The sequence below is a fragment of the Leuresthes tenuis genome, unplaced genomic scaffold (genome assembly GCF_036924035.1).
Source record: "Leuresthes tenuis unplaced genomic scaffold, fLeuTen1.0.hap1 SCAF_56, whole genome shotgun sequence".
NCBI lineage: Eukaryota > Metazoa > Chordata > Actinopteri > Atheriniformes > Atherinopsidae > Leuresthes > Leuresthes tenuis.
In genome coordinates, this window is record NW_027325410.1 from 344,244 (window position 1) to 416,332 (window position 72,089).

The 72,089-nt window shown below is 41.9% G+C and overlaps 5 non-coding genes and 4 pseudogenes across 5 annotated transcripts; 4 read left to right on the top strand and 5 right to left on the bottom strand.

The window, feature by feature from the left end:
• Nucleotides 1-1,441: 1,441 nt before the first annotated feature.
• LOC140285738 (U2 spliceosomal RNA) lies at nucleotides 1,442-1,632 on the bottom strand. The gene has a single exon (XR_011910713.1). It is a non-coding gene; the product is annotated as a U2 spliceosomal RNA (small nuclear RNA).
• Nucleotides 1,633-6,074: 4,442 nt separating this feature from the next.
• On the top strand, nucleotides 6,075-6,251 carry LOC140285771 (U2 spliceosomal RNA; annotated as a pseudogene).
• A 12,239-nt stretch (nucleotides 6,252-18,490) lies between these two features.
• LOC140285730 (U2 spliceosomal RNA) lies at nucleotides 18,491-18,681 on the bottom strand. The gene has a single exon (XR_011910706.1). It is a non-coding gene; the product is annotated as a U2 spliceosomal RNA (small nuclear RNA).
• A 4,981-nt stretch (nucleotides 18,682-23,662) lies between these two features.
• On the top strand, nucleotides 23,663-23,839 carry LOC140285759 (U2 spliceosomal RNA; annotated as a pseudogene).
• Nucleotides 23,840-33,292: 9,453 nt separating this feature from the next.
• LOC140285731 (U2 spliceosomal RNA) lies at nucleotides 33,293-33,483 on the bottom strand. Its single transcript, XR_011910707.1, has one exon. It is a non-coding gene; the product is annotated as a U2 spliceosomal RNA (small nuclear RNA).
• A 4,961-nt stretch (nucleotides 33,484-38,444) lies between these two features.
• LOC140285766 (U2 spliceosomal RNA) lies at nucleotides 38,445-38,621 on the top strand (annotated as a pseudogene).
• Nucleotides 38,622-55,687: 17,066 nt separating this feature from the next.
• Nucleotides 55,688-55,878, bottom strand: LOC140285732 (U2 spliceosomal RNA). Its single transcript, XR_011910708.1, has one exon. It is a non-coding gene; the product is annotated as a U2 spliceosomal RNA (small nuclear RNA).
• A 4,985-nt stretch (nucleotides 55,879-60,863) lies between these two features.
• LOC140285768 (U2 spliceosomal RNA) lies at nucleotides 60,864-61,040 on the top strand (annotated as a pseudogene).
• Nucleotides 61,041-69,367: 8,327 nt separating this feature from the next.
• On the bottom strand, nucleotides 69,368-69,558 carry LOC140285733 (U2 spliceosomal RNA). The gene has a single exon (XR_011910709.1). It is a non-coding gene; the product is annotated as a U2 spliceosomal RNA (small nuclear RNA).
• Nucleotides 69,559-72,089: the final 2,531 nt, after the last annotated feature.

The following is a 72,089-nucleotide window of genomic DNA, read 5'->3' on the forward strand; positions in this document are numbered from 1 at the left end:
TGTTGATATTTAGTCGGTCATTCACACCTTACCCGTTTTCTTGCAGCCAAACACCTCTGATCTCGCTTTTGATGATGTAAGATTGGGCATTCAGACCATGCTTTTCCTGCTTTTCACCAACTATAGACGGACATTCACACCTTCTTGCAGCCGAACACTTCCGCTCCACCTTTTAGGTTTCTATCACACCTTTTTTTTCACCGCATTTTATAGATTATGGTTGGAAATTCTCAACCACTCATCCGAAGACCTCTCCTCCCGCTTTTGTTAATATATTTGAACTTTAGTCAGACATTCACACCTACTTGCAGCCGAACACCACCTCTCTAGCTTTTGATGATGTATGGTCCGGCATTCCTACCGTTTCTAACACATTTTTCAGCAATTATGGTAGGACATTCACACCTTCTTGCAGCTGAACACCTCCTCTCCCACTTATGATCATATGCAGATTGATTTTCGAAAATTTTCTTTCATGTTTTCTAGCAATTAATGATGGACATTTAGACCTTCTTGCAGCTGAATACCTCCGCTCCCGCTTTTGATCATACATTGTCAGGCATTCGAACCTTGTCTTACAAACTTTAGTCAAACATTCACACCTTTTTGCAGCCGAACACAGTTTTTTTCAGCCGATTTTGGGCATTCGAACCTTTTCATACCCACTTTTTACCAACTATGGTCGGACATTCAAACCTTCTTGTAGCCGAACACATCCACTCCTGCTTTTGATGATGTATGGTTGGGCATTCGAACCTACTTGTTGCCCGCTTTTCATTAATTATGGGTGGACATTCACACCTTGTCGCAGCCAAACACCTCCGCTCCCTGTTTTGATCATGTATGGTTGGACATTCGCACCTTTTCTCACCCGCTTTTTGCAAACTATGGTCGGCCATTCACAGCTTCCTCTCCACCATACTTCTATGGTGGGATATTCACACCCACTTGCATCCGAAGACTTCCGCCCCCACTTTTGTTGATATTTAGTCGGTCATTCGCACCTTACCCACTTTTGGCAAACTATGGCCTTCTTGCAGCCAAAAACCTCTGATCTCGCTTTTGATGATGTAAGGTTGGGCATTCAGACCTTGCTTTACCTGCTTTTCACCAAATATAGTCGGACATTCACACCTTCTTGCAGCCGAACACTTCCGCTCCACCTTTTAGTTTTCTATGGGGCATTCACACCTTTTTTTTCACCGCATTTTATAAAAACACCACAGGAACACCGTATTGAGGCTTTGTTCTGACCGCTCATTCGGTGTCGCGTTTCTTTCAAGCAATTCTCCTGGTTAGCCCGCACTCGGCTCGCTCCCAGAACCGTGTTAAAGTCTACTTCGCATTCACTCTCTTTTCTCAGCAGACTAAAAGAAAGTTTCATCTTGGGCTCCCTGAAACTTCCATCCTGCACCGCTGTTTGCTTTTTCACAAGAGCAGAGGAGAGCGCACCGTTCCCAGGGGCACTACAGTACCGGGTCGATGCTTGGAGTGAACGGAGCAAGCTCCTTTTTCAACTCCTATTGATACAAATCCATTTAATATGTAGTCCTCGCATAGAGGACACATCAGACATTAAACTAATAAGAACAGATACTACACTTGATCTTAGCCAAAAGGCCGAGAAGCGATAACTGTCCACTGGTTCACGTCCGAGGGCCCTTCCTGGCACAATGCGCACTTGTAGCGGTGTTCTTTTTATGGCCATAGTGTCACTTTGCACCTCGGCCCACCCGCTGCACTGAGCACTCTTCAGCCCTTTTAAATGGTATAACTTTACACTACCGCACGCTCCAGCGAGCACCATTCAAGCAACAACTTTGCACTCCAGCTTCGAACATTGGCACAGTCGCAACAAGTAAGGCGACTCTACTCAGAGAAGTCACTCTGCACAGTAACAAGATTTCTTTTGCACAGACAGAAAGGGCTTCATCCGCAAAGGTAAAGCCTGCCAAAAATAGAAACAACTCATTAGTGCTGCTCAACGTTGTACTTTGCAGTAAAACAAAGAGCAAATCTAAAGATTCAGGAATCCGAGAATAAGCTTACTTCCATGAGTTCTTCACGATTTCGGATTTTGCTATAAAATGAATTCCTTCACTCAAACTAAATTAAAACTGCTAAACCGCTAATCTGTTACATGCAAGGCAGATGTCAAATTCACCGAAATAGGATCTAAGGTTATTTGGCCAATCGAGCTGTAGCAGCTTCGGTAAAAGAGTATAAGTTGAAGAGTTTGTGAATAAAGGTGTGCGCACACATAGTGAGTTGTAGGAAAATAGGCAGGGAGCAATGCCGGCTGGGGTATAGGTTCTTGTATGTTGTCTGACTGTTTGATTTGAATGTGTTGTGTAAGTGTCCTGTTGAATGTTACATGTTTGGGCTTTGACACGCTTCACTGTGGTTGTTAACTGTGTGGTGTGTCCTGAAATGTTATATGTTTGGGCTGTGTGACATGCTTAATGCTTTTCAGTAGCAACCCACTTATTCATATATAGCAACTGACAACATAAGAAGTCCGGACATACTTTGATAGTAGTTGTAGAAGTATCCTTATTGATAATAGATAAACTAATTCATAGTGATAGAACAGTAGATGAACAGGTGCCTGCACATGTCTCATGAAAATAAAATGGGTGTATGATTGCTGACGGCAGAGCAATACTGCCAAACTTATGAGTTCTTGTGGCAAACTTGATTCAGTGTCTTGACGTGTATACGCTGTTTCGCTGACTTGTCACAAGAAACAAAGTGTGTTTGATAAGATCCGACCATTTTATTACGGGAGGATCAGTATGTATGGATTCTGATGTGACTGATAAACTCATTCGTATCTTAAGCATAATCTAATACGTGAGACAACGCCCTGGCACACAATCAAAAAAAAAAAAAGAGAGAGCGGTTTTGTGTCCCCACAGTCCATAATGTAGAAAAGAGAGAAAAAAGCCTTTCTGATTTGTTGTGTGTGCTCACAGTGCAGAGTGTAGAGAAAAGAGAGAAAAGAAAGCCGTTTTGGTGTCACGGGTGTTGTGACTTACACACACACATTTCTGAATTGAGAAAGGAAATTATTTTAGAGGAAGCACTAGAGTTTAGATCCCACATTTGTTGATAGGCATTCATTTAATTTTTCTTTTAATCAGTTTTAAAGTGAATACTAACTGAGAAATGAAAAAGGTGAAGAGTTTAGAAGCTTGGTTCAAGAGCAAAACTTGGTTTATGATCAGCTGAGTCTCTAAACAGAACAGCAAAGGGCTTCATCGAACATTTAAAAAAGATTCAGATTGTTAGAATATCCAGAATTTATAGGAATGGTGGTGATTACTCTTATTTTCTAGAATGGAAATAACTGCACCATGTCTGTTTTATGAATTTAAGGGGCTAAAAAGTTTTGTTCTCGTTTTTCTATGATTAACCGAATGTATGTGAGAGTCCAAACAGACAGAAGGGTTACGGCCGAGCGCTGGACCTTCCAAAAAAGATGAGACAGGCTGGACCCGTGCCATACTAGTTAAGGCCTGCCTGTGGATTACAGGTTCTTTAAACTCTCACACACACAAACTCACACACGTTCGCACACATACACCCATACACACACACATTCTTGAAAATGCAGAAATAACTATATTTATTCAACAGATCAAGGAAAAAAACCCTGATGGCACAAATGCTACAGGATTTGCAGTAGTAACAGAAACTGAAGTTTTCTTAAAACAACCACTACCAAAAAATTACTCTGTTCAAGCAGTCGAATTGGTAGCTTTAACTGAAGCTTGTAAATTAAATAACAAAAAGGTTGTTAACGTTTACACTGACAGTCAGTATGCCTTCTCAACTGTACATGTGTTAACACAGCATTGGAAAAACAGGTATGTTGACATCCACAGCTAAATGTATAAACTACAAATATTTTAGCATTATTAGATGTTATTCAATTGCCATCTACAATAGACTCGTATGAATGACCGGAAGGAAAACCATACTGCCAAAGAATTTGTTTAAATATGCTGCAGTATTGAGCCACGGACCATGTCATGTCTCAACAGGAGGGATGGAAGCAATAATGAACCAGGTTTTTACAGCATATGGTTTTACTAATTATTAAAAACATTTTTTTAGAATAAATAAATGAATAAAGTTTTGTCTAGCAGGTCAAATATGTGCAAAATACATTCCACAGGGCAATCTAAGACCAAAACGAAGATAATTCCCTAAGCCAGTGTATCTTTTTCAACATATTTGTTTGGATTTAATTATTTCATTATTTTGTAGATTTCATTGAACTAAATTAATGTTAAGGGAAACGATTCTGCTCAGTGACAACAGAGGTTTTTACCAAATGGTCTGAAATATTTCCATGTGCACAAGCAGATGCACTCTCAGTAGCAAAATCACGCGTAAAATAACTCATTTCTAGATTTGAAATTCCTGAAAAGATCTTCAGTGATAATTTGACACACTTTGTAAACAATGTCATCTCACTGATGGCAAAGAACTTAAAATAGACCTTAGAAACCACTGTGATATAGAAGGTTTCGCTAACACATTGGAATTGTTTTACTATTTACATATGCATGTGCAGTGAAGAATTGCTTGCTGCTGATAAATGCAAAGAAGAACAGCTTACACATAAATGCTCACATATAGGCTGCTGAATGCAATGAAGACCTGCTTATCCAGTAAAGTTCAATGTCAATGTGTAATATTCAATTAGGATTTGCAAAACAGTGAAGTTAAACAATGAATGGGTCCATAGTCGGTATGAGAAGACTACAGGAATATTTACCTGGGTGTACGTTCAAACAGAGATGAGAAAATTGCGATAAATTATTGTTTGTTTGTTTGTTAGTATGTATATGAATGTTATGTGTATAAACTGTGTTGAGTTGTAGTTACTCAGTAGTGTCTCAGTGAAACAACCGACGGGGGAAGCCTTGCGGTGACAACAAAAGCAGTGTTTTACTGATCAGTCAAGTTGCTCCAGTGTACTCCATACAAACTGGTTGGCTACTGAAGGGATAGAAAATGGGGAATACTTGTTTTAAAGCAAACAAGGAATTAGATGGGAAAAATACATGTTTTAACGGGACCCAGACAATATTAAATACTCAGACAGATGGGAGAAGAAGTGTAGTTTTGTAGGAAATCACAAAATTATTACATAAAATTAGTGAAATCAATTGAAGAATGCCTTTCTGAAGAGCTGTTTACCACAGATGAGCAGCTTTGCGACCAAGCACATTGTAGATCGCTTTACTGCCAAAATGATCTAGTTTAATGGATTGGTTTAGACATGCATAACAGCATTTTAAGAACAAAGAGAGAAACAAAAAGGGACAACGCTTCATGGTGGAAGGTGATGTATAAATAACTGTGTATATGATGAAGGAGAGACCATTTGAGCAGCACAGCCATTTCGCAGCACAGGGACAGCAGTCCAAGTTAAAGGATCTCCCACGTGGTATCACCTGTCACACTGTGTCAAGGCATCAAAAGAAGAAAAAATCACCAAACTCAAGGACAAAGAGACGAAGACTCCGGTGAACGAAGAGAGAGGACTTACAAACCAGAAATACAAAAGGATGCTCGATATCAAGATCCAGAAGAAGAGGCTAACAATGCCACGAACACTTACGATGCTGGGAATGATGCCAGCAATGAACAGAGAAGAAGATTCAGTGTCATCAATCTGCAACACGTGCCTCTAATGAGGGGGTGAATATAGAATCCTCAACGATTACAACGTCTCTGGGAACTGTGACAACAACAAGGTTTAAACCATTTTGATATATATTGTAACCTATTGGCTAAGGAATAGTGCTGAAAATGAGGTAAATCTAATCCACCACTGTCCTTGGTCTTCTGTAGGGTTTTTAAACTAATACGTGGTGGTTTGTTTTTCCACAGAAATTTGGAGATGCATGAATCTAGTGACTTAAACCAAGTAGCAGATGGTTTTATGGGGATCATTGAGAACAAATAGTTAACTTTTGGTAGTATCATCATTTTAATGGTTGTAACTCTCCCCATAAGTGATATAGGTAAGGACTTCCAACGAGAGAGATCGTCCTCTACTCTCTTTACTAATTGCACATAATCCATCTATACTTATCAGTTTAATATGTGATATGTCTATGCAAGGACTACATATTAAATGGATTTTTATCAATAGGAGTTGAAAAAGGAGCTTGCTCCGTTCACTCCAAGCATCGACCCGGTACTGCAGTGCCGCTGGGAACGGTGCGCTCTCCTCTGCTCTTGTGAAAAAGCTAACAGCGGTGCAGGATGGAAGTTTCTTTTAGTCTGCTGAGAAAAGAGAGTGAATGCGAAGTAGACTTTAACACGGCTCTGGGAGCGAGCCGAGTGCGGGCTAACCAGGAGAAATGCTTGAAAGAAACGCGACACCGAATGAGCGGTCAGAACAAAGCCTCAATACGGTGTTCCTGTGGTGTTTTTATAAAATGCGGTGAAAATAAAGGTGTGAATGCCCCATAGAAAACTAAAAGGTGGAGCGGAAGTGTTCGGCTGCAAGAAGGTGTGAATGTCCGACTATATTTGGTGAAAAGCAGGTGAAGCAAGGTCTGAATGCCCAACCTTACATCATCAAAAGCGAGATCAGAGGTTTTTGGCTGCAAGAAGGCCATAGTTTGCCAAAAGCGGGTAAGGTGCGAATGACCGACTAAATATCAACAAAAGTGGGGGCGGAGGCCTTCGGATGCAAGTGGGTGTGAATATCCCACCATACAAGTATGGTGGAGAGGAAGCTGTGAATGGCCGACCATAGTTTGCAAAAAGCGGGTGAGAAAAGGTGCGAATGTCCAACCATACATGATCGAAACAGGGTGTTTGGCTGCGACAAGGTGTGAATGTCCACCCATAATTAATGAAAAGCGGGCAACAAGTAGGTTCGAATGCCATACCATACATCATCAAAAGCAGGAGTGGATGTGTTCGGCTACAAGAAGGTTTGAATGTCCGAGCATAGTTTGTAAAAAGCGGGTAAGAAAAGGTTCGAATGCCCGAACATACACCATCAAAAGAGGGAGCGGAGGTGTACCGCTGTAAGACGGTGTGAATGTCCGACCATAGTTGGTAAAAAGTGGGTATGAAAAGGTGCGAATGCCCAAATTCGGCTGCAAAAAACTGTGTTCGGCTGCAAAAAGGTGTGAATGTTCGACTAAAGTTTGTAAAAAGCGGGTAAGACAAGGTGCGAATGCCTGACAATGTATGATCAAAAGCGGGAGCGGAGGTGTTCAGCTGCAAGAAGGTCTAAATGTCCATAATTAATTGCTAGAAAACATGAAAGAAAATTTTCGAAAATCAATCCGCACATGATCATAAGTGGGAGAGGAGGTGTTAAGCTGCAAGAAGGTGTGAATATCCTACCATAATTGCTGAAAAATGTGTTAGAAACGGTAAGAATCCCGGACCATACCTCATCAAAAGCTAGAGAGGTGGTGTTCGGCTACAAGTAGGTGTGAATGTCTGACTAAAGTTCAAATATATTAACAAAAGCGGGAGGAGAGGTCTTCGGATGAGTGGTTGAGAATTTCCAACCATAATCTATAAAATGCGGTGAAAAAAAAGGTGTGATAGAAACCTAAAAGGTGGAGCGGAAGTGTTCGGCTGCAAGAAGGTGTGAATGTCCATCTATAGTTGGTGAAAAGCAGGAAAAGCAAGGTATGAATGCCCAATCTTACATCATCAAAAGCGAGATCAGAGGTGTTTGGCGGCAAGAAAACGGGTAAGGTGTGAATGACCGACTAAATATCAACAAAAGTGGGGGTGGAGATCTTCGGATGCAAGTGGGTGTGAATATCCCACCATACAAGTATGGTGGAGAGGAAGCTGTGAATGGCCGACCATAGTTTGCAAAAAGCGGGTGAGAAAAGGTGCGAATGTCCAACCATACATGATCAAAACAGGGAGCGGAGGTGTTTGGCTGTGACAAGGTGTGAATGTCCACCCATAATTAATGAAAAGCGGGCAACAAGTAGGTTCGAATGCCCAACCATACATCAACAAAAGCAGGAGTGGATGTGTTTGGCTACAAGAAGGTTTGAATGTCCGAGCATAGTTTGTAAAAAGCGGGTAAGAAAAGGTGCGAATGCCCGACAAAGTATGATCAAAAGAGGGAGTGGAGGTTTTCGGCTACAAGGTTTGAATGTACGACCATAGTTTGTAAAAAGCGGGTAAGAAAAGGTGCGAATGCCCGAACATACACCATCAAAAGAGGGAGCGGAAGTGTTACACTTGAAAGACGGTGTGAATGTCCGACCATAGTTGGTAAAAAGTGGGTAAGAAAAGGTTCGAATGCCCGAATATATACCATCAAAAGCGGAAGCGGAGGTGTTCGGCTGCAAGAAGGTGTGAACGTCCGACCAAAGTTTGTAAAAAGCAGTTAAGAAAAGGTTCGAATATCCAACCAAACATAATCAAAAGTGGGAGCAGAGCTGTTCGACTGCAAGTAGGTGTGAATATCCACCCATAATTCCTGAAAAATGGGTAAGAAAAGGTGCGAATGCCCAACCATACATCATCAAAAGAAGAAGTGGATGTGTTCTGCTACAAGAAGGTTTGAATGTCCGACCATAGTTTGTAAAAAGCGGGTAAGAAAAAGTTCGAATGCCCGAACATACACCATCAAAAGAGGGAGCGGAGGTGTTCCGCTGTAAGATGCTGCGAATGTCCGACCATAGTTGGTAAAAAGCGGGTAAGAAAAGGTTAAAAAACTGGACTGTACACAATCAATAGCGGGAGCGGAGTTGTTCGGCTACAAGAAGGTGTGAAAGTCCGACCATGGTTTGTAAAAAGCGGGTAAGACAAGGTGCGAATGCCCGACAATGTATGATCAAAAGAGGGAGCGGAGTGTTTCGGCTGCAAGGTCTGAATTTCCAACCATAATTTGTAAACACCGTTGAAGAAAAGGCTCGAAAGCCCGACTATACACCATCAAAAGCGGGAGCGGAGGTGTTCAGCTGCAAGAAGGTCTGAATGTCCACCAATAATTACTGAAAAATGGGTAAGAAAAGGTGTGAATGCCCAACTATACATCATCACAAGCAGAAGTGGATGTGTTCGGCCACAAGAAGGTTTGAATGTCCGACCATAGTTTGTAAAAGGCGGGTAAGAAAAGGTTCGAATGCCCGAACATACACAATCAAAAGAGGGAGCGGAGGTGTTTCACTGCAAGAAGGTGTGAATGTCCGAGCATAGTTTGTAAAAAGTGGGTAAGAAAAGGTTCGAATGCCAGAACATACACCATCAAAAGAGGGAGCGGAGGTGTTCCGCTGTAAGAAGGTGTGAATGTCCGACCATAGTTGGTAAAAAGCGGGTAAGTAAAGGCTAAAATACCCAACTCTACACAATCAATAGCGGGAGCGGAGTTGTTCGGCTAAAAGAAGGTGTGAAAGTCCGACCATGGTTTGTAAAAAGCGGGTAAGAAAAGGTTCGAATGCCAAAATATACACCATCAAAAGCGGAAGCCGAGGTGTTCGGCTGCAAGTAGGTGTGAATGTCAGATCATAATTTGTAAAAAGCTGATGAGAAAGGTGTGAATGACCAACAATAATTGCTGAAAAATGTGTTAGAAAAGGTAAGAATGCCGGACCATTCATCATCAAAAGCGGGAGAAGAGGTGTTCGGCTGCAAGAAGCTGTGAATGTCCAGCCATAATAACTCAAAAACGGGTAAGAAAAGGTAGTATTGCCAGACCATAAATGATCAAAACAGGGAGCGGAGGTGTTCCGCTGTAAGAAGGTGTGAATGTCCCACCATAATTGGTAAAAAGCGGGTAAGAAAAGGTTAAAATACCCGACTGTACACAATCAATAGCGGGAGCGGAGTTGTTTGGCTAGTAAAAGGTGTGAAAGTCCGACCATGGTTTGTAAAAAGCGGGTAAGAAAAGTTGCGAATGCCGGACAATGTATGATCAAAAGAGGGAACGGAGGTTTTCGGCTGCAAGAAGGTCTAAATGTCCAACCATAATTTGTAAAAACCGGGGAAGAAAAGGCTCGGAAGCCCGACTATACACCATCAAAAGCGGGAGCGGAGGTGTTCAGCTGCAAGAAGGTCTGAATGTCCATCAATAATTGCTAGAAAACATGAAAAAAAATGTTCGAATATCCAACCGCACATGATCATAAGTGGGAGAGGAGGTGTTCAGCTGCAAGAAGGTGTGAATGTCCACCCATAATTCCTCAAAAATGGGTAAAAAAAAAGGTGCGAATGCCCAACCATACATCATCAAAAGCAGGACTGGATGTGTTCGGCTACAAGAAGGTTTGAATGTCCGAGCATAGTTTGTAAAAAGCGGGTAAGAAAAGGTTCGAATGCCCGAACCTACACCATCAAAAGAGGGAGCGGAGGTGTTCCGCCATAAGAAGGTGTGAATGTCCGACCGTAGTTGGTAAAAAGCGGGTAAGAAAAGGTTAAAATACCCGACTGTACACAATCAATAGCGGGAAGGGATGTGTTCGGCTACAAGAAAGTGTGAAAGTCCAACCATGTTTTGTAAAAAGTGGTTAAGAAAAGGTGCGAATGCCCGACAATGTATGATCAAAAGAGGGAGCGGAGGTTTTCGGCTGCAAGAAGGTCTGAATGTCCAACCATAATTTGTAAAAACCGGGGAAGAAAAGGCTCGAAAGCCTGACTATACACCATCAAAAGCGGGAGCAGAGGTGTTCAGCTGCAAGAAGGTCTCAATGTCCATCAATAATTGCTAGAAAACATGAAAGAAAATTTTCGAATATCAAACCGCACATGATCATATGCGGGAGAGGAGGTGTTCAGCTGCAAGATGGTGTGAATGTCCACCCATAATTCCTGAAAAATGGGTAAAAAAAGGTGCAAATGCCCAACCATACAACATCAAAAGCATGTGTGAATGTCAGATCATAATTTGCAAAAACCTGATGAGAAATGGTGAGAATGCCCGACTATACACCATCAAATGCGGGAGCGGAGGTGTTCGGCTGTGAGTAGGTGTGAATGTCCGACCATACTTGCTGAAAAATATGACAAAGCAGTTTTCACTTGGTTTGAGTGAAGGAATTCATTTTATATCAAAATCCGAAATTGTGTAGAACTCGTCAATCGACGCTTATTCTCGGATTCCTGAAAAGGTTTAGTGTTGTTCTTTCCTATCCTGCAAAGTACAACGTTCTTTTTTGTTTAAAGCTATTATGACATGGATAAATATGAAGGACAAAGCAGTTTTAACTTAATCGGTTTCAACAAAATAGAAAGTATTACTTTGCAGTATACCAAAGAACAACACTAAACCTTTAGGAATCCGAGAATAAACTTATTTCCACGAGTTCTACACAATTTCGGATTTTGATATAAAATGAATTCCTTCACTCAAACCAAGTTAAAACTGCTTTTTCCTTGATATTTATCCATGTCTGAATCGGTTTCAACAAAATAAAAAGTATTACTTTGCAGTATACCAAAGAACAACACTAAACCTTTAGGAATCCGAGAATAAACTTATTTCCACGAGTTCTACACAATTTCGGATTTCTATATAAAATGAAATCCTTCACTCAAACCAAGTGAAAACTGCTTTGTCATATTTTTCAGCAAGTATGGTCGGACATTCACACCTACTCACAGCCGAACACCTCCGCTCCCGCATTTGATGGTGTATAGTCGGGCATTCTCACCATTTCTCATCAAGTTTTTGCAAATTATGATCTGACATTCACACCTGCTTTTGATGATGTATGGTTGGGCATTCGCACCTTTTTTTACCCATTTTTCAGGAGATATGGGTGGACATTCACACCTTCTTGCAGCTGAACACCTCCTCTCCCGCATATGATCATGTGCGGTTTGATATTCGAAAATTTTCTTTCATGTTTTTTAGCAATTATTGATGGACATTGAGACCTTCTTGCAGCTGAACACCTCTGCTCCCGCTTTTGACGGTGTATAGTCGGGCTTCCGAGCCTTTTCTTCCCCGGTTTTTACAAATTATGGTTGGACATTCAGACCTTCTTGCAGCCGAAAACCTCCGCTCCCTCTTTTGATCATACATTGTCGGGCATTCACACCTTTTCTTAACCGCTTTTTACAAAACATGGTCGGACTTTCACACCTTCTTGTAGCCGAACACATCCCTTCCCGCTATTGATTGTGTACAGACGGCCATTTTAACCTTTTCTTACCCGCTTTTTACCAACTACGGTCGGACATTCACACCTTCTTATGGCGGAACACCTCCGCTCCCTCTTTTGATGGTGTATGTTCGGGCATTCGAACCTTTTCTTACCCGCTTTTAACAAACTATGCTCGGACATTCAAACCTTGTAGCCGAACACATCCAGTCCTGCTTTTGATGATGTATGGTTGGGCATTCGCACCTTTTTTTTTACCCATTTTTGAGGAATTATGGGTGGACATTCACACCTTCTTGCAGCTAAACACCTCCGCTCCCACTTATGATCATGTGCGGTTTGATATTCGAAAATTTTCTTTCATGTTTTCTAGCAATTATTGATGGACATTCAGACCTTCTTGCAGCTGAACCCCTCTGCTCCCGCTTTTGATGGTGTATAGTCGGGCTTTCGAGCCTTTTCTTCCCCGGTTTTTACAAATTATGGTTGGACATTCAGACCTTCTTTTAGCCGAAAACCTCCGCTCCCTCTTTTGATCATACATTGTCGGGCATTCGCACCTTTTCTTACCCGCTATTTACAAAACATGGTCGGACTTTCACACCTTCTTGTAGCCGAACACATTCGCTCCCGCTATTGATTGTGTACAGTCGGGTATTTTAACCTTTTCTTACCCACTTTTTAGCAACTACGGTCGGACATTCACACCTTCTTATGGCGGAACACCTCCGCTCCCTCTTTTGATGGTGTATGTTTGGGCATTCGAACCTTTTCTTACCCGCTTTTTACAAACTATGGTCGGACATTCAAACCTTCTTGTAGCCGAACACATCCAGTTCTGCTTTTGAGGATGTATGGTCGGACTTTCACACCTTTTAGTAGCCAAACAACTCCGCTCCCACTATTGATTGTGTACAGTCGGGTATTTTAACCTTTTCTTACCCGCTTTTTACCAATTATGGTTGGACATTCACACCTTCTTACAGCGGAACACCTCCGCTCCCTGTTTTGATCATTTATGGTCTGGCAATACTACCTTTTCTTAACCGTTTTTGAGTAATTATGGCTGGACATTCACAGCTTCTTGCATCCGAACACCTCTTCTCTGCTTTTGATGATGAATAGTCCGGCATTCTTACCTTTTCTAACACATTTTTCAGTAATTATTGTCGGTCATTCACACCTTTCTCATCACTTTTTTGCAAATTATGATCTGACATTCACACCTACTTGCAGCCGAACACCTCGGCTTCCGTTTTTGATGGTGTATATTTTGGCATTCGAACCTTTTCTTACCCACTTTTTACAAACTATGCTCGGACATTCACACCTTCTTGCAGCGAAACCCCTCCGCTCCCTCTTTTGATTGTGTATGTTCGGGCATTCGAACCTTTTCTTACCCGCTTTTTACAAACTATGGTCGGACATTCAAACCTTCTTGTGGCCGAACACATCCACTTCTGCTTTTTATGATGTATAGTTGGGCATTCACACCTTTTCTTACCCATTTTTCAGTAATTATTGGTTGGAAATTCAGACCTTGCAGCCGAACACCTCCGCTCCCTCTTTTGATTATACATTGTCGGGCATTCGCACCTTGTCTTACCCGCGTTTTACAAACCATGGTCGGACTTTCACACCTTCTTGTAGCCGAACAACTCCGCTCCCGCTATTGATTGTGTACAGTCGGGTATTTTAACCTTTTCTTACCCGCTTTTTACCAATTATGGTCGGACTTTCACACCGTCTTACAGCGGAACACCTCCGCTCCCTCTTTTGATGGTGTATGTTCGGGCATTCAAACTTTTTCTTACCCACTTTTTACAAACTATGGTCGGACATTCAAACCTTCTTGTAGCAGAACACATCCACTTCTTCTTTTGATGATGTATGGTTGGGCATTCGCACCTTTTCTTACCCATTTTTCAGGAATTATGGGTGGACATTCACACCTACTTGCAGTCGAACAGCTCTGCTCCCACTTTTGATTATGTTTGGTTGGATATTCGAACCTTTTCTTAACTGCTTTTTACAAACTTTGGTCGGACGTTCACACCTTCTTGCAGCCGAACACCTCCGTTTCTGCTTTTGATGGTATATATTCGGGCATTCGAACCTTTTCTTACCCGCTTTTTACCAACTATGGTCGGACATTCGCACCATCTTACAGCGGAACACCTCCGCTCCCTCTTTTGATGGTGTATTTTCGGGCATTCGCACCTTTTCTTACCCGCTTTTTACAAACTATGGTTGGACATTCAAACCTTCTTGTAGCCGAAAACCTCCACTCCCTCTTTTGATCATACATTGTCGGGCATTCGCACCTTTTCTTACCCGCTTTTTACAAACTATGCTCGGACATTCAAACCTTCTTGTAGCCAAACACATCCAATCCTGCTTTTGTTGATGTATGGTTGGGCATTCGAACCTACTTGTTGCCCGCTTTTCATTAATTATGGGTGGACATTCATACCTTCTTGCAGCCGAACACCTCGGCTTCCGCTTTTGATGGTGTGTATTTTTGCATTCGAACCTTTTCTTACCCGCTTTTTACAAACCATGGTCGGACTTTCACACCTTCTTTTAGCCGAACAACTCCGCTCCCGCTATTGATTGTGTAGAGTCGGGTATTTTAACCTTTTCTTACCCGCTTTTTACCAACTATGGTCGGACATTCACACCTTCTTACAGCGGAAACCCTCCGCTCCCTCTTTTGATGGGTTATGTTCTGGCATTCGAACCTTTTCTTACCCACTTTTTACAAACTATGCTCGGACATTCACACCTTCTTGCAGCGAAACACCTCCGCTCCCTCTTTTGATTGTGTATGTTCGGGCATTCAAACCTTTTCTTACCCGCCTTTTACAAACTATGGTCGGACATTCAAACCTTCTTGTGGCCGAACACATCCACCTCTGCTTGTGATGATGTATAGTTGGGCATTCACACCTTTTCTTACCCATTTCTCAGTAATTATTGGTGGACATTCAGACCTTCTTGCAGCTGAACACCTCTGCTCCCGCTTTTGATGGTGTATAGTCGGGCTTTCGAGGCTTTTCTTCAACGGTGTTTACAAATTATGGTTGGAAATTCAGACCTTGCAGCCAAACACCTCCGCTCCCTCTTTTGATCATACATTGTCGGGCATTCGCACCTTGTCTTACCCGCGTTTTACAAACCATGGTCGGACTTTCACACCTTCTTGTAGCCGAACAACTCCGCTCCCGCTATAGATTGTGTACAGTCGGGTATTCTAACCTTTTCTTACCCGCTTTTTACCAATTATGTTCGGACATTCACACCGTCTTACAGCGGAACACCTCCGCTCCCAATTTTGATGGTGTATGTTCGAGCATTCGAACTTTTTCTTACCCACTTTTTACAAGCTATTGTCGGACATTCAAACCTTCTTGTAGCAGAACACATCCACTTCTTCTTTTGATGATGTATGGTTGGGCATTCGCACCTTTTCTTACCCATTTTTCAGGAATTATGGGTGGAAATTCACACCTACTTGCAGTCGAACAGCTCTGCTCCCACTTTTGATTATGTTTGGTTGGATTTTCGAACCTTTTCTTAACTGCTTTTTACAAACTTTGGTCGGACGTTCACACCTTCTTGCAGCCGAACACCTCCGCTTCCGCTTATGATGGTATATATTCGGGCATTCGAACCTTTTCTTACCCGCTTTTTACCAACTATGGTCGGACATTCGCACCATCTTACAGCGGAACACCTCCGCTCCCTCTTTTGATGGTGTATTTTCGGGCATTCGCACCTTTTCTTACCCGCTTTTTACAAACTATGGTTGGACATTCAAACCTTCTTGTAGCCGAAAACCTCCACTCCCTCTTTTGATCATACATTGTCGGGCATTCGCACCTTTTCTTACCCGCTTTTTACAAACTATGCTCGGACATTCAAACCTTCTTGTAGCCAAACACATCCACTCCTGCTTTTGTTGATGTATGGTTGGGCATTCGAACCTACTTGTTGCCCGCTTTTCATTAATTATGGGTGGACATTCAGACCTACTTGCAGCCGAACACCTCGGCTTCCGCTTTTGATGGTGTATATTTTTGCATTCGAACCTTTTCTTACCCGCTTTTTACAAACCATGGTCGGACTTTCACACCTTCTTTTAGCCGAACAACTCCGCTCCCGCTATTGATTGTGTAGAGTCGGGTATTTTAACCTTTTCTTACCCGCTTTTTACCAACTATGGTTGGACATTCACACCTTCTTACAGCGGAACACCTCCGCTCCCTCTTTTGATGGTGTATGTTCGGGCATTCGAACCTTTTCTTACCCGCTTTTTACAAACTATGCTCGGACATTCACACCTTCTTGCAGCGAAACACCTCCGCTCCCTCTTTTGATTGTGTATGTTCGGGCATTCAAACCTTTTCTTACCCGCCTTTTACAAACTATGGTCGGACATTCAAACCTTCTTGTGGCCGAACACATCCACTTCTGCTTTTGATGATGTATAGTTGGGCATTCACACCTCTTCTTACCCATTTTTCAGTAATTATTGGTGGACATTCAGACCTTCTTGCAGCTGAACACCTCTGCTCCCGCTTTTGATGGTGTATAGTCGGGCTTTCGAGGCTTTTCTTCAACGGTGTTTACAAATTATGGTTGGAAATTCAGACCTTGCAGCCAAACACCTCCGCTCCCTCTTTTGATCATACATTGTCGGACATTCGCACCTTGTCTTACCCGTTTTACAAACCATGGTCGGACATTCACAGCTTCCTCTCCACCATACTTGTATGGTGGGATATTCACACCCACTTGCATCCGAAGACCTCCGCCCCCACTTTTGTTGATATTTAGTCGGTCGTTCACACCTTACCCGTTTTCTTGCAGCCAAACACCTCTGATCTCGCTTTTGATGATGTAAGATTCGGCATTCAGACCTTGCTTTTCCTGCTTTTCACCAACTATAGACGGACATTCACACCTTCTTGCAGCCGAACACTTCCGCTCCACCTTTTAGGTTTCTATCACACCTTTTTTTTCACCGCATTTTATAGATTATGGTTGGAAATTCTCAACCACTCATCCGAAGACCTCTCCTCCCGCTTTTGTTAATATATTTGAACTTTAGTCAGACATTCACACCTACTTGCAGCCGAACACCACCTCTCTAGCTTTTGATGATGTATGGTCCGGCATTCTTACCGTTTCTAACACATTTTTCAGCAACTATGGTAGGACATTCACACCTTCTTGCAGCTGAACACCTCCTCTCCCACTTATGATCATGTGCAGATTGATTTTCGAAAATTTTCTTTCATGTTTTCTAGCAATTAATGATGGACATTTAGACCTTCTTGCAGCTGAACACCTCCGCTCCCGCTTTTGATCATACATTGTCAGGCATTCGAACCTTGTCTTACAAACTTTAGTCAAACATTCACACCTTTTTGCAGCCGAACACAGTTTTTTTCAGCCGAACTTGGGCATTCGAACCTTTTCATACCCACTTTTTACCAACTATGGTCGGACATTCAAACCTTCTTGTAGCCGAACACATCCAGTCCTGCTTTTGATGATGTATGTTCAGGCATTCGAACCTTTTCTTACCAGCTTTTTACAAACTATGCTCGGACATTCAAACCTTCTTGTAGCCGAACACATCCACTCCTGCTTTTGATGATGTATGGTTGGGCATTCGAACCTACTTGTTGCCCGCTTTTCATTAATTATGGGTGGACATTCACACCTTGTCGCAGCCAAACACCTCCGCTCCCTGTTTTGATCATGTATGGTTGGACATTCGCACCTTTTCTCACCCGCTTTTTGCAAACTATGGTCGGCCATTCACAGCTTCCTCTCCACCATACTTCTATGGTGGGATATTCACACCCACTTGCATCCGAAGACCTCCGCCCCCACTTTTGTTGATATTTAGTCGGTCATTCGCACCTTACCCACTTTTGGCAAACTATGGCCTTCTTGCAGCCAAAAACCTCTGATCTCGCTTTTGATGATGTAAGGTTGGGCATTCAGACCTTGCTTCACCTGCTTTTCACCAAATATAGTCGGACATTCACACCTTCTTGCAGCCGAACACTTCCGCTCCACCTTTTAGTTTTCTATGGGGCATTCACACCTTTTTTTTCACCGCATTTTATAAAAACACCACAGGAACACCGTATTGAGGCTTTGTTCTGACCGCTCATTCGGTGTCGCGTTTCTTTCAAGCAATTCTCCTGGTTAGCCCGCACTCGGCTCGCTCCCAGAGCCGTGTTAAAGTCTACTTCGCATTCACTCTCTTTTCTCAGCAGACTAAAAGAAAGTTTCATCTTGGGCTCCCTGAAACCTCAATCCTGCACCGCTGTTTGCTTTTTCACAAGAGCAGAGGAGAGCGCACCGTTCCCAGGGGCACTACAGTACCGGGTCGATGCTTGGAGTGAACGGAGCAAGCTCCTTTTTCAACTCCTATTGATACAAATCCATTTAATATGTAGTCCTCGCATAGAGGACACATCAGACATTAAACTGATAAGAACAGATACTACACTTGATCTTAGCCAAAAGGCCGAGAAGCGATAACTGTCCACTGGTTCACGTCCGAGGGCCCTTCCTGGCACAATGCGCACTTGTAGCGGTGTTCTTTTTATGGCCATAGTGTCACTTTGCACCTCGGCCCACCCGCTGCACTGAGCACTCTTCAGCCCTTTTAAATGGTATAACTTTACACTACCGCACGCTCCAGCGAGCACCATTCAAGCAACAACTTTGCACTCCAGCTTCGAACATTGGCACAGTCGCAACAAGTAAGGCGACTCTACTCAGAGAAGTCACTCTGCACAGTAACAAGATTTCTTTTGCACAGACAGAAAGGGCTTCATCCGCAAAGGTAAAGCCTGCCAAAAATAGAAACAACTCATTAGTGCTGCTCAACGTTGTACTTTGCAGTAAAAGAAAGAGCAAATCTAAAGATTCAGGAATCCGAGAATAAGCTTACTTCCATGAGTTCTTCACAATTTCGGATTTTGCTATAAAATGAATTCCTTCACTCAAACTAAATTAAAACTGCTAAACCGCTAATCTGTTACATGCAAGGCAGATGTCAAATTCACCGAAATAGGATCTAAGGGTATTTGGCCAATCGAGCTGTAGCAGCTTCGGTAAAAGAGTATAAGTTGAAGAGTTTGTGAATAAAGGTGTGCGCACACATAGTGAGTTGTAGGAAAATAGGCAGGGAGCAATGCCGGCTGGGGTATAGGTTCTTGTATGTTGTCTGACTGTTTGATTTGAATGTGTTGTGTAAGTGTCCTGTTGAATGTTACATGTTTGGGCTTTGACACGCTTCACTGTGGTTGTTAACTGTGTGGTGTGTCCTGAAATGTTATATGTTTGGGCTGTGTGACATGCTTAATGCTTTTCAGTAGCAACCCACTTATTCATATATAGCAACTGACAACATAAGAAGTCCGGACTTTGATAGTAGTTGTAGAAGTATCCTTATTGATAATAGATAAACTAATTCATAGTGATAGAACAGTAGATGAACAGGTGCCTGCACATGTCTCATGAAAATAAAATGGGTGTATGATTGCTGACGGCAGAGCAATACTGCCAAACTTATGAGTTCTTGTGGCAAACTTGATTCAGTGTCTTGACGTGTATACGCTGTTTCGCTGACTTGTCACAAGAAACAAAGTGTGTTTGATAAGATCCGACCATTTTATTACGGGAGGATCAGTATGTATGGATTCTGATGTGACTGATAAACTCATTCGTATCTTAAGCATTATCTAATACGTGAGACAACGCCCTGGCACACAATCAAAAAAAAAAAAAGAGAGAGCGGTTTTGTGTCCCCACAGTCCATAATGTAGAAAAGAGAGAAAAAAGCCTTTCTGATTTGGTGTGTGTGCTCACAGTGCAGAGTGTAGAGAAAAGAGAGAAAAGAAAGCCGTTTTGGTGTCACGGGTGTTGTGACTTACACACACACATTTCTGAATTGAGAAAGGAAATTATTTTAGAGGAAGCACTAGAGTTTAGATCCCACATTTGTTGATAGGCATTCATTTAATTTTTCTTTTAATCAGTTTTAAAGTGAATACTAACTGAGAAATGAAAAAGGTGAAGAGTTTAGAAGCTTGGTTCAAGAGCAAAACTTGGTTTATGATCAGCTGAGTCTCTAAACAGAACAGCAAAGGGCTTCATCGAACATTTAAAAAAGATTCAGATTGTTAGAATATCCAGAATTTATTGGAATGGTGGTGATTACTCTTATTTTCTAGAATGGAAATAACTGCACCATGTCTGTTTTATGAATTTAAGGGGCTAAAAAGTTTTGTTCTCGTTTTTCTATGATTAACCGAATGTATGTGAGAGTCCAAACAGACAGAAGGGTTACGGCCGAGCGCTGGACCTTCCAAAAAAGATGAGACAGGCTGGACCCGTGCCATACTAGTTAAGGCCTGCCTGTGGATTACAGGTTCTTTAAACTCTCACACACACAAACTCACACACGTTCGCACACATACACCCATACACACACACATTCTTGAACTTGCTGCAAGATTAAACCTTTGCATTAACTGACTCCAGCAACTCTGAGTCTCATTGAGAGACTTTTCTCAACAATTGGGTCCTCAAACCAGATCTCAACGTTTTTTCCGCTGTCCAGGGTCGGAGCTGAAACCGTGCACGGGGGAGTCCAGTACTCCTAATGAAAGACCCCCTGCTGAATTGCGGTAATTAGGGGCCAGTGTCCACTGAAAGGGGAAAAAGGGACGAGATCGTACTTTTGAATCAATGGCCAGAAGCCATTGGCAGTGCAGGCATCAACAATAATGGTGTTATTTCACCCATTAACACTTAAGGTACCTCATGCAGTGGCTGTGATATGGTTACTTAACAAAATATCTTTACCAGACATCTCTCCTACATAACAGTTCTTCTTTCACAGCCACACCTTGTTGTCGAGAGATGTGCTACACTTAATCCATCCACACTGCTACCTACCCCACAGATGGAAAGCCTCATGATTGCATGTCAGAAATAACCATCAGTGTTTTACCCAGGCCAGACTTAACTGATATACATTATGAAAATGCAGAAATAACTATATTTATTCAACAGATCAAGGAAAAAAACCCTGATGGCACAAATGCTACAGGATTTGCAGTAGTAACAGAAACTGAAGTTTTCTTAAAACAACCACTACCAAAAAATTACTCTGTTCAAGCAGTCGAATTGGTAGCTTTAACTGAAGCTTGTAAATTAAATAACAAAAAGGTTGTTAACGTTTACACTGACAGTCAGTATGCCTTCTCAACTGTACATGTGTTAACACAGCATTGGAAAAACAGGTATGTTGACATCCACAGCTAAATGTATAAACTACAAATATTTTAGCATTATTAGATGTTATTCAATTGCCATCTACAATAGACTCGTATGAATGACCGGAAGGAAAACCATACTGCCAAAGAATTTGTTTAAATATGCTGCAGTATTGAGCCACGGACCATGTCATGTCTCAACAGGAGGGATGGAAGCAATAATGAACCAGGTTTTTACAGCATATGGTTTTACTAATTATTAAAAACATTTTTTTAGAATAAATAAATGAATAAAGTTTTGTCTAGCAGGTCAAATATGTGCAAAATACATTCCACAGGGCAATCTAAGACCAAAACGAAGATAATTCCCTAAGCCAGTGTATCTTTTTCAACATATTTGTTTGGATTTCATTATTTCATTATTTTGTAGATTTCATTGAACTAAATTAATGTTAAGGGAAACGATTCTGCTCAGTGACAACAGAGGTTTTTACCAAATGGTCTGAAATATTTCCATGTGCACAAGCAGATGCACTCTCAGTAGCAAAATCACGCGTAAAATAACTCATTTCTAGATTTGAAATTCCTGAAAAGATCTTCAGTGATAATTTGACACACTTTGTAAACAATGTCATCTCACTGATGGCAAAGAACTTAAAATAGACCTTAGAAACCACTGTGATATAGAAGGTTTCGCTAACACATTGGAATTGTTTTACTATTTACATATGCATGTGCAGTGAAGAATTGCTTGCTGCTGATAAATGCAAAGAAGAACAGCTTACACATAAATGCTCACATATAGGCTGCTGAATGCAATGAAGACCTGCTTATCCAGTAAAGTTCAATGTCAATGTGTAATATCCAATTAGGATTTGCAAAACAGTGAAGTTAAACAATGAATGGGTCCATAGTCGGTATGAGAAGACTACAGGAATATTTACCTGGGTGTACGTTCAAACAGAGATGAGAAAATTGCGATAAATTATTGTTTGTTTGTTTGTTAGTATGTATATGAATGTTATGTGTATAAACTGTGTTGAGTTGTAGTTACTCAGTAGTGTCTCAGTGAAACAACCGACGGGGGAAGCCTTGCGGTGACAACAAAAGCAGTGTTTTACTGATCAGTCAAGTTGCTCCACTGTACTCCATACAAACTGGTTGGCTACTGAAGGGATAGAAAATGGGGAATACTTGTTTTAAAGCAAACAAGGAATTAGATGGGAAAAATACATGTTTTAACGGGACCCAGACAATATTAAATACTCAGACAGATGGGAGAAGAAGTGTAGTTTTGTAGGAAATCACAAAATTATTACATAAAATGAGTGAAATCAATTGAAGAATGCCTTTCTGGAGAGCTGTTTACCACAGATGAGCAGCTTTGCGACCAAGCACATTGTAGATCGCTTTACTGCCAAAATGATCTAGTTTAATGGATTGGTTTAGACATTTATAACAGCATTTTAAGAACAAAGAGAGAAACAAAAAGGGACAACGCTTCATGGTGGAAGGTGATGTATAAATAACTGTGTATATGATGAAGGAGAGACCATTTGAGCAGCACAGCCATTTCGCAGCACAGGGACAGCAGTCCAAGTTAAAGGATCTCCCATGTGGTATCACCTGTCACACTGTGTCAAGGCATCAAAAGAAGAAAAAATCACCAAACTCAAGGACAAAGAGACGAAGACTCCGGTGAACGAAGAGAGAGGACTTACAAACCAGAAATACAAAAGGATGCTCGATATCAAGATCCAGAAGAAGAGGCTAACAATGCCACGAACACTTACGATGCTGGGAATGATGCCAGCAATGAACAGAGAAGAAGATTCAGTGTCATCAATCTGCAACACGTGCCTCTAATGAGGGGGTGAATATAGAATCCTCAACGATTACAACGTCTCTGGGAACTGTGACAACAACAAGGTTTAAACCATTTTGATATATATTGTAACCTATTGGCTAAGGAATAGTGCTGAAAATGAGGTAAATCTAATCCACCACTGTCCTTGGTCTTCTGTAGGGTTTTTAAACTAATACGTGGTGGTTTGTTTTTCCACAGAAATTTGGAGATGCATGAATCTAGTGACTTAAACCAAGTAGCAGATAGTTTTATGGGGATCATTGAGAACAAATAGTTAACTTTTGGTAGTATCATCATTTTAATGGTTGTAACTCTCCCCATAAGTGATATAGGTAAGGACTTCCAACGAGAGAGATCGTCCTCTACTCTCTTTACTAATTGCACATAATCCATCTGTACTTATCAGTTTAATATGTGATATGTCTATGCAAGGACTACATATTAAATGGATTTTTATCAATAGGAGTTGAAAAAGGAGCTTGCTCCGTTCACTCCAAGCATCGACCCGGTACTGCAGTGCCGCTGGGAACGGTGCGCTCTCCTCTGCTCTTGTGAAAAAGCTAACAGCGGTGCAGGATGGAAGTTTCTTTTAGTCTGCTGAGAAAAGAGAGTGAATGCGAAGTAGACTTTAACACGGCTCTGGGAGCGAGCCGAGTGCGGGCTAACCAGGAGAAATGCTTGAAAGAAACGCGACACCGAATGAGCGGTCAGAACAAAGCCTCAATACGGTGTTCCTGTGGTGTTTTTATAAAATGCGGTGAAAATAAAGGTGTGAATGCCCCATAGAAAACTAAAAGGTGGAGCGGAAGTGTTCGGCTGCAAGAAGGTGTGAATGTCCGACTATATTTGGTGAAAAGCAGGTGAAGCAAGGTCTGAATGCCCAACCTTACATCATCAAAAGCGAGATCAGAGGTTTTTGGCTGCAAGAAGGCCATAGTTTGCCAAAAGCGGGTAAGGTGCGAATGACCGACTAAATATCAACAAAAGTGGGGGCGGAGGTCTTCGGATGCAAGTGGGTGTGAATATCCCACCATACAAGTATGGTGGAGAGGAAGCTGTGAATGGCCGACCATAGTTTGCAAAAAGCGGGTGAGAAAAGGTGCGAATGTCCAACCATACATGATCGAAACAGGGTGTTTGGCTGCGACAAGGTGTGAATGTCCACCCATAATTAATGAAAAGCGGGCAACAAGTAGGTTCGAATGCCATACCATACATCATCAAAAGCAGGAGTGGATGTGTTCGGCTACAAGAAGGTTTGAATGTCCGAGCATAGTTTGTAAAAAGCGGGTAAGAAAAGGTTCGAATGCCCGAACATACACCATCAAAAGAGGGAGCGGAGGTGTTCCGCTGTAAGACGGTGTGAATGTCCGACCATAGTTGGTAAAAAGTGGGTATGAAAAGGTGCGAATGCCCAAATTCGGCTGCAAAAAACTGTGTTCGGCTGCAAAAAGGTGTGAATGTTCGACTAAAGTTTGTAAAAAGCGGGTAAGACAAGGTGCGAATGCCTGACAATGTATGATCAAAAGCGGGAGCGGAGGTGTTCAGCTGCAAGAAGGTCTAAATGTCCATAATTAATTGCTAGAAAACATGAAAGAAAATTTTCGAAAATCAATCCGCACATGATCATAAGTGGGAGAGGAGGTGTTCAGCTGCAAGAAGGTGTGAATATCCTACCATAATTGCTGAAAAATGTGTTAGAAACGGTAAGAATCCCGGACCATTCATCATCAAAAGCCGGAGAAGAGGTGTTCGGCTGCAAGACGCTGTGAATGTCCAGCCATAATAACTCAAAAACGGGTAAGAAAAGGTAGTATTGCCAGACCATAAATGATCAAAACAGGGAGCGGAGGTGTTCCGCTGTAAGAAGGTGTGAATGTCCCTCCATAATTGGTAAAAAGCGGGTAAGAAAAGGTTAAAATACCCGACTGTACACAATCAATAGCGGGAGCGGAGTTGTTTGGCTACTAAAAGGTGTGAAAGTCCGACCATGGTTTGTAAAAAGCGGGTAAGAAAATGTGCGAATGCCCGACAATGTATGATCAAAAGAGGGAACGGAGGTTTTCGGCTGCAAGAAGGTCTAAATGTCCAACCATAATTTGTAAAAACCGGGGAAGAAAAGGCTCGGAAGCCCGACTATACACCATCAAAAGCGGGAGTGGAGGTGTTCAGCTGCAAGAAGGTCTGAATGTCCATCAATAATTGCTAGAAAACATGAAAAAAAATGTTCGAATATCCAACCGCACATGATCATAAGTGGGAGAGGAGGTGTTCAGCTGCAAGAAGGTGTGAATGTCCACCCATAATTCCTCAAAAATGGGTAAAAAAAAAAGGTGCGAATGCCCAACCATACATCATCAAAAGCAGGACTGGATGTGTTCGGCTACAAGAAGGTTTGAATGTCCGAGCATAGTTTGTAAAAAGCGGGTAAGAAAAGGTTCGAATGCCCGAACCTACACCATCAAAAGAGGGAGCGGAGGTGTTCCGCCATAAGAAAGTGTGAATGTCCGACCGTAGTTGGTAAAAAGCGGGTAAGAAAAGGTTAAAATACCCGACTGTACACAATCAATAGCGGGAAGGGATGTGTTCGGCTACAAGAAAGTGTGAAAGTCCAACCATGTTTTGTAAAAAGTGGTTAAGAAAAGGTGCGAATGCCCGACAATGTATGATCAAAAGAGGGAGCGGAGGTTTTCGGCTGCAAGAAGGTCTGAATGTCCAACCATAATTTGTAAAAACCGGGGAAGAAAAGGCTCGAAAGCCCAACTATACACCATCAAAAGCGGGAGCAGAGGTGTTCAGCTGCAAGAAGGTCTCAATGTCCATCAATAATTGCTAGAAAACATGAAAGAAAATTTTTCGAATATCAAACCGCACATGATCATATGCGGGAGAGGAGGTGTTCAGCTGTAAGATGGTGTGAATGTCCACCCATAATTCCTGAAAAATGGGTAAAAAAAAGGTGCGAATGCCCAACCATACAACATCAAAAGCAGGTGTGAATGTCATCATAATTTGCAAAAACCTGATGAGAAATGGTGAGAATGCCCGACTATACACCATCAAATGCGGGAGCGGAGGTGTTCGGCTGTGAGTAGGTGTGAATGTCCGACCATACTTGCTGAAAAATATGACAAAGCAGTTTTCACTTGGTTTGAGTGAAGGAATTCATTTTATATCAAAATCCGAAATTGTGTAGAACTCGTGGAAATAAGTTTATTCTCGGATTCCTAAAGGTTTAGTGTTGTTCTTTGGTATACTGCAAAGTAATACTTTCTATTTTGTTGAAACCCATTCAGACATGGATAAATATGAAGGACAAAGCAGTTTTAACTTGGTTTGAGTGAAGGAATTCATTTTATATCAAAATCCGAAATTGTGTAGAACTGGTGATAAGAAGCTTATTCTCGGATTCCTAAAGGTTTAGTGTTGTTCTTTGGTATACTGTAAAGTAATACTTTCTTTTTTGTTGAAACCTATTCAGACACGGATAAATATTAAGGACAAAGCAGTTTTAACTTGGTTTGAGTGAAGGAATTCATTTTATATCAAAATCCGAAATTGTGTAGAACTGGCGATAAGAAGCTTATTCTCGGATTCCTAAAGGTTTAGTGTTGTTCTTTGGTATACTGCAAAGTAATACTTTCTTTTTTGTTGAAACCTATTCAGACATGGATAAATATTAAGGACAAAGCAGTTTTAACTTGGTTTGAGTGAAGGAATTCATTTTATATCAAAATCCAAAATTGTGTAGAACTGGTGATAAGAAGCTTATTCTCGGATTCCTAAAGGTTTAGTGTTGTTCTTTGGTATACTGCAAATTAATACTTTCTTTTTTGTTGAAACCTATTCAGACATGGATAAATATGAAGGACAAAGCAGTTTTAACTTGGTTTGAGTGAAGGAATTCATTTTATATCAAAATCCGAAATTGTGTAGAACTGGTGATAAGAAGCTTATTCTCGGATTCCTGAAAAGGTTTAGAGTTGTTCTTTCCTATCCTGCAAAGTACAACGTTCTTTTTTGTTTAAAGCTATTATGACATGGATAAATATGAAGGACAAAGCAGTTTTAACTTAATCGGTTTCAACAAAATAGAAAGTATTACTTTGCAGTATACTAAAGAACAACACTAAACCTTTAGGAATCCGAGAATAAACTTATTTCCACGAGTTCTACACAATTTCGGATTTTGATATAAAATGAATTCCTTCACTCAAACCAAGTTAAAACTGCTTTGTCCTTGATATTTATCCATGTCTGAATCGGTTTCAACAAAATAAAAAGTATTACTTTGCAGTATACCAAAGAAGAACACTAAACCTTTAGGAATCCGAGAATAAACTTATTTCCACGAGTTCTACACAATTTCGGATTTTGATATAAAATGAAATCCTTCACTCAAACCAAGTGAAAACTGCTTTGTCATATTTTTCAGCAAGTATGGTCGGACATTCACACCTACTCACAGCCGAACACCTCCGCTCCCGCATTTGATGGTGTATAGTCGGGCATTCTCACCATTTCTCATCAGGTTTTTGCAAATTATGATCTGACATTCACACCTGCTTTTGATGATGTATGGTTGGGCATTCGCACCTTTTTTTTTTACCCATTTTTGAGGAATTATGGGTGGACATTCACACCTTCTTGCAGCTAAACACCTCCGCTCCCACTTATGATCATGTGCGGTTTGATATTCGAAAATTTTCTTTCATGTTTTCTAGCAATTATTGATGGACATTCAGACCTTCTTGCAGCTGAACCCCTCTGCTCCCGCTTTTGATGGTGTATAGTTGGGCTTTCAAGCCTTTTCTTCCCCGGTTTTTACAAATTATGGTTGGACATTCAGACCTTCTTTTAGCCGAAAACCTCCGCTCCCTCTTTTGATCATACATTGTCGGGCATTCGCACCTTTTCTTACCCGCTTTTTACAAAACATGGTCGGACTTTCACACCTTCTTGTAGCCGAACACATTCGCTCCCGCTATTGATTGTGTGCAGTCGGGTATTTTAACCTTTTCTTACCAACTTTTTACCAACTACGGTCGGACATTCACACCTTCTTATGGCGGAACACCTCCACTCCCTCTTTTGATGGTGTATGTTTGGGCATTCGAACCTTTTCTTACCCGCTTTTTACAAACTATGGTCGGACATTCAAACCTTCTTGTAGCCGAACACATCCAGTTCTGCTTTTGAGGATGTATGGTCGGACTTTCACACCTTTTAGTAGCCAAACAACTCCGCTCCCGCTATTGATTGTGTACAGTCGGTTATTTTAACCTTTTCTTACCCGCTTTTTACCAATTATGGTCGGACATTCACACCTTCTTACAGCGGAACACCTCCGCTCCCTGTTTTGATCATTTATGGTCTGGCAATACTACCTTTTCTTACCCGTTTTTGAGTAATTATGGCTGGACATTCACAGCTTCTTGCATCCGAACACCTCTTCTCTGCTTTTGATGATGAATAGTCCGGCATTCTTACCTTTTCTAACACATTTTTCAGTAATTATTGTCGGTCATTCACACCTTTCTCATCAGCTTTTTGCAAATTATGATCTGACATTCACACCTACTTGCAGCCGAACACCTCGGCTTCCGTTTTTGATGGTGTATATTTTGGCATTCGAACCTTTTCTTACCCACTTTTTACAAACTATGCTCGGACATTCACACCTTCTTGCAGCGAAACCCCTCCGCTCCCTCTTTTGATTGTGTATGTTCGGGCATTCAAACCTTTTCTTACCCGCTTTTTACAAACTATGGTCGGACATTCAATCCTTCTTGTGGCCGAACACATCCACTTCTGCTTTTTATGATGTATAGTTGGGCATTCACACCTTTTATTACCCATTTTTCAGTAATTATTGGTTGGAAATTCAGACCTTGCAGCCGAACACCTCCGCTCCCTCTTTTGATCATACATTGTCGGGCATTCGCACCTTGTCTTACCCGCGTTTTACAAACCATGGTCGGACTTTCACACCTTCTTGTAGCCGAACAACTCCGCTCCCGCTATTGATTGTGTAGAGTCGGGTATTTTAACCTTTTCTTACCCGCTTTTTACCAATTATGGTCGGACTTTCACACCGTCTTACAGCGGAACACCTCCGCTCCCTCTTTTGATGGTGTATGTTCGGGCATTCAAACTTTTTCTTACCCACTTTTTACAAACAATGGTCGGACCTTCAAACCTTCTTGTAGCAGAACACATCCACTTCTTCTTTTGATGATGTATGGTTGGGCATTCGCACCTTTTCTTACCCATTTTTCAGGAATTATGGGTGGACATTCACACCTACTTGCAGTCGAACAGCTCTGCTCCCACTTTTGATTATGTTTGGTTGGATATTCGAACCTTTTCTTAACTGCTTTTTACAAACTTTGGTCGGACGTTCACACCTTCTTGCAGCCGAACACCTCCGTTTCCGCTTTTGATGGTATATATTCGGGCATTCGAACCTTTTCTTACCCGCTTTTTACCAACTATGGTCGGACAATCACACCTTCTTACAGCGGAAAACCTCCGCTCCCTCTTTTGATGGTGTATGTTCTGGCATTCGAACCTTTTCTTACCCACTTTTTACAAACTATGCTCGGACATTCACACCTTCTTGCAGCGAAACACTTCCGCTCCCTCTTTTGATTGTGTATGTTCGGGCATTTAAACCTTTTCTTACCCGCCTTTTACAAACTATGGTCGGACATTCAAACCTTCTTGTGGCCGCACACATCCACTTCTGCTTGTGATGATGTATAATTGGGCATTCACACCTTTTCTTACCCATTTCTCAGTAATTATTGGTGGACATTCAGACCTTCTTGCAGCTGAACACCTCTGCTCCCGCTTTTGATGGTGTATAGTCGGGCTTTCGAGGCTTTTCTTCAACGGTGTTTACAAATTATGGTTGGAAATTCAGACCTTGCAGCCGAACACCTCCGTTCCCTCTTTTGATCATACATTGTCGGGCATTCGCACCTTGTCTTACCCGCGTTTTACAAACCATGGTCGGACTTTCACACCTTCTTGTAGCCGAACAACTCCGCTCCCGCTATTGATTGTGTAGAGTCGGGTATTTTAACCTTTTCTTACCCGCTTTTTACCAATTATGGTCGGACATTCACACCGTCTTACAGCGGAACACCTCCGCTCCCAATTTTGATGGTGTATGTTCGAGCATTCGAACTTTTTCTTACCCACTTTTTACAAGCTATGGTCGGACATTCAAACCTTCTTGTAGCAGAACACATCCACTTCTTCTTTTGATGATGTATGGTTGGGCATTCGCACCTTTTCTTACCCATTTTTCAGGAATTATGGGTGGAAATTCACACCTACTTGCAGTCGAACAGCTCTGCTCCCACTTTTGATTATGTTTGGTTGGATATTCGAACCTTTTCTTAAGTGCTTTTTACAAACTTTGGTCGGACGTTCACACCTTCTTGCAGCCGAACACCTCCGCTTCCGCTTATGATGATATATATTCGGGCATTCGAACCTTTTCTTACCCGCTTTTTACCAACTATGGTCGGACATTCGCACCATCTTACAGCGGAACACCTCCGCTCCCTCTTTTGATGGTGTATTTTCGGGCATTCGCACCTTTTCTTACCCGCTTTTTACAAACTATGCTCGGACATTCAAACCTTCTTGTAGCCAAACACATCCACTCCTGCTTTTGTTGATGTATGGTTGGGCATTCGAACCTACTTGTTGCCCGCTTTTCATTAATTATGGGTGGACATTCAGACCTACTTGCAGCCGAACACCTCGGCTTCCGCTTTTGATGGTGTATATTTTTGCATTCGAACCTTTTCTTACCCGCTTTTTACAAACCATGGTCGGACTTTCACACCTTCTTTTAGCCGAACAACTCCGCTCCCGCTATTGATTGTGTAGAGTCGGGTATTTTAACCTTTTCTTACCCGCTTTTTACCAACTATGGTTGGACATTCACACCTTCTTACAGCGGAACACCTCCGCTCCCTCTTTTGATGGTGTATGTTCGGGCATTCGAACCTTTTCTTACCCGCTTTTTACAAACTATGCTCGGACATTCACACCTTCTTGCAGCGAAACACCTCCGCTCCCTCTTGTGATTGTGTATGTTCGGGCATTCAAACCTTTTCTTACCCGCCTTTTACAAACTATGGTCGGACATTCAAACCTTCTTGTGGCCGAACACATCCACTTCTGCTTTTGATGGTGTATAGTCGGGCTTTCGAGGCTTTTCTTCAACGGTGTTTACAAATTATGGTTGGAAATTCAGACCTTGCAGCCGAACACCTCCGCTCCCTCTTTTGATCATACATTGTCGGACATTCGCACCTTGTCTTACCCGCGTTTTACAAACCATGGTCGGACATTCACAGCTTCCTCTCCACCATACTTGTATGGTGGGATATTCACACCCACTTGCATCCGAAGACCTCCGCCCCCACTTTTGTTGATATTTAGTCGGTCGTTCACACCTTACCCGTTTTCTTGCCGCCAAACACCTCTGATCTCGCTTTTGATGATGTAAGATTGGGCATTCAGACCTTGCTTTTCCTGCTTTTCACCAACTATAGACGGACATTCACACCTTCTTGCAGCCGAACACTTCCGCTCCACCTTTTAGGTTTCTATCACACCTTTTTTTTCACCGCATTTTATAGATTATGGTTGGAAATTCTCAACCACTCATCCGAAGACCTCTCCTCCCGCTTTTGTTAATATATTTGAACTTTAGTCAGACATTCACACCTACTTGCAGCCGAACACCACCTCTCTAGCTTTTGATGATGTATGGTCCGGCATTCTTACCGTTTCTAACACATTTTTCAGCAATTATGGTAGGACATTCACACCTTCTTGCAGCTGAACACCTCCTCTCCCACTTATGATCATGTGCAGATTGATTTTCGAAAATTTTCTTTCATGTTTTCTAGCAATTAATGATGGACATTTAGACCTTCTTGCAGCTGAACACCTCCGCTCCCGCTTTTGATCATACATTGTCAGGCATTCGAACCTTGTCTTACAAACTTTAGTCAAACATTCACACCTTTTTGCAGCCGAACACAGTTTTTTTCAGCCGAACTTGGGCATTCGAACCTTTTCATACCCACTTTTTACCAACTATGGTCGGACAATCAAACCTTCTTGTAGCCGAACACATCCAGTCCTGCTTTTGATGATGTATGTTCAGGCATTCGAACCTTTTCTTACCAGCTTTTTACAAACTATGCTCGGACATTCAAACCTTCTTGTAGCCGAACACATCCACTCCTGCTTTTGATGATGTATGGTTGGGCATTCGAACCTACTTGTTGCCCGCTTTTCATTAATTATGGGTGGACATTCACACCTTGTCGCAGCCAAACACCTCCGCTCCCTGTTTTGATCATGTATGGTTGGACATTCGCACCTTTTCTCACCCGCTTTTTGCAAACTATGGTCGGCCATTCACAGCTTCCTCTCCACCATACTTCTATGGTGGGATATTCACACCCACTTGCATCCGAAGACCTCCGCCCCCACTTTTGTTGATATTTAGTCGGTCATTCGCACCTTACCCACTTTTGGCAAACTATGGCCTTCTTGCAGCCAAAAACCTCTGATCTCGCTTTTGATGATGTAAGGTTGGGCATTCAGACCTTGCTTCACCTGCTTTTCACCAAATATAGTCGGACATTCACACCTTCTTGCAGCCGAACACTTCCGCTCCACCTTTTAGTTTTCTATGGGGCATTCACACCTTTTTTTTCACCGCATTTTATAAAAACACCACAGGAACACCGTATTGAGGCTTTGTTCTGACCGCTCATTCGGTGTCGCGTTTCTTTCAAGCAATTCTCCTGGTTAGCCCGCACTCGGCTCGCTCCCAGAGCCGTGTTAAAGTCTACTTCGCATTCACTCTCTTTTCTCAGCAGACTAAAAGAAAGTTTCATCTTGGGCTCCCTGAAACTTCCATCCTGCACCGCTGTTTGCTTTTTCACAAGAGCAGAGGAGAGCGCACCGTTCCCAGGGGCACTACAGTACCGGGTCGATGCTTGGAGTGAACGGAGCAAGCTCCTTTTTCAACTCCTATTGATACAAATCCATTTAATATGTAGTCCTCGCATAGAGGACACATCAGACATTAAACTGATAAGAACAGATACTACACTTGATCTTAGCCAAAAGGCCGAGAAGCGATAACTGTCCACTGGTTCACGTCCGAGGGCCCTTCCTGGCACAATGCGCACTTGTAGCGGTGTTCTTTTTATGGCCATATTGTCACTTTGCACCTCGGCCCACCCGCTGCACTGAGCACTCTTCAGCCCTTTTAAATGGTATAACTTTACACTACCGCACGCTCCAGCGAGCACCATTCAAGCAACAACTTTGCACTCCAGCTTCGAACATTGGCACAGTCGCAACAAGTAAGGCGACTCTACTCAGAGAAGTCACTCTGCACAGTAACAAGATTTCTTTTGCACAGACAGAAAGGGCTTCATCCGCAAAGGTAAAGCCTGCCAAAAATAGAAACAACTCATTAGTGCTGCTCAACGTTGTACTTTGCAGTAAAACAAAGAGCAAATCTAAAGATTCAGGAATCCGAGAATAAGCTTACTTCCATGAGTTCTTCACGATTTCGGATTTTTCTATAAAATGAATTCCTTCACTCAAACTAAATTAAAACTGCTAAACCGCTAATCTGTTACATGCAAGGCAGATGTCAAATTCACCGAAATAGGATCTAAGGGTATTTGGCCAATCGAGCTGTAGCAGCTTCGGTAAAAGAGTATAAGTTGAAGAGTTTGTGAATAAAGGTGTGCGCACACATAGTGAGTTGTAGGAAAATAGGCAGGGAGCAATGCCGGCTGGGGTATAGGTTCTTGTATGTTGTCTGACTGTTTGATTTGAATGTGTTGTGTAAGTGTCCTGTTGAATGTTACATGTTTGGGCTTTGACACGCTTCACTGTGGTTGTTAACTGTGTGGTGTGTCCTGAAATGTTATATGTTTGGGCTGTGTGACATGCTTAATGCTTTTCAGTAGCAACCCACTTATTCATATATAGCAACTGACAACATAAGAAGTCCGGACATACTTTGATAGTAGTTGTAGAAGTATCCTTATTGATAATAGATAAACTAATTCATAGTGATAGAACAGTAGATGAACAGGTGCCTGCACATGTCTCATGAAAATAAAATGGGTGTATGATTGCTGACGGCAGAGCAATACTGCCAAACTTATGAGTTCTTGTGGCAAACTTGATTCAGTGTCTTGACGTGTATACGCTGTTTCGCTGACTTGTCACAAGAAACAAAGTGTGTTTGATAAGATCCGACCATTTTATTACGGGAGGATCAGTATGTATGGATTCTGATGTGACTGATAAACTCATTCGTATCTTAAGCATAATCTAATACGTGAGACAACGCCCTGGCACACAATCAAAAAAAAAAAAGAGAGAGCGGTTTTGTGTCCCCACAGTCCATAATGTAGAAAAGAGAGAAAAAAGCCTTTCTGATTTGTTGTGTGTGCTCACAGTGCAGAGTGTAGAGAAAAGAGAGAAAAGAAAGCCGTTTTGGTGTCACGGGTGTTGTGACTTACACACACACATTTCTGAATTGAGAAAGGAAATTATTTTAGAGGAAGCACTAGAGTTTAGATCCCACATTTGTTGATAGGCATTCATTTAATTTTTCTTTTAATCAGTTTTAAAGTGAATACTAACTGAGAAATGAAAAAGGTGAAGAGTTTAGAAGCTTGGTTCAAGAGCAAAACTTGGTTTATGATCAGCTGAGTCTCTAAACAGAACAGCAAATGGCTTCATCGAACATTTAAAAAAGATTCAGATTGTTAGAATATCCAGAATTTATAGGAATGGTGGTGATTACTCTTATTTTCTAGAATGGAAATAACTGCACCATGTCTGTTTTATGAATTTAAGGGGCTAAAAAGTTTTGTTCTCGTTTTTCTATGATTAACCGAATGTATGTGAGAGTCCAAACAGACAGAAGGGTTACGGCCGAGCGCTGGACCTTCCAAAAAAGATGAGACAGGCTGGACCCGTGCCATACTAGTTAAGGCCTGCCTGTGGATAACAGGTTCTTTAAACTCTCACACACACAAACTCACACACGTTCGCACACATACACCCATACACACACACATTCTTGAACTTGCTGCAAGATTAAACCTTTGCATTAACTGAATCCAGCAACTCTGAGTCTCATTGAGAGACTTTTCTCAACAATTGGGTCCTCAAACCAGATCTCAACGTTTTTTCCGCTGTCCAGGGTCGGAGCTGAAACCGTGCACAGTACTCCTAATGAAAGACCCCCTGCTGAATTGCGGTAATTAGGGGCCAGTGTCCACTGAAAGGGGGAAAAAGGGACGAGATCGTACTTTTGAATCAATGGCCAGAAGCCATTGGCAGTGCAGGCATCAACAATAATGGTGTTATTTCACCCATTAACACTTAAGGTACCTCATGCAGTGGCTGTGATATGGTTACTTAACAAAATATCTTTACCAGACATCTCTCCTACATAACAGTTCTTCTTTCACAGCCACACCTTGTTGTCGAGAGATGTGCTACACTTAATCCATCCACACTGCTACCTACCCCACAGATGGAAAGCCAGAAATAACCATCAGTGTTTTACCCAGGCCAGACTTAACTGATATACGTTATGAAAATGCAGAAATAACTATATTTATTCAACAGATCAAGGAAAAAAAACCCTGATGGCACAAATGCTACAGGATTTGCAGTAGTAACAGAAACTGAAGTTTTCTTAAAACAACCACTACCAAAAAATTACTCTGTTCAAGCAGTCGAATTGGTAGCTTTAACTGAAGCTTGTAAATTAAATAACAAAAAGGTTGTTAACGTTTACACTGACAGTCAGTATGCCTTCTCAACTGTACATGTGTTAACACAGCATTGGAAAAACAGGTATGTTGACATCCACAGCTAAATGTATAAACTACAAATATTTTAGCATTATTAGATGTTATTCAATTGCCATCTACAATAGACTCGTATGAATGACCGGAAGGAAAACCATACTGCCAAAGAATTTGTTTAAATATGCTGCAGTATTGAGCCACGGACCATGTCATGTCTCAACGGGAGGGATGGAAGCAATAATGAACCAGGTTTTTACAGCATATGGTTTTACTAATTATTAAAAACATTTTTTTAGAATAAATAAATGAATAAAGTTTTGTCTAGCAGGTCAAATATGTGCAAAATACATTCCACAGGGCAATCTAAGTCCAAAACGAAGATAATTCCCTAAGCCAGTGTATCTTTTTCAACATATTTGTTTGGATTTCATTATTTCATTATTTTGTAGATTTCATTGAACTAAATTAATGTTAAGGGAAACGATTCTGCTCAGTGACAACAGAGGTTTTTACCAAATGGTCTGAAATATTTCCATGTGCACAAGCAGATGCACTCTCAGTAGCAAAATCACACGTAAAATAACTCATTTCTAGATTTGAAATTCCTGAAAAGATCTTCAGTGATAATTTGACACACTTTGTAAACAATGTCATCTCACTGATGGCAAAGAACTTAAAATAGACCTTAGAAACCACTGTGATATAGAAGGTTTCGCTAACACATTGGAATTGTTTTACTATTTACATATGCATGTGCAGTGAAGAATTGCTTGCTGCTGATAAATGCAAAGAAGAACAGCTTACACATAAATGCTCACATATAGGCTGCTGAATGCAATGAAGACCTGCTTATCCAGTAAAGTTCAATGTCAATGTGTAATATTCAATTAGGATTTGCAAAACAGTGAAGTTAAACAATGAATGGGTCCATAGTCGGTATGAGAAGACTACAGGAATATTTACCTGGGTGTACGTTCAAACAGAGATGAGAAAATTGCGATAACTTATTGTTTGTTTGTTTGTTAGTATGTATATGAATGTTATGTGTATAAACTGTGTTGAGTTGTAGTTACTCAGTAGTGTCTCAGTGAAACAACCGACGGGGGAAGCCTTGCGGTGACAACAAAAGCAGTGTTTTACTGATCAGTCAAGTTGCTCCAGTGTACTCCATACAAACTGGTTGGCTACTGAAGGGATAGAAAATGGGGAATACTTGTTTTAAAGCAAACAAGGAATTAGATGGGAAAAATACATGTTTTAACGGGACCCAGACAATATTAAATACTCAGACAGATGGGAGAAGAAGTGTAGTTTTGTAGGAAATCACAAAATTATTACATAAAATGAGTGAAATCAATTGAAGAATGCCTTTCTGAAGAGCTGTTTACCACAGATGAGCAGCTTTGCGACCAAGCACATTGTAGATCGCTTTACTGCCAAAATGATCTAGTTTAATGGATTGGTTTAGACATGCATAACAGCATTTTAAGAACAAAGAGAGAAACAAAAAGGGACAACGCTTCATGGTGGAAGGTGATGTATAAATAACTGTGTATATGATGAAGGAGAGACCATTTGAGCAGCACAGCCATTTCGCAGCACAGGGACAGCAGTCCAAGTTAAAGGATCTCCCATGTGGTATCACCTGTCACACTGTGTCAAGGCATCAAAAGAAGAAAAAATCACCAAACTCAAGGACAAAGAGACGAAGACTCCGGTGAACGAAGAGAGAGGACTTACAAACCAGAAATACAAAAGGATGCTCGATATCAAGATCCAGAAGAAGAGGCTAACAATGCCACGAACACTTACGATGCTGGGAATGATGCCAGCAATGAACAGAGAAGAAGATTCAGTGTCATCAATCTGCAACACGTGCATCTAATGAGGGGGTGAATATAGAATCCTCAACGATTACAACGTCTCTGGGAACTGTGACAACAACAAGGTTTAAACCATTTTGATATATATTGTAACCTATTGGCTAAGGAATAGTGCTGAAAATGAGGTAAATCTAATCCACCACTGTCCTTGGTCTTCTGTAGGGTTTTTAAACTAATACGTGGTGGTTTGTTTTTCCACAGAAATTTGGAGATGCATGAATCTAGTGACTTAAACCAAGTAGCAGATGGTTTTATGGGGATCATTGAGAACAAATAGTTAACTTTTGGTAGTATCATCATTTTAATGGTTGTAACTCTCCCCATAAGTGATATAGGTAAGGACTTCCAACGAGAGAGATCGTCCTCTACTCTCTTTACTAATTGCACATAATCCATCTGTACTTATCAGTTTAATATGTGATATGTCTATGCAAGGACTACATATTAAATGGATTTTTATCAATAGGAGTTGAAAAAGGAGCTTGCTCCGTTCACTCCAAGCATCGACCCGGTGCTGCAGTGCCGCTGGGAACGGTGCGCTCTCCTCTGCTCTTGTGAAAAAGCTAACAGCGGTGCAGGATGGAACTTTCTTTTAGTCTGCTGAGAAAAGAGAGTGAATGCGAAGTAGACTTTAACACGGCTCTGGGAGCGAGCCGAGTGCGGGCTAACGAGGAGAAATGCTTGAAAGAAACGCGACACCGAATGAGCGGTCAGAACAAAGCCTCAATACGGTGTTCCTGTGGTGTTTTTATAAAATGCGGTGAAAATAAAGGTGTGAATGCCCCATAGAAAACTAAAAGGTGGAGCGGAAGTGTTCGGCTGCAAGAAGGTGTGAATGTCCGACTATATTTGGTGAAAAGCAGGTGAAGCAAGGTCTGAATGCCCAACCTTACATCATCAAAAGCGAGATCAGAGGTTTTTGGCTGCAAGAAGGCCATAGTTTGCCAAAAGCGGGTAAGGTGCGAATGACCGACTAAATATCAACAAAAGTGGGGGCGGAGGTCTTCGGATGCAAGTGGGTGTGAATATCCCACCATACAAGTATGGTGGAGAGGAAGCTGTGAATGGCCGACCATAGTTTGCAAAAAGCGGGTGAGAAAAGGTGCAAATGTCCAACCATACATGATCGAAACAGGGTGTTTGGCTGCGACAAGGTGTGAATGTCCACCCATAATTAATGAAAAGCGGGCAACAAGTAGGTTCGAATGCCATACCATACATCATCAAAAGCAGGAGTGGATGTGTTCGGCTACAAGAAGGTTTGAATGTCCGAGCATAGTTTGTAAAAAGCGGGTAAGAAAAGGTTCGAATGCCCGAACATACACCATCAAAAGAGGGAGCGGAGGTGTTCCGCTGTAAGACGGTGTGAATGTCCGACCATAGTTGGTAAAAAGTGGGTATGAAAAGGTGCGAATGCCCAAATTCGGCTGCAAAAAACTGTGTTCGGCTGCAAAAAGGTGTGAATGTTCGACTAAAGTTTGTAAAAAGCGGGTAAGACAAGTGGCGAATGCCTGACAATGTATGATCAAAAGCGGGAGCGGAGGTGTTCAGCTGCAAGAAGGTCTAAATGTCCATAATTAATTGCTAGAAAACATGAAAGAAAATTTTCGAAAATCAATCCGCACATGATCATAAGTGGGAGAGGAGGTGTTCAGCTGCAAGAAGGTGTGAATATCCTACCATAATTGCTGAAAAATGTGTTAGAAACGGTAAGAATCCCGGACCATACCTCATCAAAAGCTAGAGAGGTGGTGTTCGGCTACAAGTAGGTGTGAATGTCTGACTAAAGTTCAAATATATTAACAAAAGCGGGAGGAGAGGTCTTCGGATGAGTGGTTGAGAATTTCCAACCATAATCTATAAAATGCGGTGAAAAAAAAGGTGTGATAGAAACCTAAAAGGTGGAGCGGAAGTGTTCGGCTGCAAGAAGGTGTGAATGTCCATCTATAGTTGGTGAAAAGCAGGAAAAGCAAGGTCTGAATGCCCAATCTTACATCATCAAAAGCGAGATCAGAGGTGTTTGGCGGCAAGAAAACGGGTAAGGTGTGAATGACCGACTAAATATCAACAAAAGTGGGGGCGGAGATCTTCGGATGCAAGTGGGTGTGAATATCCCACCATACAAGTATGGTGGAGAGGAAGCTGTGAATGGCCGACCATAGTTTGCAAAAAGCGGGTGAGAAAAGGTGCGAATGTCCAACCATACATGATCAAAACAGGGAGCGGAGGTGTTTGGCTGTGACAAGGTGTGAATGTCCACCCATAATTAATGAAAAGCGGGCAACAAGTAGGTTCGAATGCCCAACCATACATCAACAAAAGCAGGAGTGGATGTGTTTGGCTACAAGAAGGTTTGAATGTCCGAGCATAGTTTGTAAAAAGCGGGTAAGAAAAGGTGCGAATTTCCGACAAAGTATGATCAAAAGAGGGAGTGGAGGTTTTCGGCTACAAGGTTTGAATGTACGACCATAGTTTGTAAGAAGCGGGTAAGAAAAGGTGCGAATGCCCGAACATACACCATCAAAAGAGGGAGCGGAGGTGTTACACTTGAAAGACGGTGTGAATGTCCGACCATAGTTGGTAAAAAGTGGGTAAGAAAAGGTTCGAATGCCCGAATATATACCATCAAAAGCGGAAGCGGAGGTGTTCGGCTGCAAGAAGGTGTGAACGTCCGACCAAAGTTTGTAAAAAGCAGTTAAGAAAAGGTTCGAATATCCAACCAAACATAATCAAAAGTGGGTACAGAGCTGTTCGACTGCAAGTAGGTGTGAATATCCACCCATAATTCCTGAAAAATGGGTAAGAAAAGGTGCGAATGCCCAACCATACATCATCAAAAGAAGAAGTGGATGTGTTCTGCTACAAGAAGGTTTGAATGTCCGACCATAGTTTGTAAAAAGTGGGTAAGAAAAAGTTCGAATGCCCGAACATACACCATCAAAAGAGGGAGCGGAGGTGTTTCGCTGTAAGATGCTGCGAATGTCCGACCATAGTTGGTAAAAAGCGGGTAAGAAAAGGTTAAAAAACCGGACTGTACACAATCAATAGCGGGAGCGGAGTTGTTCGGCTACAAGAAGGTGTGAAAGTCCGACCATGGTTTGTAAAAAGCGGGTAAGACAAGGTGCGAATGCCCGACAATGTATGATCAAAAGAGGGAGCGGAGTGTTTCGGCTGCAAGGTCTGAATTTCCAACCATAATTTGTAAACACCGTTGAAGAAAAGGCTCGAAAGCCCGACTATACACCATCAAAAGCGGGAGCGGAGGTGTTCAGCTGCAAGAAGGTCTGAATGTCCACCAATAATTACTGAAAAATGGGTAAGAAAAGGTGTGAATGCCCAACTATACATCATCACAAGCAGAAGTGGATGTGTTCGGCCACAAGAAGGTTTGAATGTCCGACCATAGTTTGTAAAAGGCGGGTAAGAAAAGGTTCGAATGCCCGAACATACACAATCAAAAGAGGGAGCGGAGGTGTTTCACTGCAAGAAGGTGTGAATGTCCGAGCATAGTTTGTAAAAAGTGGGTAAGAAAAGGTTCGAATGCCAGAACATACACCATCAAAAGAGGGAGCGGAGGTGTTCCGCTGTAAGAAGGTGTGAATGTCCGACCATAGTTGGTAAAAAGCGGGTAAGAAAAGGCTAAAATACCCAACTCTACACAATCAATAGCGGGAGCGGAGTTGTTCGGCTAAAAGAAGGTATGAAAGTCCGACCATGGTTTGTAAAAAGCGGGTAAGAAAAGGTTCGAATGCCAAAATATACACCATCAAAAGCGGAAGCCGAGGTGTTCGGCTGCAAGTAGGTGTGAATGTCAGATCATAATTTGTAAAAAGCTGATGAGAAAGGTGTGAATGACCAACAATAATTGCTGAAAAATGTGTTAGAAAAGGTAAGAATGCCGGACCATTCATCATCAAAAGCGGGAGAAGAGGTGTTCGGCTGCAAGAAGCTGTGAATGTCCAGTCATAATAACTCAAAAACGGGTAAGAAAAGGTAGTATTGCCAGACCATAAATGATCAAAACAGGGAGCGGAGGTGTTCCGCTGTAAGAAGGTGTGAATGTCCCACCATAATTGGTAAAAAGCGGGTAAGAAAAGGTTAAAATACCCGACTGTACACAATCAATAGCGGGAGCGGAGTTGTTTGGCTACTAAAAGGTGTGAAAGTCCGACCATGGTTTGTAAAAAGCGGGTAAGAAAAGTTGCGAATGCCGGACAATGTATGATCAAAAGAGGGAACGGAGGTTTTCGGCTGCAAGAAGGTCTAAATGTCCAACCATAATTTGTAAAAACCGGGGAAGAAAAGGCTCGGAAGCCCGACTATACACCATCAAAAGCGGGAGCGGAGGTGTTCAGCTGCAAGAAGGTCTGAATGTCCATCAATAATTGCTAGAAAACATGAAAAAAAATGTTCGAATATCCAACCGCACATGATCATAAGTGGGAGAGGAGGTGTTCAGCTGCAAGAAGGTGTGAATGTCCACCCATAATTCCTCAAAAATGGGTAAAAAAAAAAGGTGCGAATGCCCAACCATACATCATCAAAAGCAGGACTGGATGTGTTCGGCTACAAGAAGGTTTGAATGTCCGAGCATAGTTTGTAAAAAGCGGGTAAGAAAAGGTTCGAATGCCCGAACCTACACCATCAAAAGAGGGAGCGGAGGTGTTCCGCCATAAGAAGGTGTGAATGTCCGACCGTAGTTGGTAAAAAGCGGGTAAGAAAAGGTTAAAATACCCGACTGTACACAATCAATAGCGGGAAGGGATGTGTTCGGCTACAAGAAAGTGTGAAAGTCCGACCATGTTTTGTAAAAAGTGGTTAAGAAAAGGTGCGAATGCCCGACAATGTATGATCAAAAGAGGGAGCGGAGGTTTTCGGCTGCAAGAAGGTCTGAATGTCCAACCATAATTTGTAAAAACCGGGGAAGAAAAGGCTCGAAAGCCCGACTATACACCATCAAAAGCGGGAGCAGAGGTGTTCAGCTGCAAGAAGGTCTCAATGTCCATCAATAATTGCTAGAAAACATGAAAGAAAATTTTCGAATATCAAACCGCACATGATCATATGCGGGAGAGGAGGTGTTCAGCTGCAAGATGGTGTGAATGTCCACCCATAATTCCTGAAAAATGGGTAAAAAAAGGTGCGAATGCCCAACCATACAACATCAAAAGCATGTGTGAATGTCAGATCATAATTTGCAAAAACCTGATGAGAAATGGTGAGAATGCCCGACTATACACCATCAAATGCGGGAGCGGAGGTGTTCGGCTGTGAGTAGGTGTGAATGTCCGACCATACTTGCTGAAAAATATGACAAAGCAGTTTTCACTTGGTTTGAGTGAAGGAATTCATCTTATATCAAAATCCGAATTTGTGTAGAACTCGTGGAAATAAGTTTATTCTCGGATTCCTAAAGGTTTAGTGTTGTTCTTTGGTATACTGCAAAGTAATACTTTCTATTTTGTTGAAACCGATTCAGACATGGATAAATATGAAGGACAAAGCAGTTTTAACTTGGTTTGAGTGAAGGAATTCATTTTATATCAAAATCCAAAATTGTGTAGAACTGGTGAAAAGAAGCTTATTCTCGGATTCCTAAAGGTTTAGTGTTGTTCTTTGGTATACTGCAAAGTAATACTTTCTATTTTGTTGAAACCCATTCAGACATGGATAAATATGAAGGACAAAGCAGTTTTAACTTGGTTTGAGTGAAGGAATTCATTTTATATCAAAATCCAAAATTGTGTAGAACTGGTGAAAAGAAGCTTATTCTCGGATTCCTAAAGGTTTAGTGTTGTTCTTTGGTATACTGCAAAGTAATACTTTCTTTTTTGTTGAAACCTATTCAGACATGGATAAATATTAAGGACAAAGCAGTTTTAACTTGGTTTGAGTGAAGGAATTCATTTTATATCAAAATCCGAAATTGTGTAGAACTGGTGATAAGAAGCTTATTTTCGGATTCCTAAAGGTTTAGTGTTGTTCTTTGGTATACTGCAAAGTAATACTTTCTTTTTTGTTGAAACCTATTCAGACATGGATAAATATGAAGGACAAAAGCAGTTTTAACTTGGTTTGAGTGAACGAATTCATTTTATATCAAAATCCGAAATTGTGTAGAACTCGTCAATCGACGCTTATTCTCGGATTCCTGAAAAGGTTTAGAGTTGTTCTTTCCTATCCTGCAAAGTACAACGTTCTTTTTTGTTTAAAGCTATTATGACATGGATAAATATGAAGGACAAAGCAGTTTTAACTTAATCGGTTTCAACAAAATAGAAAGTATTACTTTGCAGTATACCAAAGAACAACACTAAACCTTTAGGAATCCGAGAATAAACTTATTTCCACGAGTTCTACACAATTTCGGATTTTGATATAAAATGAATTCCTTCACTCAAACCAAGTTAAAACTGCTTTTTCCTTGATATTTATCCATGTCTGAATCGGTTTCAACAAAATAAAAAGTATTACTTTGCAGTATACCAAAGAACAACACTAAACCTTTAGGAATCCGAGAATAAACTTATTTCCACGAGTTCTACACAATTTCGGATTTCTATATAAAATGAAATCCTTCACTCAAACCAAGTGAAAACTGCTTTGTCATATTTTTCAGCAAGTATGGTCGGACATTCACACCTACTCACAGCCGAACACCTCCGCTCCCGCATTTGATGGTGTATAGTCGGGCATTCTCACCATTTCTCATCAGGTTTTTTTGCAAATTATGATCTGACATTCACACCTGCTTTTGATGATGTATGGTCAGGAATTATGGGTGGACATTCACACCTTCTTGCAGCTAAACACCTCCGCTCCCACTTATGATCATGTGCGGTTTGATATTCGAAAATTTTCTTTCATGTTTTCTAGCAATTATTGATGGACATTCAGACCTTCTTGCAGCTGAACCCCTCTGCTCCCGCTTTTGATGGTGTATAGTCGGGCTTTCGAACCTTTTCTTACCCGGTTTTTACAAATTATGGTTGGACATTCAGACCTTCTTTTAGCCGAAAACCTCCGCTCCCTCATTTGATCATACATTGTCGGGCATTCGCACCTTTTCTTACCCGCTATTTACAAAACATGGTCGGACTTTCACACCTTCTTGTAGCCGAACACATTCGCTCCCGCTATTGATTGTGTACAGTCGGGTATTTTAACCTTTTCTTACCCACTTTTTAGCAACTACGGTCGGACATTCACACCTTCTTATGGCGGAACACATCCGCTCCCTCTTTTGATGGTGTATGTTTGGGCATTCGAACCTTTTCTTACCCGCTTTTTACAAACTATGGTCGGACATTCAAACCTTCTTGTAGCCGAACACATCCAGTTCTGCTTTTGAGGATGTATGGTCGGACTTTCACACCTTTTAGTAGCCAAACAACTCCGCTCCCGCTATTGATTGTGTACTTTCGGGTATTTTAACCTTTTCTTTCCCGCTTTTTACCAATTATGGTCGGACATTCACACCTTCTTACAGCGGAACACCTCCGCTCCCTGTTTTGATCATTTATGGTCTGGCAATACTACCTTTTCTTAACCGTTTTTGAGTAATTATGGCTGGACATTCACAGCTTCTTGCATCCGAACACCTCTTCTCTGCTTTTGATGATGAATAGTCCGGCATTCTTACCTTTTCTAACACTTTTTTCAGTAATTATTGTCGGTCATTCACACCTTTCTCATCAGCTTTTTGCAAATTATGATCTGACATTCACACCTACTTGCAGCAAAACACCTCGGCTTCCGTTTTTGATGGTGTATATTTTGGCATTCGAACCTTTTCTTACCCACTTTTTACAAACTATGCTCGGACATTCACACCTTCTTGCAGCGAAACCCCTCCGCTCCCTCTTTTGATTGTGTATGTTCGGGCATTCAAACCTTTTCTTACCCGCTTTTTACAAACTATGGTCGGACATTCAAACCTTCTTGTGGCCGAACAAATCCACTTCTGCTTTTTATGATGTATAGTTGGGCATTCACACCTTTTCTTACCCATTTTTCAGTAATTATTGGTTGGAAATTCAGACCTTGCAGCCGAACACCTCCGCTCCCTCTTTTGATCATACATTGTCGGGCATTCGCACCTTGTCTTACCCGCGTTTTACAAACCATGGTCGGACTTTCACACCTTCTTGTAGCCGAACAACTCCGCTCCCGCTATTGATTGTGTAGAGTCGGGTATTTTAACCTTTTCTTACCCGCTTTTTACCAATTATGGTCGGACTTTCACACCATCTTACAGCTGAACACCTCCTCTCCCACTTATGATCATGTGCGGTTTGATATTCGAAAATTTTCTTTCATGTTTTCTAGCAATTATTGATGGACATTCAGACCTTCTTGCAGCGGAAAACCTCCGCTCCCTCTTTTGATGGTGTATGTTCTGGCATTCGAACCTTTTCTTACCCACTTTTTACAAACTATGCTCGGACATTCACACCTTCTTGCAGCGAAAAACCTCCGCTCCCTCTTTTGATTGTGTACGTTCGGGCATTTAAACCTTTTCTTACCCGCCTTTTACAAACTATGCTCGGACATTCACACCTTCTTGCAGCGAAACACCTCCGCTCCCTCTTTTGATTGTGTATGTTCGGGCATTTAAACCTTTTCTTACCCGCCTTTTACAAACTATGGTCGGACATTCAAACCTTCTTGTGGCCGCACACATCCACTTCTGCTTGTGATGATGTATAGTTGGGCATTCACACCTTTTCTTACCCATTTCTCAGTAATTATTGGTGGACATTCAGACCTTCTTGCAGCTGAACACCTCTGCTCCCGCTTTTGATGGTGTATAGTCGGGATTTCGAGGCTTTTCTTCAACGGTGTTTACAAATTATGGTTGGAAATTCAGACCTTGCAGCCGAACACCTCCGCTCCCTCTTTTGATCATACATTGTCGGGCATTCGCACCTTGTCTTACCCGCGTTTTACAAACCATGGTCGGACTTTCACACCTTCTTGTAGCCGAACAACTCCGCTCCCGCTATTGATTGTGTACAGTCGGGTATTTTAACCTTTTCTTACCCGCTTTTTACCAATTATGGTCGGACATTCACACCGTCTTACAGCGGAACACCTCCGTTCCCAATTTTGATGGTGTATGTTCGAGCATTCGAACTTTTTCTTACCCACTTTTTACAAGCTATGGTCGGACATTCAAACCTTCTTGTAGCAGAACACATCCACTTCTTCTTTTGATGATGTATGGTTAGGCATTCGCACCTTTTCTTACCCATTTTTCAGGAATTATGGGTGGAAATTCACACCTACTTGCAGTCGAACAGCTCTGCTCCCACTTTTGATTATGTTTGGTTGGATATTCGAACCTTTTCTTAACTGGTTTTTACAAACTTTGGTCGGACATTCGCACCATCTTACAGCGGAACACCTCCGCTCCCTCTATTGATGGTGTATTTTCGGGCATTCGCACCTTTTCTTACCCGCTTTTTACAAACTATGGTTGGACATTCAAACCTTCTTGTAGCCGAAAACCTCCACTCCCTCTTTTGATCATACATTGTCGGGCATTCGCACCTTTTCTTACCCGCTTTTTACAAACTATATTCGGAGATTCAAACCTTCTTGTAGCCAAACACATCCACTCCTGCTTTTGTTGATGTATGGTTGGGCATTCGAACCTACTTGTTGCCCGCTTTTCATTAATTATGGGTGGACATTCAGACCTACTTGCAGCCGAACACCTCGGATTCCGCTTTTGATGGTGTATATTTTTGCATTCGAACCTTTTCTTACCCGCTTTTTACAAACCATGGTCGGACTTTCACACCTTCTTTTAGCCGAACAACTCCGCTCCCGCTATTGATTGTGTAGAGTCGGGTATTTTAACCTTTTCTTACCCGCTTTTTACCAACTATGGTTGGACATTCACACCTTCTTACAGCGGAACACCTCCGCTCCCTCTTTTGATGGTGTATGTTCGGGCATTCGAACCTTTTCTTACCCGCTTTTTACAAACTATGCTCGGACATTCACACCTTCTTGCAGCGAAACACCTCCGCTCCCTCTTTTGATTGTGTATGTTCGGGCATTCAAACCTTTTCTTACCCGCCTTTTACAAACTATGGTCGGACATTCAAACCTTCTTGTGGCCGAACACATCCACTTCTGCTTTTGATGATGTATAGTTGGGCATTCACACCTTTTCTTACCCATTTTTCAGTAATTATTGGTGGACATTCAGACCTTCTTGCAGCTGAACACCTCTGCTCCCTCTTTTGATGGTGTATAGTCGGGCTTTCGAGGCTTTTCTTCAACGGTGTTTACAAATTATGGTTGGAAATTCAGACCTTGCAGCCGAACACCTCCGCTCCCTCTTTTGATCATACATTGTCGGACATTCGCACCTTGTCTTACCCGCGTTTTACAAACCATGGTCGGACATTCACAGCTTCCTCTCCACCATACTTGTATGGTGGGATATTCACACCCACTTGCATCCGAAGACCTCCGCCCCCACTTTTGTTGATATTTAGTCGGTCATTCACACCTAACCCGTTTTCTTGCAGCCAAACACCTCTGATCTCGCTTTTGATGATGTAAGATTGGGCATTCAGACCTTGCTTTTCCTGCTTTTCACCAACTATAGACGGACATTCACACCTTCTTGCAGCCGAACACTTCCGCTCCACCTTTTAGGTTTCTATCACACCTTTTTTTTCACCGCATTTTATAGATTACGGTTGGAAATTCTCAACCACTCATCCGAAGAGCTCTCCTCCCGCTTTTGTTAATATATTTGAACTTTAGTCAGACATTCACACCTACGTGCAGCCGAACACCACCTCTCTAGCTTTTGATGATGTATGGTCCGGCATTCCTACCGTTTCTAACACATTTTTCAGCAATTATGGTAGGACATTCGCAGCATCTTACAGCGGAACACCTCCGCTCCCTCTTTTGATGGTGTATGTTCGGGCATTCGAACTTTTTCTTACCCACTTTTTACAAACTATGGTCGGACATTCAAACCTTCTTGTAGCAGAACACATCCACTTCTTCTTTTGATGATGTATGGTTGGGCATTCGCACCTTTTCTTACCCATTTTTCAGGAATTATGGGTGGACATTCACACCTACTTGCAGTCGAACAGCTCTGCTCCCACTTTTGATTATGTTTGGTTGGATATTCGAACCTTTTCTTAACTGCTTTTTACAAACTTTGGTCGGACGTTCACACCTTCTTGCAGCCGAACACCTCCGCTTCCGCTTTTGATGGTATATATTCGGGCATTCGAACCTTTTCTTACCCGCTTTTTACCAACTATGGTCGGACATTCGCACCATCTTACAGCGGAACACCTCCACTCCCTCTTTTGATGGTGTATTTTCGGGCATTCGCACCTTTTATTACCCGCTTTTTACAAACTATGGTTGGACATTCAAACCTTCTTGTAGCTGAAAATCTCCACTCCCTCTTTTGATCATACATTGTCGGGCATTCGCACCTTTTCTTACCCGCTTTTTACAAACTATGCTCGGACATTCAAACCTTCTTGTAGCCAAACACATCCACTCCTGCTTTTGTTGATGTATGGTTGGGCATTCGAACCTACTTCTTGCCCGCTTTTCATTAATTATGGGTGGACATTCACACCTACTTGCAGCCGAACACCTCGGCTTCCGCTTTTGATGGTGTGTATTTTTGCATTCGAACCTTTTCTTACCCGCTTTTTACAAACCATGGTCGGACTTTCACACCTTCTTTTAGCCGAACAACTCCGCTCCCGCTATTGATTGTGTAGAGTCGGGTATTTTAACCTTTTCTTACCCGCTTTTTACCAACTATGGTCGGACATTCACACCTTCTTACAGCGGAAAACCTCCGCTCCCTCTTTTGATGGTGTATGTTCTGGCATTCGAACCTTTTCTTACCCACTTTTTACAAACTATGGTCGGACATTCACACCTTCTTGCAGCGAAACACCTCCGCTCCCTCTTTTGATTGTGTATGTTCGGGCATTCAAACCTTTTCTTACCCGCCTTTTACAAACTATGGTCGGACATTCAAACCTTCTTGTGGCCGAACACATCCACTTCTGCTTGTGATGATGTATAGTTGGGCATTCACACCTTTTCTTATCCATTTCTCAGTAATTATTGGTGGACATTCAGACCTTCTTGCAGCTGAACACCTCTGCTCCCGCTTTTGATGGTGTATAGTCGGGCTTTCGAGGCTTTTCTTCAACGGTGTTTACAAATTATGGTTGGAAATTCAGACCTTGCAGCCGAACAACTCCGCTCCCTCTTTTGATCATACATTGTCGGGCATTCGCACCTTGTCTTACCCGCGTTTTACAAACCATGGTCGGACTTTCACACCTTCTTGTAGCCGAACAACTCCGCTCCCGCTATTGATTGTGTACAGTCGGGTATTTTAACCTTTTCTTACCCGCTTTTTACCAATTATGGTCGGACATTCACACCGTCTTACAGCGGAACACCTCCGCTTCCAATTTTGATGGTGTATGTTCGAGCATTCGAACTTTTTCTTACCCACTTTTTACAAGCTATGGTCGGACATTCAAACCTTCTTGTAGCAGAACACATCCACTTCTTCTTTTGATGATGTATGGTTGGGCATTCGCACCTTTTCTTACCCATTTTTCAGGAATTATGGGTGGAAATTCACACCTACTTGCAGTCGAACAGCTCTGCTCCCACTTTTGATTATGTTTGGTTGGATATTCGAACCTTTTCTTAACTGCTTTTTACAAACTTTGGTCGGACGTTCACACCTTCTTGCAGCCGAACACCTCCGCTTCCGCTTATGATGGTATATATTCGGGCATTCGAACCTTTTCTTACCCGCTTTTTACCAACTATGGTCGGACATTCGCACCATCTTACAGCGGAACACCTCCGCTCCCTCTTTTGATGGTGTATGTTCGGGCATTCGCACCTTTTCTTACCCGCTTTTTACAAACTATGGTTGGACATTCAAACCTTCTTGTAGCCGAAAACCTCCACTCCCTCTTTTGATCATACATTGTCGGGCATTCGCACCTTTTCTTACCCGCTTTTTGCAAACTATGCTCGGACATTCAAACCTTCTTGTAGCCAAACACATCCACTCCTGCTTTTGTTGATGTATGGTTGGGCATTCGAACCTACTTGTTGCCCGCTTTTCATTAATTATGGGTGGACATTCAGACCTACTTGCAGCTGAACACCTCGGCTTCCGCTTTTGATGGTGTATATTTTTGCATTCGAACCTTTTCTTACCCGCTTTTTACAAACCGTGGTCGGACTTTCACACCTTCTTTTAGCCGAACAACTCCGCTCCCGCTATTGATTGTGTAGAGTCGGTTATTTTAACCTTTTCTTAACCGCTTTTTACCAACTATGGTTGGACATTCACACCTTCTTACAGCGGAACACCTCCGCTCCCTCTTTTGATGGTGTATGTTCGGGCATTCGAACCTTTTCTTACCCGCTTTTTACAAACTGTGCTCGGACATTCACACCTTCTTGCAGCGGAACACCTCCGCTCCCTCTTTTGATGGTGTATGTTCGGGCATTCGAACCTTTTCTTACCCACTTTTTACAAACTATGCTCGGACATTCACACCTTCTTGCAGCGAAACACCTCCGCTCCCTCTTTTGATTGTGTATGTTCGGGCATTCAAACCTTTTCTTACCCGCCTTTTACAAACTATGGTCGGACATTCAAACCTTCTTGTGGCCGAACACATCCACTTCTGCTTTTGATGATGTATAGTTGGGCATTCACACCTTTTCTTACCCATTTTTCAGTAATTATTGGTGGACATTCAGACGTTCTTGCAGCTGAACACCTCTGCTCCCGCTTTTGATGGTGTATAGTCGGGCTTTCGAGGCTTTTCTTCAACGGTGTTTACAAATTATGGTTGGAAATTCAGACCTTGCAGCCGAACACCTCCGCTCCCTCTTTTGATCATACATTGTCGGACATTCGCACCTTGTCTTACCCGCGTTTTACAAACCATGGTCGGACATTCACAGCTTCCTCTCCACCATACTTGTATGGTGGGATATTCACACCCACTTGCATCCGAAGACCTCCGCCCCCACTTTTGTTGATATTTAGTCGGTCATTCACACCTAACCCGTTTTCTTGCAGCGAAACACCTCCGCTCCCTCTTTTGATTGTGTATGTTCGGGCATTCAAACCTTTTCTTACCCGCCTTTTACAAACTATGGTCGGACATTCAAACCTTCTTGTGGCCGAACACATCCACTTCTGCTTGTGATGATGTATAGTTGGGCATTCACACCTTTTCTTACCCATTTCTCAGTAATTATTGGTGGACATTCAGACCTTCTTGCAGCTGAACACCTCTGCTCCCACTTTTGATGGTGTATAGTCGGGCTTTCGAGGCTTTTCTTCAACGGTGTTTACAAATTATGGTTGGAAATTCAGACCTTGCAGCCGAAACACTCCGCTCCCTCTTTTGATCATACATTGTCGGGCATTCGCACCTTGTCTTACCCGCGTTTTACAAACCATGGTCGGACTTTCACACCTTCTTGTAGCCGAACAACTCCGCTCCCGCTATTGATTGTGTACAGTCGGGTATTTTAACCTTTTCTTACCCGCTTTTTACCAATTATGGTCGGACATTCACACCGTCTTACAGCGGAACACCTCCGCTCCCAAATTTGATGGTGTATGTTCGAGCATTCGAACTTTTTCTTACCCACTTTTTACAAGCTATGGTCGGACATTCAAACCTTCTTGTAGCAGAACACATCCACTTCTTCTTTTGATGATGTATGGTTGGGCATTCGCACCTTTTCTTACCCATTTTTCAGGAATTATGGGTGGAAATTCACACCTACTTGCAGTCGAACAGCTCTGCTCCCACTTTTGATTATGTTTGGTTGGATATTCAAACCTTTTCTTAACTGCTATTTACAAACTTTGGTCGGACGTTCACACCTTCTTGCAGCCGAACACCTCCGCTTCCGCTTATAATGGTATATATTCGGGCATTCGAACCTTTTCTTACCCGCTTTTTACCAACTATGGTCGGACATTCGCACCATCTTACAGCGGAACACCTCTGCTCCCTCTTTTGATGGTGTATTTTCGGGCATTCGCACCTTTTCTTACCCGCTTTTTACAAACTATGGTTGGACATTCAAACCTTCTTGTAGCCAAACACATCCACTCCTGCTTTTGTTGATGTATGGTTGGGCATTCGAACCTACTTGTTGCCCGCTTTTCATTAATTATGGGTGGACATTCAGACCTACTTGCAGCCGAACACCTCGGCTTCCGCTTTTGATGGTGTATATTTTTGCATTCGAACCTTTTCTTACCCGCTTTTTACAAACCATGGTCGGACTTTCACACCTTCTTTTAGCCGAACAACTCCGCTCCCGCTATTGATTGTGTAGAGTCGGGTATTTTAACCTTTTCTTACCCGCTTTTTACCAACTATGGTTGGACATTCACACCTTCTTACAGCGGAACACCTCCGCTCCCTCTTTTGATGGTGTATGTTCGGGCATTCGAACCTTTTCTTACCCGCTTTTTACAAACTATGCTCGGACATTCACACCTTCTTGCAGCGAAACACCTCCGCTCCCTCTTTTGATTGTGTATGTTCGGGCATTCAAACCTTTTCTTACCCGCCTTTTACAAACTATGGTCGGACATTCAAACCTTCTTGTGGCCGAACACATCCACTTCTGCTTTTGATGATGTATAGTTGGGCATTCACACCAATTCTTACCCATTTTTCAGTAATTATTGGTGGACATTCAGACCTTCTTGCAGCTGAACACCTCTGCTCCCGCTTTTGATGGTGTATAGTCGGGCTTTCGAGGCTTTTCTTCAACGGTGTTTACAAATTATGGTTGGAAATTCAGACCTTGCAGCCGAACACCTCCGCTCCCTCTTTTGATCATACATTGTCGGACATTCGCACCTTGTCTTACCCGCGTTTTACAAACCATGGTCGGACATTCACAGCTTCCTCTCCACCATACTTGTATGGTGGGATATTCACACCCACTTGCATCCAAAGACCTCCGCCCCCACTTTTGTTGATATTTAGTCGGTCATTCACACCTTACCCGTTTTCTTGCAGCCAAACACCTCTGATCTCGCTTTTGATGATGTAAGATTGGGCATTCAGACCTTGCTTTTCCTGCTTTTCACCAACTATAGACGGACATTCACACCTTCTTGCAGCCGAACACTTCCGCTCAACCTTTTAGGTTTCTATCACACCTTTTTTTTCACCGCATTTTATAGATTATGGTTGGAAATTCTCAACCACTCATCCGAAGACCTCTCCTCCCGCTTTTGTTAATATATTTGAACTTTGGTCAGACATTCACACCTACTTGCAGCCGAACACCACCTCTCTAGCTTTTGATGATGTATGGTCCGGCATTCTTACCGTTTCTAACACATTTTTCAGCAATTATGGTAGGACATTCACACCTTCTTGCAGCTGAACACCTCCTCTCTCACTTATGATCATGTGCAGATTGATTTTCGAAAATTTTCTTTCATGTTTTCTAGCAATTAATGATGGACATTTAGACCTTCTTGCAGCTGAACACCTCCGCTCCCGCTTTTGATCATACATTGTCAGGCATTCGAACCTTGTCTTACAAACTTTAGTCAAACATTCACACCTTTTTGCAGCCGAACACAGTTTTTTTCAGCCGAACTTGGGCATTCGAACCTTTTCATACCCACTTTTTACCAACTATGGTCGGACATTCAAACCTTCTTGTAGCCGAACACATCCAGTCCTGCTTTTGATGATGTATGTTCAGGCATTCGAACCTTTTCTTACCAGCTTTTTACAAACTATGCTCGGACATTCAAACCTTCTTGTAGCCGAACACATCCACTCCTGCTTTTGATGATGTATGGTATGGCATTCGAACCTACTTGTTGCCCGCTTTTCATTAATTATGGGTGGACATTCACACCTTGTCGCAGCCAAACACCTCCGCTCCCTGTTTTGATCATGTATGGTTGGACATTCGCACCTTTTCTCACCCGCTTTTTGCAAACTATGGTCGGCCATTCACAGCTTCCTCTCCACCATACTTCTATGGTGGGATATTCACACCCACTTGCATCCGAAGACCTCCGCCCCCACTTTTGTTGATATTTAGTCGGTCATTCGCACCTTACCCACTTTTGGCAAACTATGGCCTTCTTGCAGCCAAAAACCTCTGATCTCGCTTTTGATGATGTAAGGTTGGGCATTCAGACCTTGCTTCACCTGCTTTTCACCAAATATAGTCGGACATTCACACCTTCTTGCAGCCGAACACTTCCGCTCCACCTTTTAGTTTTCTATGGGGCATTCACACCTTTTTTTTCACCGCATTTTATAAAAACACCACAGGAACACCGTATTGAGGCTTTGTTCTGACCGCTCATTCGGTATCGCGTTTCTTTCAAGCAATTCGCCTGGTTAGCCCGCACTCGGCTCGCTCCCAGAGCCGTGTTAAAGTCTACTGCGCATTCACTCTCTTTTCTCAGCAGACTAAAAGAAAGTTTCATCTTGGGCTCCCTGAAACCTCCATCCTGCACCGCTGTTTGCTTTTTCACAAGAGCAGAGGAGAGCGCACCGTTCCCAGGGGCACTACAGTACCGGGTCGATGCTTGGAGTGAACGGAGCAAGCTCCTTTTTCAACTCCTATTGATACAAATCCATTTAATATGTAGTCCTCGCATAGAGGACACATCAGACATTAAACTGATAAGAACAGATACTACACTTGATCTTAGCCAAAAGGCCGAGAAGCGATAACTGTCCACTGGTTCACGTCCGAGGGCCCTTCCTGGCACAATGCGCACTTGTAGCGGTGTTCTTTTTATGGCCATAGTGTCACTTTGCACCTCGGCCCACCCGCTGCACTGAGCACTCTTCAGCCCTTTTAAATGGTATAACTTTACACTACCGCACGCTCCAGCGAGCACCATTCAAGCAACAACTTTGCACTCCAGCTTCGAACATTGGCACAGTCGCAACAAGTAAGGCGACTCTACTCAGAGAAGTCACTCTGCACAGTAACAAGATTTCTTTTGCACAGACAGAAAGGGCTTCATCCGCAAAGGTAAAGCCTGCCAAAAATAGAAACAACTCATTAGTGCTGCTCAACGTTGTACTTTGCAGTAAAAGAAAGAGCAAATCTAAAGATTCAGGAATCCGAGAATAAGCTTACTTCCATGAGTTCTTCACGATTTCGGATTTTGCTATAAAATGAATTCCTTCACTCAAACTAAATTAAAACTGCTAAACCGCTAATCTGTTACATGCAAGGCAGATGTCAAATTCACCGAAATAGGATCTAAGGGTATTTGGCCAATCGAGCTGTAGCAGCTTCGGTAAAAGAGTATAAGTTGAAGAGTTTGTGAATAAAGGTGTGCACACACATAGTGAGTTGTAGGAAAATAGGCAGGGAGCAATGCCGGCTGGGGTATAGGTTCTTGTATGTTGTCTGACTGTTTGATTTGAATGTGTTGTGTAAGTGTCCTGTTGAATGTTACATGTTTGGGCTTTGACACGCTTCACTGTGGTTGTTAACTGTGTGGTGTGTCCTGAAATGTTATATGTTTGGGCTGTGTGACATGCTTAATGCTTTTCAGTAGCAACCCACTTATTCATATATAGCAACTGACAACATAAGAAGTCCGGACATACTTTGATAGTAGTTGTAGAAGTATCCTTATTGATAATAGATAAACTAATTCATAGTGATAGAACAGTAGATGAACAGGTGCCTGCACATGTCTCATGAAAATAAAATGGGTGTATGATTGCTGACGGCAGAGCAATACTGCCAAACTTATGAGTTCTTGTGGCAAACTTGATTCAGTGTCTTGACGTGTATACGCTGTTTCGCTGACTTGTCACAAGAAACAAAGTGTGTTTGATAAGATCCGACCATTTTATTACGGGAGGATCAGTATATATGGATTCTGATGTGACTGATAAACTCATTCGTATCTTAAGCATAATCTAATACGTGAGACAACGCCCTGGCACACAATCAAAAAAAAAAAAAGAGAGAGCGGTTTTGTGTCCCCACAGTCCATAATGTAGAAAAGAGAGAAAAAAGCCTTTCTGATTTGTTGTGTGTGCTCACAGTGCAGAGTGTAGAGAAAAGAGAGAAAAGAAAGCCGTTTTGGTGTCACGGGTGTTGTGACTTACACACACACATTTCTGAATTGAGAAAGGAAATTATTTTAGAGGAAGCACTAGAGTTTAGATCCCACATTTGTTGATAGGCATTCATTTAATTTTTCTTTCAATCAGTTTTAAAGTGAATACTAACTGAGAAATGAAAAAGGTGAAGAGTTTAGAAGCTTGGTTCAAGAGCAAAACTTGGTTTATGATCAGCTGAGTCTCTAAACAGAACAGCAAAGGGCTTCATCGAACATTTAAAAAAGATTCAGATTGTTAGAATATCCAGAATTTATAGGAATGGTGGTGATTACTCTTATTTTCTACAATGGAAATAACTGCACCATGTCTGTTTTATGAATTTAAGGGGCTAAAAAGTTTTGTTCTCGTTTTTCTATGATTAACCGAATGTATGTGAGAGTCCAAACAGACAGAAGGGTTACGGCCGAGCGCTGGACCTTCCAAAAAAGATGAGACAGGCTGGACCCGTGCCATACTAGTTAAGGCCTGCCTGTGGATTACAGGTTCTTTAAACTCTCACACACACAAACTCACACACGTTCGCACACATACACCCATACACACACACATTCTTGAACTTGCTGCAAGATTAAACCTTTGCATTAACTGACTCCAGCAACTCTGAGTCTCATTGAGAGACTTTTCTCAACAATTGGGTCCTCAAACCAGATCTCAACGTTTTTTCCGCTGTCCAGGGTCGGAGCTGAAACCGTGCACGGGGGAGTCCAGTACTCCTAATGAAAGACCCCCTGCTGAATTGCGGTAATTAGGGGCCAGTGTCCACTGAAAGGGGAAAAAGGGACGAGATCGTACTTTTGAATCAATGGCCAGAAGCCATTGGCAGTGCAGGCATCAACAATAATGGTGTTATTTCACCCATTAACACTTAAGGTACCTCATGCAGTGGCTGTGATATGGTTACTTAACAAAATATCTTTACCAGACATCTCTCCTACATAACAGTTCTTCTTTCACAGCCACACCTTGTTGTCGAGAGATGTGCTACACTTAATCCATCCACACTGCTACCTACCCCACAGATGGAAAGCCTCATGATTGCATGTCAGAAATAACCATCAGTGTTTTACCCAGGCCAGACTTAACTGATATATGTTATGAAAATGCAGAAATAACTATATTTATTCAACAGATCAAAGAAAAAAACCCTGATGGCACAAATGCTACAGGATTTGCAGTAGTAACAGAAACTGAAGTTTTCTTAAAACAACCACTACCAAAAAATTACTCTGTTCAAGCAGTCGAATTGGTAGCTTTAACTGAAGCTTGTAAATTAAATAACAAAAAGGTTGTTAACGTTTACACTGACAGTCAGTATGCCTTCTCAACTGTACATGTGTTAACACAGCATTGGAAAAACAGGTATGTTGACATCCACAGCTAAATGTATAAACTACAAATATTTTAGCATTATTAGATGTTATTCAATTGCCATCTACAATAGACTCGTATGAATGACCGGAAGGAAAACCATACTGCCAAAGAATTTGTTTAAATATGCTGCAGTATTGAGCCACGGACCATGTCATGTCTCAACAGGAGGGATGGAAGCAATAATGAACCAGGTTTTTACAGCATATGGTTTTACTAATTATTAAAAACATTTTTTTAGAATAAATAAATGAATAAAGTTTTGTCTAGCAGGTCAAATATGTGCAAAATACATTCCACAGGGCAATCTAAGACCAAAACGAAGATAATTCCCTAAGCCAGTGTATCTTTTTCAACATATTTGTTTGGATTTCATTATTTCATTATTTTGTAGATTTCATTGAACTAAATTAATGTTAAGGGAAACGATTCTGCTCAGTGACAACAGAGGTTTTTACCAAATGGTCTGAAATATTTCCATGTGCACAAGCAGATGCACTCTCAGTAGCAAAATCACGCGTAAAATAACTAATTTCTAGATTTGAAATTCCTGAAAAGATCTTCAGTGATAATTTGACACACTTTGTAAACAATGTCATCTCACTGATGGCAAAGAACTTAAAATAGACCTTAGAAACCACTGTGATATAGAAGGTTTCGCTAACACATTGGAATTGTTTTACTATTTACATATGCATGTGCAGTGAAGAATTGCTTGCTGCTGATAAATGCAAAGAAGAACAGCTTACACATAAATGCTCACATATAGGCTGCTGAATGCAATGAAGACCTGCTTATCCAGTAAAGTTCAATGTCAATGTGTAATATTCAATTAGGATTTGCAAAACAGTGAAGTTAAACAATGAATGGGTCCATAGTCGGTATGAGAAGACTACAGGAATATTTACCTGGGTGTACGTTCAAACAGAGATGAGAAAATTGCGATAAATTATTGTTTGTTTGTTTGTTAGTATGTATATGAATGTTATGTGTATAAACTGTGTTGAGTTGTAGTTACTCAGTAGTGTCTCAGTGAAACAACCGACGGGGGAAGCCTTGCGTTGACAACAAAAGCAGTGTTTTACTGATCAGTCAAGTTGCTCCAGTGTACTCCATACAAACTGGTTGGCTACTGAAGGGATAGAAAATGGGGAATACTTGTTTTAAAGCAAACAAGGAATTAGATGGGAAAAATACATGTTTTAACGGGACCCAGACAATATTAAATACTCAGACAGATGGGAGAAGAAGTGTAGTTTTGTAGGAAATCACAAAATTATTACATAAAATGAGTGAAATCAATTGAAGAATGCCTTTCTGAAGAGCTGTTTACCACAGATGAGCAGCTTTGCGACCAAGCACATCGTAGATCGCTTTACTGCCAAAATGATCTAGTTTAATGGATTGGTTTAGACATTTATAACAGCATTTTAAGAACAAAGAGAGAAACAAAAAGGGACAACGCTTCATGGTGGAAGGTGATGTATAAATAACTGTGTATATGATGAAGGAGAGACCATTTGAGCAGCACAGCCATTTCGCAGCACAGGGACAGCAGTCCAAGTTAAAGGATCTCCCATGTGGTATCACCTGTCACACTGTGTCAAGGCATCAAAAGAAGAAAAAATCACCAAACTCAAGGACAAAGAGACGAAGACTCCGGTGAACGAAGAGAGAGGACTTACAAACCAGAAATACAAAAGGATGCTCGATATCAAGATCCAGAAGAAGAGGCTAACAATGCCACGAACACTTACGATGCTGGGAATGATGCCAGCAATGAACAGAGAAGAAGATTCAGTGTCATCAATCTGCAACACGTGCCTCTAATGAGGGGGTGAATATAGAATCCTCAACGATTACAACGTCTCTGGGAACTGTGACAACAACAAGGTTTAAACCATTTTGATATATATTGTAACCTATTGGCTAAGGAATAGTGCTGAAAATGAGGTAAATCTAATTCACCACTGTCCTTGGTTTTCTGTAGGGTTTTTAAACTAATACGTGGTGGTTTGTTTTTCCACAGAAATTTGGAGATGCATGAATCTAGTGACTTAAACCAAGTAGCAGATGGTTTTATGGGGATCATTGAGAACAAATAGTTAACTTTTGGTAGTATCATCATTTTAATGGTTGTAACTCTCCCCATAAGTGATATAGGTAAGGACTTCCAACGAGAGAGATCGTCCTCTACTCTCTTTACTAATTGCACATAATCCATCTGTACTTATCAGTTTAATATGTGATATGTCTATGCAAGGACTACATATTAAATGGATTTTTATCAATAGGAGTTGAAAAAGGAGCTTGCTCCGTTCACTCCAAGCATCGACCCGGTGCTGCAGTGCCGCTGGGAACGGTGCGCTCTCCTCTGCTCTTGTGAAAAAGCTAACAGCGGTGCAGGATGGAAGTTTCTTTTAGTCTGCTGAGAAAAAAGAGTCAATGCGAAGTAGACTTTAACACGGCTCTGGGAGCGAGCCGAGTGCGGGCTAACCAGGAGAAAAGCTTGAAAGAAACGCGACACCGAATGAGCGGTCAGAACAAAGCCTCAATACGGTGTTCCTGTGGTGTTTTTATAAAATGCGGTGAAAATAAAGGTGTGAATGCCCCATAGAAAACTAAAAGGTGGAGCGGAAGTGTTCGGCTGCAAGAAGGTGTGAATGTCCGACTATATTTGGTGAAAAGCAGGTGAAGCAAGGTCTGAATGCCCAACCTTACATCATCAAAAGCGAGATCAGAGGTTTTTGGCTGCAAGAAGGCCATAGTTTGCCAAAAGCGGGTAAGGTGCGAATGACCGACTAAATATCAACAAAAGTGGGGGCGGAGGTCTTCGGATGCAAGTGGGTGTGAATATCCCACCATACAAGTATGGTGGAGAGGAAGCTGTGAATGGCCGACCATAGTTTGCAAAAAGCGGGTGAGAAAAGGTGCGAATGTCCAACCATACATGATCGAAACAGGGTGTTTGGCTGCGACAAGGTGTGAATGTCCACCCATAATTAATGAAAAGCGGGCAATAAGTAGGTTCGAATGCCATACCATACATCATCAAAAGCAGGAGTGGATGTGTTCGGCTACAAGAAGGTTTGAATGTCCGAGCATAGTTTGTAAAAAGCGGGTAAGAAAAGGTTCGAATGCCCGAACATACACCATCAAAAGAGGGAGCGGAGGTGTTCCGCTGTAAGACGGTGTGAATGTCCGACCATAGTTGGTAAAAAGTGGGTATGAAAAGGTGCGAATGCCCAAATTCGGCTGCAAAAAACTGTGTTCGGCTGCAAAAAGGTGTGAATGTTCGACTAAAGTTTGTAAAAAGCGGGTAAGACAAGGTGCGAATGCCTGACAATGTATGATCAAAAGCGGGAGCGGAGGTGTTCAGCTGCAAGAAGGTCTAAATGTCCATAATTAATTGCTAGAAAACATGAAAGAAAATTTTCGAAAATCAATCCGCACATGATCATAAGTGGGAGAGGAGGTGTTCAGCTGCAAGAAGGTGTGAATATCCTACCATAATTGCTGAAAAATGTGTTAGAAACGGTAAGAATCCCGGACCATACCTCATCAAAAGCTAGAGAGGTGGTGTTCGGCTACAAGTAGGTGTGAATGTCTGACTAAAGTTCAAATATATTAACAAAAGCGGGAGGAGAGGTCTTCGGATGAGTGGTTGAGAATTTCCAATCATAATCTATAAAATGCGGTGAAAAAAAAGGTGTGATAGAAACCTAAAAGGTGGAGCGGAAGTGTTCGGCTGCAAGAAGGTGTGAATGTCCATCTATAGTTGGTGAAAAGCAGGAAAAGCAAGGTCTGAATGCCCAATCTTACATCATCAAAAGCGAGATCAGAGGTGTTTGGCGGCAAGAAAACGGGTAAGGTGTGAATGACCGACTAAATATCAACAAAAGTGGGGGCGGAGATCTTCGGATGCAAGTGGGTGTGAATATCCCACCATACAAGTATGGTGGAGAGGAAGCTGTGAATGGCCGACCATAGTTTGCAAAAAGCGGGTGAGAAAAGGTGCGAATGTCCAACCATACATGATCAAAACAGGGAGCGGAGGTGTTTGGCTGTGACAAGGTGTGAATGTCCACCCATAATTAATGAAAAGCGGGCAACAAGTAGGTTCGAATGCCCAACCATACATCAACAAAAGCAGGAGTGGATGTGTTTGGCTACAAGAAGGTTTGAATGTCCGAGCATAGTTTGTAAAAAGTGGGTAAGAAAAGGTGCGAATGCCCGACAAAGTATGATCAAAAGAGGGAGTGGAGGTTTTCGGCTACAAGGTTTGAATGTACGACCATAGTTTGTAAAAAGCGGGTAAGAAAAGGTGCGAATGCCCGAACATACACCATCAAAAGAGGGAGCGGAGGTGTTACACTTGAAAGACGGTGTGAATGTCCGACCATAGTTGGTAAAAAGTGGGTAAGAAAAGGTTCGAATGCCCGAATATATACCATCAAAAGCGGAAGCGGAGGTGTTCGGCTGCAAGAAGGTGTGAACGTCCGACCAAAGTTTGTAAAAAGCAGTTAAGAAAAGGTTCGAATATCCAACCAAACATAATCAAAAGTGGGAACAGAGCTGTTCGACTGCAAGTAGGTGTGAATATTCACCCATAATTCCTGAAAAATGGGTAAGAAAAGGTGCGAATGCCCAACCATACATCATCAAAAGAAGAAGTGGATGTGTTCTGCTACAAGAAGGTTTGAATGTCCGACCATAGTTTGTAAAAAGTGGGTAAGAAAAAGTTCGAATGCCCGAACATACACCATCAAAAGAGGGAGCGGAGGTGTTCCGCTGTAAGATGCTGCGAATGTCCGACCATAGTTGGTAAAAAGCGGGTAAGAAAAGGTTAAAAAACCGGACTGTACACAATCAATAGCGGGAGCGGAGTTGTTCGGCTACAAGAAGGTGTGAAAGTCCGACCATAGTTTGTAAAAAGTGGGTAAGAAAAAGTTCGAATGCCCGAACATACACCATCAAAAGAGGGAGCGGAGGTGTTCCGCTGTAAGATGCTGCGAATGTCCGACCATAGTTGGTAAAAAGCGGGTAAGAAAAGGTTAAAAAACCGGACTGTACACAATCAATAGCGGGAGCGGAGTTGTTCGGCTACAAGAAGGTGTGAAAGTCCGACCATGGTTTGTAAAAAGCGGGTAAGACAAGGTGCGAATGCCCGACAATGTATGATCAAAAGAGGGAGCGGAGTGTTTCGGCTGCAAGGTCTGAATTTCCAACCATAATTTGTAAACACCGTTGAAGAAAAGGCTCGAAAGCCCGACTATACACCATCAAAAGCGGGAGCGGAGGTGTTCAGCTGCAAGAAGGTCTGAATGTCCACCAATAATTACTGAAAAATGGGTAAGAAAAGGTGTGAATGCCCAACTATACATCATCACAAGCAGAAGTGGATGTGTTCGGCCACAAGAAGGTTTGAATGTCCGACCATAGTTTGTAAAAGGCGGGTAAGAAAAGGTTCGAATGCCCGAAAATACACAATCAAAAGAGGGAGCGGAGGTGTTTCACTGCAAGAAGGTGTGAATGTCCGAGCATAGTTTGTAAAAAGTGGGTAAGAAAAGGTTCGAATGCCAGAACATACACCATCAAAAGAGGGAGCGGAGGTGTTCCGCTGTAAGAAGGTGTGAATGTCCGACCATAGTTGGTAAAAAGCGGGTAAGAAAAGGCTAAAATACCCAACTCTACACAATCAATAGCGGGAGCGGAGTTGTTCGGCTAAAAGAAGGTATGAAAGTCCGACCATGGTTTGTAAAAAGCGGTTAAGAAAAGGTTCGAATGCCAAAATATACACCATCAAAAGTGGAAGCCGAGGTGTTCGGCTGCAAGTAGGTGTGAATGTCAGATCATAATTTGTAAAAAGCTGATGAGAAAGGTGTGAATGACCAACAATAATTGCTGAAAAATGTGTTAGAAAAGGTAAGAATGCCGGACCATTCATCATCAAAAGCGGGAGAAGAGGTGTTCGGCTGCAAGAAGCTGTGAATGTCCAGCCATAATAACTCAAAAACGGGTAAGAAAAGGTAGTATTGCCAGACCATAAATGATCAAAACAGGGAGCGGAGGTGTTCCGCTGTAAGAAGGTGTGAATGTCCCACCATAATTGGTAAAAAGCGGGTAAGAAAAGGTTAAAATACCCGACTGTACACAATCAATAGCGGGAAGGGATGTGTTCGGCTACAAGAAAGTGTGAAAGTCCAACCATGTTTTGTAAAAAGTGGTTAAGAAAAGGTGCGAATGCCCGACCATGTATGATCAAAAGAGGGAGCGGAGGTTTTCGGCTGCAAGAAGGTCTGAATGTCCAACCATAATTTGTAAAAACCGGGGAAGAAAAGGCTCGAAAGCCCGACTATACACCATCAAAAGCGGGAGCAGAGGTGTTCAGCTGCAAGAAGGTCTCAATGTCCATCAATAATTGCTAGAAAACATGAAAGAAAATTTTCGAATATCAAACCGCACATGATCATATGCGGGAGAGGAGGTGTTCAGCTGCAGGTTGGTGTGAATGTCCACCCATAATTCCTGAAAAATGGGTAAAAAAAGGTGCGAATGCCCAACCATACAACATCAAAAGCATGTGTGAATGTCAGATCATAATTTGCAAAAACCTGATGAGAAATGGTGAGAATGCCCGACTATACACCATCAAATGCGGGAGCGGAGGTGTTCGGCTGTGAGTAGGTGTGAATGTCCGACCATACTTGCTGAAAAATATGACAAAGCAGTTTTCACTTGGTTTGAGTGAAGGAATTCATTTTATATCAAAATCCGAATTTGTGTAGAACTCGTGGAAATAAGTTTATTCTCGGATTCCTAAAGGTTTAGTGTTGTTCTTTGGTATACTGCAAAGTAATACTTTCTATTTTGTTGAAACCGATTCAGACATGGATAAATATGAAGGACAAAGCAGTTTTAACTTGGTTTGAGTGAAGGAATTCATTTTATATCAAAATCCAAAATTGTGTAGAACTGGTGAAAAGAAGCTTATTCTCGGATTCCTAAAGGTTTAGTGTTGTTCTTTGGTATACTGCAAAGTAATACTTTCTATTTTGTTGAAACCCATTCAGACATGGATAAATATGAAGGACAAAGCAGTTTTAACTTGGTTTGAGTGAAGGAATTCATTTTATATCAAAATCCAAAATTGTGTAGAACTGGTGAAAAGAAGCTTATTCTCGGATTCCTAAAGGTTTAGTGTTGTTCTTTGGTATACTGCAAAGTAATACTTTCTTTTTTGTTGAAACCTATTCAGACATGGATAAATATTAAGGACAAAGCAGTTTTAACTTGGTTTGAGTGAAGGAATTCATTTTATATCAAAATCCGAAATTGTGTAGAACTGGTGATAAGAAGCTTATTTTCTGATTCCTAAAGGTTTAGTGTTGTTCTTTGGTATACTGCAAAGTAATACTTTCTTTTTTGTTGAAACCTATTCAGACATGGATAAATATGAAGGACAAAAGCAGTTTTAACTTGGTTTGAGTGAACGAATTCATTTTATATCAAAATCCGAAATTGTGTAGAACGAGTCAATCGACGCTTATTCTCGGATTCCTGAAAAGGTTTAGAGTTGTTCTTTCCTATCCTGCAAAGTACAACGTTCTTTTTTGTTTAAAGCTATTTAGACATGAATAAATATGAAGGACAAAGCAGTTTTAACTTGGTTTGAGTGAAGGAATTCATTTTATATCAAAATCCGAAATTGTGTAGAACTCGTGAAAAGAAGATTATTCTCGGATTCCTAAACGTTTAGTGTTGTTCTTTCCTATCCTGCAAAGTACAACGTTCTTTTTTGTTTAAAGCTATTTAGACATGGATAAATATGAAGGACAAAGCAGTTTTAACTTAATCGGTTTCAACAAAATGGAAAGTATTAGTTTGCAGTATACCAAAGAACAACACTAAACCTTTAGGAATCCGAGAATAAACTTATTTCCACGAGTTCTACACAATTTCGGATTTTGATATAAAATGAATTCCTTCACTCAAACCAAGTTAAAACTGCTTTTTTGTCGGGCATTCTCACCATTTCTCATCAGGTTTTTGCAAATTATGATCTGACATTCACACCTGCTTTTGATGATGTATGGTTGGGCATTCGCACCTTTTTTTTACCCATTTTTCAGGAATTATGGTCGGACTTTCACACCTTCTTGTAGCCGAACACATCCCTTCCCGCTATTGATTGTGTACAGACGGCCATTTTAACCTTTTCTTACCCGCTTTTTACCAACTACGGTCGGACATTCACACCTTCTTATGGCGGAACACCTCCGCTCCCTCTTTTGATGGTGTATGTTCGGGCATTCGAACCTTTTCTTACCCGCTTTTAACAAACTATGCTCGGACAGTCAAACCTTGTAGCCGAACACATCCAGTCCTGCTTTTGATGATGTATGGTTGGGCATTCGCACCTTTTTTTTTACCCATTTTTGAGGAATTATGGGTGGACATTCACACCTTCTTGAAGCTAAACACCTCCGCTCCCACTTATGATCATGTGCGGTTTGATATTCGAAAATTTTCTTTCATGTTTTCTAGCAATTATTGATGGACATTCAGACCTTGCAGCTGAACCCCTCTGCTCCCGCTTTTGATGGTGTATAGTCGGGCTTTCGAGCCTTTTCTTCCCCGGTTTTTACAAATTATGGTTGGACATTCAGACCTTCTTTTAGCCGAAAACCTCCGCTCCCTCTTTTGATCATACATTGTCGGGCATTCGCACCTTTTCTTACCCGCTATTTACAAAACATGGTCGGACTTTCACACCTTCTTGTAGCCGAACACATTCGCTCCCGCTATTGATTGTGTACAGTCGGGTATTTTAACATTTTCATACCCACTTTTTAGCAACTACAGTCGGACATTCACACCTTCTTATGGCGGAACACCTCCGCTCCCTCTTTTGATGGTGTATGTTCGGACATTCGAACATTTTCTTACCCGCTTTTTACAAACTATGCTCGGACATTCACACCTTCTTGCAGCGAAACACCTCCGCTCCCTCTTTTGATTGTGTATGTTCGGGCATTCAAACCTTTTCTTACCCGCCTTTTACAAACTATGGTCGGACATTCAAACCTTCTTGTGGCCGAACACATCCACTTCTGCTTTTGATGATGTATAGTTGGGCATTCACACCTCTTCTTACCCATTTTTCAGTAATTATTGGTGGACATTCAGACCTTCTTGCAGCTGAACACCTCTGCTCCCGCTTTTGATGGTGTATAGTCGGGCTTTCGAGGCTTTTCTTCAACGGTGTTTACAAATTATGGTTGGAAATTCAGACCTTGCAGCCGAACACCTCCGCTCCCTCTTTTGATCATACATTGTCGGACATTCGCAGCTTGTCTTACCCGCTTTTTACAAACCATGGTCGGACATTCACAGCTTCCTCTCCACCATACTTGTATGGTGGGATATTCACACCCACTTGCATCCGAAGACCTCCTTCCCCACTTTTGTTGATATTTAGTCGGTCGTTCACACCTTACCCGTTTTCTTGCAGCCAAACACCTCTGATCTCGCTTTTGATGATGTAAGATTGGGCATTCAGACCTTGCTTTTCCTGCTTTTCACCAACTATAGACGGACATTCACACCTTCTTGCAGCCGAACACTTCCGCTCCACCTTTTAGGTTTCTATCACACCTTTTTTTTCACCGCATTTTATAGATTATGGTTGGAAATTCTCAACCACTCATCCGAAGACCTCTCCTCCCGCTTTTGTTAATATATTTGAACTTTAGTCAGACATTCACACCTACTTGCAGCCGAACACCACCTCTCTAGCTTTTGATGATGTATGGTCCGGCATTCTTACCGTTTCTAACACATTTTTCAGCAATTATGGTAGGAAATTCACACCTTCTTGCAGCTGAACACCTCCTCTCCCACTTATGATCATGTGCAGATTGATTTTCGAAAATTTTCTTTCATGTTTTCTAGCAATTAATGATGGACATTTAGACCTTCTTGCAGCTGAACACCTCCGCTCCCTCTTTTGATCATACATTGTCAGGCATTCGAACCTTGTCTTACAAACTTTAATAAAAAATTCACACCTTTTTGCAGCCGAACACAGTTTTTTTCAGCCGAACTTGGACATTCGCACCTTTTCTCACCCGCTTTTTGCAAACTATGGTCGGCCATTCACAGCTTCCTCTCCACCATACTTCTATGGTGGGATATTCACACCCACTTGCATCCGAAGACCTCCGCCCCCACTTTTGTTGATATTTAGTCGGTCATTCGCACCTTACCCACTTTTGGCAAACTATGGCCTTCTTGCAGCCAAAAACCTCTGATCTCGCTTTTGATGATGTAAGGTTGGGCATTCAGACCTTGCTTCACCTGCTTTTCACCAAATATAGTCGGACATTCACACCTTCTTGCAGCCGAACACTTCCGCTCCACCTTTTAGTTTTCTATGGGGCATTCACACCTTTTTTTTCACCGCATTTTATAAAAACACCACAGGAACACCGTATTGAGGCTTTGTTCTGACCGCTCATTCGGTGTCGCGTTTCTTTCAAGCAATTCTCCTGGTTAGCCCGCACTCGGCTCGCTCCCAGAGCCGTGTTAAAGTCTGATTCGCATTCACTCTCTTTTCTCAGCAGACTAAAAGAAAGTTTCATCTTGGGCTCCCTGAAACTTCCATCCTGCACCGCTGTTTGCTTTTTCACAAGAGCAGAGGAGAGCGCACCGTTCCCAGGGGCACTACAGTACCGGGTCGATGCTTGGAGTGAACGGAGCAAGCTCCTTTTTCAACTCCTATTGATACAAATCCATTTAATATGTAGTCCTCGCATAGAGGACACATCAGACATTAAACTGATAAGAACAGATACTACACTTGATCTTAGCCAAAAGGCCGAGAAGCGATAACTGTCCACTGGTTCACGTCCGAGGGCCCTTCCTGGCACAATGCGCACTTGTAGCGGTGTTCTTTTTATGGCCATAGTGTCACTTTGCACCTCGGCCCACCCGCTGCACTGAGCACTCTTCAGCCCTTTTAAATGGTATAACTTTACACTACCGCACGCTCCAGCGAGCACCATTCAAGCAACAACTTTGCACTCCAGCTTCGAACATTGGCACAGTCGCAACAAGTAAGGCGACTCTACTCAGAGAAGTCACTCTGCACAGTAATAAGATTTCTTTTGCACAGACAGAAAGGGCTTCATCCGCAAAGGTAAAGCCTGCCAAAAATAGAAACAACTCATTAGTGCTGCTCAACGTTGTACTTTGCAGTAAAACAAAGAGCAAATCTAAAGATTCAGGAATCCGAGAATAAGCTTACTTCCATGAGTTCTTCACGATTTCGGATTTTGCTATAAAATGAATTCCTTCACTCAAACTAAATTAAAACTGCTAAACCGCTAATCTGTTACATGCAAGGCAGATGTCAAATTCACCGAAATAGGATCTAAGGGTATTTGGCCAATCGAGCTGTAGCAGCTTCGGTAAAAGAGTATAAGTTGAAGAGTTTGTGAATAAAGGTGTGCGCACACATAGTGAGTTGTAGGAAAATAGGCAGGGAGCAATGCCGGCTGGGGTATAGGTTCTTGTATGTTGTCTGACTGTTTGATTTGAATGTGTTGTGTAAGTGTCCTGTTGAATGTTACATGTTTGGGCTTTGACACGCTTCACTGTGGTTGTTAACTGTGTGGTGTGTCCTGAAATGTTATATGTTTGGGCTGTGTGACATGCTTAATGCTTTTCAGTAGCAACCCACTTATTCATATATAGCAACTGACAACATAAGAAGTCCGGACATACTTTGATAGTAGTTGTAGAAGTATCCTTATTGATAATAGATAAACTAATTCATAGTGATAGAACAGTAGATGAACAGGTGCCTGCACATGTCTCATGAAAATAAAATGGGTGTATGATTGCTGACGGCAGAGCAATACTGCCAAACTTATGAGTTCTTGTGGCAAACTTGATTCAGTGTCTTGACGTGTATACGCTGTTTCGCTGACTTGTCACAAGAAACAAAGTGTGTTTGATAAGATCCGACCATTTTATTACGGGAGGATCAGTATATATGGATTCTGATGTGACTGATAAACTCATTCGTATCTTAAGCATAATCTAATACGTGAGACAACGCCCTGGCACACAATCAAAAAAAAAAAAAGAGAGAGCGGTTTTGTGTCCCCACAGTCCATAATGTAGAAAAGAGAGAAAAAAGCCTTTCTGATTTGTTGTGTGTGCTCACAGTGCAGAGTGTAGAGAAAAGAGAGAAAAGAAAGCCGTTTTGGTGTCACGGGTGTTGTGACTTACACACACACATTTCTGAATTGAGAAAGGAAATTATTTTAGAGGAAGCACTAGAGTTTAGATCCCACATTTGTTGATAGGCATTCATTTAATTTTTCTTTTAATCAGTTTTAAAGTGAATACTAACTGAGAAATGAAAAAGGTGAAGAGTTTAGAAGCTTGGTTCAAGAGCAAAACTTGGTTTATGATCAGCTGAGTCTCTAAACAGAACAGCAAAGGGCTTCATCGAACATTTAAAAAAGATTCAGATTGTTAGAATATCCAGAATTTATAGGAATGGTGGTGATTACTCTTATTTTCTAGAATGGAAATAACTGCACCATGTCTGTTTTATGAATTTAAGGGGCTAAAAAGTTTTGTTCTCGTTTTTCTATGATTAACCGAATGTATGTGAGAGTCCAAACAGACAGAAGGGTTACGGCCGAGCGCTGGACCTTCCAAAAAAGATGAGACAGGCTGGACCCGTGCCATACTAGTTAAGGCCTGCCTGTGGATAACAGGTTCTTTAAACTCTCACTCACACAAACTCACACACGTTCGCACACATACACCCATACACACACACATTCTTGAACTTGCTGCAAGATTAAACCTTTGCATTAACTGACTCCAGCAACTCTGAGTCTCATAAAGAGACTTTTCTCAACAATTGGGTCCTCAAACCAGATCTCAACGTTTTTTCCGCTGTCCAGGGTCGGAGCTGAAACCGTGCACGGGGGAGTCCAGTACTCCTAATGAAAGACCCCCTGCTGAATTGCGGTAATTAGGGGCCAGTCTCCACTGAAAGGGGGAAAAAGGGACGAGATCGTACTTTTGAATCAATGGCCAGAAGCCATTGGCAGTGCAGGCATCAACAATAATGGTGTTATTTCACCCATTAACACTTAAGGTACCTCATGCAGTGGCTGTGATATGGTTACTTAACAAAATATCTTTACCAGACATCTCTCCTACATAACAGTTCTTCTTTCACAGCCACACCTTGTTGTCGAGAGATGTGCTACACTTAATCCATCCACACTGCTACCTACCCCACAGATGGAAAGCCAGAAATAACCATCAGTGTTTTACCCAGGCCAGACTTAACTGATATATGTTATGAAAATGCAGAAATAACTATATTTATTC